General features: G+C 41.8%; 3 protein-coding genes across 3 annotated transcripts; all 3 read left to right on the top strand.

The window, feature by feature from the left end:
- Positions 1-10190: 10190 nt before the first annotated feature.
- On the top strand, positions 10191-17367 carry LOC115390006 (carbohydrate sulfotransferase 12-like). Its single transcript, XM_030093659.1, has 5 exons — positions 10191-10682; positions 10867-11009; positions 11958-12086; positions 12181-12364; positions 17095-17367. Exons 1-5 carry the CDS (start codon positions 10191-10193, stop codon positions 17365-17367), a joined length of 1221 nt encoding a protein of 406 aa, XP_029949519.1.
- A 2870-nt stretch (positions 17368-20237) lies between these two features.
- LOC115389999 (carbohydrate sulfotransferase 12-like) lies at positions 20238-27081 on the top strand. The gene is made up of 5 exons (XM_030093649.1): positions 20238-20513; positions 20698-20840; positions 21790-21918; positions 22013-22196; positions 26809-27081. Exons 1-5 carry the CDS (start codon positions 20238-20240, stop codon positions 27079-27081), a joined length of 1005 nt encoding a protein of 334 aa, XP_029949509.1.
- A 9760-nt stretch (positions 27082-36841) lies between these two features.
- On the top strand, positions 36842-44548 carry LOC115389986 (carbohydrate sulfotransferase 12-like). Its single transcript, XM_030093622.1, has 5 exons — positions 36842-37117; positions 37298-37440; positions 38885-39013; positions 39108-39291; positions 44276-44548. The coding sequence occupies exons 1-5, from the start codon at positions 36842-36844 to the stop codon at positions 44546-44548; spliced, it is 1005 nt and encodes a 334-aa protein (XP_029949482.1).
- The last annotated feature ends 15157 nt before the right edge of the window (positions 44549-59705 follow it).

The raw sequence follows: 59705 nt of genomic DNA, 5'->3' as shown, positions 1-59705 counted from the left end.
TAGTGTTGGACTTTCCCCATTAGGGGGCATAGTTCTACCAAAGGCTGGTCACCAGCTTAGTTTACATTGGCAATTGAGAACTTATGGTTGTATATTTATTTTAAATATAAATGTAAGAGCCTAGCTTGCACTCACGATGCGACGACGTCTTGCTAATATAGCAAGAGCAGCACGTCGCAGCCTTCTCTGCCGTTCCAAGCGTTTCCTTCTCAGAACCAATATTTGGATGAAGATGAAGAAAAACAAAGCTAGGTTGGCATTAGCTGGCATTGTGGTGGTCCAATGTATGCCGAAGAAAAAAGAACATGAAGAACAGACGGGTGGGCAACCGATGTTTTTCTTTGTGAGACTGTCTCGTGACAAATTTTATTATAGATTTAATTATTTTTAATTCTTTGGCGAAAAATTAATGTACTATGATGGTATGTTTCCTGAGAAAGGCACATTACAAAGACAAGTAAGAGAATAGAAAACCAAAAAGACATGATTAGATTGGTATATATTTATTTATTTAAAACTCTGTTATAATATGTACGCAACAAAGCCCGCCAAACTGCATCTATGACACGTTAGAATCATGCGACAATAATGACGTAATTAACTGTGCGGCGAGGTAGTGTCCGAAACCGTTCACTATGTAGTGCACTATGTAGTCCACTACATAGTATTCCCTATGTAGTGAGTAGGGAATAGGGAATAGGGAGTGATTTCGGACACGGCCAGAGACATTTCAGCTAGCTAAGTAGCAGCTAAAAAAACACGCTGCTATTGAGCTAATTTGTTAGTCTTTTATGCAGTGGATAATAATAATAATAATAATAATAATAATAATAATACCACAACCTCCTTGATTCAGACATGTTTCCCTCTCTGAAGGCAACCATCCAAGTTGCCCTGACAGTGCCTGTAAGCAGCTGTGAAAGGTCCTTCAGTGCACTGCGTCGTCTGCACTCCTGGCTGCGTCAAACAATGGGTCAGAAAATACTTCACAGTTTTGCAGTCATGTCAATTGAGAAAGATGTGCTTCAGCATCTCAGTCACAACAGAGTGATCGACAGATTTGCGAAACAGACGCCATTCTTTGATCCTTCCACCCACCAAGTAACTGCCAATAGTGGCCATGTTATTTAAAACTGGTGTAACTTGTGACACCACAGTGCTCTTTGTATATAGTTTTGAATAATAGACTGGGCTGGGCTCTTAATGAATAAGACGTATTTGTAAAATATGGCACTGTAACTATATGTGTGTTTTTTTCTTTGTTGTTAATGCTGTAAACATTCTGCCTGTGTTTGTTATTGTAATGTATGAAAAATCTAAAGGTTGCTTAAAACTTTTACATGCTAATGTATCTCTGTTAAATCTGTCCAAAAAAGTGGAAAAGCAACTTCTCAGTTTTTGTTTGCTGTTTGTGAGCGTTTATGCTCGCCCACTACATTCGCTCACATCCTGTGTATCTCCTGGGGGCTAAGCCCCCCTTGTACTTAAAACCTAGTGACGCCTCTGGTTGCACATCATAATTTTGAGACTGTTAACACTCTGACAGCCCATGAAGAAACTGTGAAGGGTACAAAATACAAAAAGAACATGCTCATTGTGATCGAAGATGATGGTGAGGGGCTTGTAATGGGAAAAATCAAAGTGGTTCTCATTCATAAAGAATCAGCAGTATATTTTATTGCTGAAAAATATCATGCCATGCGTCTTCCTGACATGGGTGTCTATAGCCTTACACTGACGCAGAGAAGCTACTGTTGTGTTAATCAGGAGAACCTCTTATATTACTATCCCTTGCCTGAGTACACTATCCCTGGCATACCACTGATAATTCTTCACCATTCTGTCCTTTTATACCAGAATAATGGCTAACTTGAGTGAAGAAATCAAGGAGATCATCGGCAAGACTTTGCCAAATCTCCCCGAAGAGAATCAGTGGCTAATAATTTCTAAACTGCAGAGCTCTGGCTTGGAGTCAAAAAAAGATTTAAGATATGTACAGCAGGAAGACATTGCTGACCTGTTACCTGTCACTCAGCGCCGAAAACTCCTGGATGCATTCAAATTGGGTAATGTATAGTTAATTTAGTTTCACATTTAAAGGTGCATTAAGGAGTTTGCACGTTTTATGCGAAACAGCGCCCCCTGCAGGCCTTGGCGTAATGCAGCTTCATGAAAAACTCATGCCTGTGGCTTGCGTGCACGGAAGAGGGGAATTCCTTCCTCGCTCGTTTAGTAGCACTCAAGTAAAATTTCAGTTTCTTTTACCTGGTGGAGTCTGTGCTGGAGCTGTGGCAGTGCTAGAAGCCAGTCTTTTCTTACTTTCTGGAAGATCCTGCTCAGTTGTTGCTCACTAAGCATCTGGCGGAGTAATGGCGGACAAAATGAAACTTAAGGAAATCAAGTCAGTGGGAACTCGCATTACATCACATCATCTCAAACAACCAACAATAAGAACACCATATATAACAGGATGCACACTATATTATGACTCGTTTTTCTCATTTGTGTTTGTTTATTCAACCAAAATGAACACAGGTCATAAACCTGAAATACAATTAAAAAAAAAGTACACCATCACAATACAATTACTTGAATGTAATCATTATTCAAGCAAAGAAAGCTTGCAACATCTATCTAAATAGCAAAGACGGCTGAAATCAATAACAAACTACATTTCCCAGAATGCCTTGCGCCTAATGGGCATGCGTAGTTTGAGCCCTGTATCCGTGACTCTTCTCAAACGTAAAGAAAGTCTGAGGTGCTCATAAAGTGAATATGAACTCTCATCTTTGAAGCGCAACACTTGAAAATAGATCGACACTATGCACCACGCCGCTGCCAATGTTGTAAATCACCGAGCAATAGCAACAAACAGGTTCGGGCCACCATTAACACCGCTAGCCAAATGCTAACGCCGCTAGCCGAATGCTAACATCGCTAGCCGAATGCTAACACCGCTAGCCGAATGCTAACAGCGTTGAACGCCTACAACTCCCAGGTTTCCTACCCCACTACGCGCTGCAACGCTCAAGCAACAATGAACACTGGCCCGGCGAGGCGCACATCGAAGCACATAAATAACATTATGCCTGCGGCGCAGTGCGCGCATGCCGCACAGGCCCCCTGTCATCGGGCCTGGCCAACTATGTGAAAGACTGCCCTATCGCTCAATGATAAAGAATCTTTTAAAAAAATCCCTGGATCCAGACAGTGATCCGGAGCATCACCAAAATTTAATGGATTCTAAGTTAGCCCAAGACCCACATTTCCACAAAGTTTCATTGCAATCCGTCCATAACTTTTTCCGGAATCTTGCTAACAAACCAACCAACCAACAAACCAACCAACAAACCAACCAACCAACCAACAAACCGACGTGATTCCATAACCTCCTGGCGGAGGTAATAAATCTTTTCCTGTTTTGCAGGTGAGCTGGGTCTTAAACTTTATACAAATGATACAAAGCAGTCGGGGGTGATCTTGGGTGCCCTGGAATGTTGTAAATGTTGAGTTTAGAAGCTGGATTTAACACATTTTCGTTGGCAAAGGCAACTCACCACATTTTTTCACAAAGATGGCGGATATGTAGTCCTTGCAAAGTGTGATATTGAGCCATAGAACTAGTCCAAAAAGGTTCATTGGTCTTCCAAATTATAATCCAAAACAAAGGTTCTTTTCCAAAGACCAGGGAGGTATTTTGTTATTTACCTGACGGTTTCGGCAGCTGTCAGCTGTCTTCTTCAGAGAGTCACGTGATGTTGTTGTGACGTATCTTGTCAGCTGATTTATACAGGTTTTGGTGCTATTCTCCCACTAGTGGAAGCGGGAGAACAGCGCCATCTGTAGTCCGACTTCTTGAGTACAGCATCCCAGGTGTGTGAAAGCAAAAAGGCCCCCTCATCCCGGTTCACTGTCTCGGGGGCACGTTTCCGAATTTCAATAGCCTCTTTTATCCAGTGTAGGTGTTTGTTCTCTTCTGTTCCGATGACTCTCGCTGGATAAGAGATATTGATCGGTGTGCGTTGGTTTCCTGTAAATGTTTATTTTAATGCTGCCGTCCTCTTTGTGGGAAATGTTGATATCCAGAAAATTTATTGCATGGTTCTCTTCTTATAATAATGCATTGTTTTTTTATATAGCGCTTTTCAGGACACTCAAAGACGCTTTACATTGCATTATTCATTCACGCCATACTAGGTGGTGGTAAGCTACTGCTGTAGCCACAGCTGCCCTGGGACAGACTGACGGAAGCGAGGCTGCCAATCTGCGCCATCGGCCCCTCTGACCACCACCAACCATTCACTCTCACAACTTTCATACTAGGCAACGTGGGTGAAGTGTCTTGCCCAAGGACACAACGACAGTTTTACGCCTGCAGGAGCGGGGATCGAACCGCCAACCTTCCGGTTATAAGACGACCTGCTCTACCAACTGAGCTACTGTAGCCCCTGTCCACTGTCTTCATGTGTGAACTGTATTTTTCCGGTGGTGTCGATTGTGTTGAGATGTTTTGTTAATTCTTGTGTGTCTCCTTTTTTTATTTTCTCCAAGATGTCATCCACATACCTCTTCCACTAGTGGGAGAATAGCGCCAAAGCCTGTATAAATCAGCTGACAAGATACGTCACAACAACATCACGTGACACTCTGAAGAAGACAGCTGACAGCTGCCGAAACCGTCAGGTAAATAACAAAATACTAGGGGTGTGCCATCTAAGGCACCTCACGATTCGATTCGATTATGATTCAGGGTGCTACGATTCGATTATTCAACGATTATCACGATATTAATGATAAAAACGATTATCATGATTTTTTGTGCATTTTTTTCCCCCTCACTTAGTGCCCACTTCATACTTTGAAACAATGTACAGCTGTTTCTCGGTATACATAAATCTTTTTTTTTTTTTTTTTCCCCTTGTCCTGTTCGGCAGCTGGGGCGGCAATATTGTATGATTGTAGCCTTTTACTATCCGAACAGATTTTAATGTTAGCTGTACATTGTATCTCGGTATACATAAATCAAAGTAATCAAACAAATTCAAATCCAAAAAAAGTATTTTTTAATTGATGTCAAGTGGTCCATCAGCAACCATGGCATAAACTTTGTGCCTGTAGCTGTGGCCTAAAGAGCCAATACAACAAAAGGCTGCCCCTGTTGACAAAAGATCAACAGTTACCTCCCTTAAGTGCAAACAATAGCAGATATGTCATATATGCAGATATATGTTCAATTTGGATTTACTACTTGGCGTGCAGCATATCTAGACACCTACATCTAGATATCTATGTCTATATGTCTAGGCGGTGGTGGGACGTCAGCGGGAGCTACGGGAGCTGCAGTGTTGTTGTGTGCGTGTTTTTTCGACTGCCGATGCTAACGCATGTTTCTGATCCCTGCTCTTGGAATAAACATCGTCATGCTGCCAAACGCCTCTGGACTTCTTTCAGGCATATTACAGAGATAAATGTTTTGGTTGTTTTGTTTACCTCTGAACTGAAAGCTTTGTTTACGGCGCCGCGCCATGCGCAGTACGGCTCATTGTTTCCGGGGCTACATGAGGCTACACGGTGCTTTTTGTTCCAGTGTAGCGTAAAATGGACGAATATCTATTGGATGAAGATGTTGTGGACGAGAACTTTGAATGATTTTCTCTTTAGCAAAAGCAGCGTTGGCATTTAGCACTAGCTTTTAATCCAGAAGAATGAATCTCACACTCTGTTACTGTAGCTAAAGAGCTAGCTGTCGCCATATTAACCGGTCCGTCACTACAGATGTCCGGGTGGTGCGCAGGAACAATACTTTGGTTCCACAAGTGACGTCCGTGCTCCTGGCGTCTAGTTATTATGAAAAATAATCGATTTTAAATATTTATGAATCGTAATCGAATCATTATGTGTCGCATCACGATTAATCTAATAATCGATGTATCAGCACACCTCTACAAAATACCTCCCTGGTCTTTGGAAAAGAACCTTTGTTTTGGAGCCATAGAACTGTTTAATGTGTGTTGTAAGTTTGTGTGATGAAGATTAGTTTATGAAAGATGCACATAACTGTGGTTTGGGCATGATTTTATGATCAGAACTAGTGTAGAGTGCAATAAGTGTGTCATTTCATGTGAAGTTTATGTAGAATGAGTTTTTGCAGTGGGAAAACTGTTGAAAGTGATTCAATACTGATGCTGATTCAATGGTTAAATTGTCATGAAAGCTCTTAATTCTCATATATATGTGAACTGAAGAAGTACTTGCAGTGGCGGACCGTGCATTTGACACTAAGGCCTTCAGAACAGATCCGCCTGAACTAATCCACCTCTCAATAACTATTTTGTCTATAAAAAAAATCTTATTATGCAGATATGCATATAAAGAGTTGTTGCACAGCAGATAGATACTTGTGCAGCCAGAATAAATGCCTTTGCTGAAGTGCACAATTCTCCTACTACATCTGTGCACATACAATAAGCATCGACAACTTAATAAAACAGCAATATTATTTAGGAAAAGAGGAACATTTTACTCACCAAAATCCCGATTATTTGAAAAACAAAATACATCCTCCTTTCCTTCCTTAAAAAAAGTTCAACTGCTCTGTCATACAGATTATCCGTGTGTTTCAGTTCCATAAAGCCAGGACTGAAAGTCCAGCTTGCCCTGTGGTATTTCTGGCGTAAGTTTTATTTCTCTTCAGGTCTTCTTCTTCTTTTTTGGAATAATTGCGGTAGGCGACCTACAACTTAGGTGCATACCGCCCCCTACTGTATCTCTTGGTGAATGTAAATCAGAAGGCCTGGATCTGCTGTTGTTAGTGTAGCTAGCTAGAAGGAGCTGAGTTGCCAACTCGAAATCTGATTGGCTGAAGCAACTGTCTGTTTGACGCTTCACTTTACTTTACTGCGCCATCAGGAACAGACAGCGAAGGCCTCAGGCAGATTTCTTTGACCCTAGCAACAGATGATGCCTGAAATCTGATTGGTTAAATGATTTAATATGAAAAAAACATGTCTGGAAGCAGCGCAACCACGGGAAAACTATGAAAGGAACCAGAACATACCGTTTGGAATCATTTATTAATTATTTATGGACAAAATATAATTTACATCAGTCTGTAATTCAGATACTTTTTAGGCCAGCAGAGAAGGCCTTGCAGGCCCTGACGGCCCACCACTGAGTACTTGTATTTCATGAGTGTTAGCATGATCTGTGTTTATTTCATCTACAGTAAAAACAGGGTTAGGAGCATTGATTTGAAGTAGATGTAGTATAGAAATAGAGTTCATAGGAATGATAGAGGTAAGAGAATAAAATGCTAAATAGGAATAAAGGTTAAAAGCACTGTAAAACTAATTTCAGTTGAGTAAGAGTTCTTGTTATTGATAAAAGGGGTATGTGATTTTGATAGTTCAGGACTGTAATATATGTGATCAGATGTGACTCGAATGTCATTGGTTAGAAGAAGAGTGTCATGATTGCTGTTGTTTTTGTTTTATAGTATTAAGTACATTGCATTCTGATTTTTCTGTAACTGACATAGAAGAAGTCAGTCTGATGCTGCAGTCCATGAGATCAAGAACCGAGTGCACTCCTGATAAACCTTTTCCTGTTTTGCAGCCTGTTTGCAAAATAAATATGTTTCACGGAGGATAAGTTGGCCCCTTATTTCCAATTGTGTAACACATGCAAAAAAGTTCACGTCGCTTCAACACCTGGGATTCTCACAATCAACGCAGGGTTTGCTTGATACCTCACATGAAAATGTTTGCACTGCAAGAGGAAACCCACACACACACACACACACACACACAGGGAGAACAGGCAAACTCCAGAACATCCATCCATCCATCCATTCATTTTTAACCACTTATCGAGGAGCGGGTCTAAGTCGGGATGACCAGACTTCCCTGCCCACAAACGATTCCTCCTCTTCAGGGAGGATCCTGAGGCGGTTTGTGGTTTCATGGCCTACAGTTGGAGGAGGCATGTGCGCAGTTGGACAATGAGAATGCAGTGTGGCGGGTGTGGTAACGAGCATTAATTTTGTGGTATTTGGGTGTGGTGTGTAGGAAAAAGGAGTAGATCAGGTGGCTTCACGTCAACTGGCAGACAAACCTGGAGGAGACAGCGGCACAGCTGAGCAGGACGTCCGCTCCTCTGTGGGGTAAGGAAACAGATTTCATTAGGCCGAGGGTGGCGTTTCTCCTCAGATGGGGTTCTGTGGCCTCGGTGTTGAGTCTGGTGTGACGGGACCAAGCCGGGCGACGGTACGTCTCCGGGAAGAGGAGGGAGGCGCAGGGGAAATGTTCTGTAAAGATGCTCTTTGTGTCCACTGTGGAGGGTGAATGCTCAAAGTGCACATTCGAGGCCTGTTGGCTGGAGAAATTCAGGTTTTTTGGTTTTTCCTCAGGTATTTTTTTTTTTAAGAATTTAAACAATGGGAAGAGCTAGTGTGACGTCAAGTCACTTCGGGGTCCAGCACTCAATGTAAACACAATGGCTGTTGCCAAAGAACTGGTCACTTTTTTCACGGTAACAGTGTATTTTGCTGACTTTCCAAAGTGAGTGAAGAGGGGTCTAAACGCTTACAACTCAAACCGAGTTGTAAATGTTTCTGTGGTGACAGGTGGAAATCTGAAAGGGAAAGTACAGGCTTTAATGAAAAACAAAATTTACGAGGTTGAGGTGAGTGAGTAAGTGGCTAGCTGGCATTAACCCTAGGATGTCAGTTGTTGCATCAAGCTGTGTAACTGAACTACTAATTAATTAGCTATGGTACGATTGGGTACTGTCTGTAGTTTGTGGACAACTTACAGTTTATTCTAGAAGTGTCATCCAGGGAAATAATGATAAACCAAACCTCAAACACACCATAAAACAGAAGGAGCACATATTCAGTACAGGTTAAAAAGTAAAATAATAATAATAATAAAAAAAAAGAATGCCCTTACAGAATATCTAATAATATTCCCCCTTGTGGGATTAATAAAGGATTATTAACTTTCAATAACTCGCTGGTCCATCCTGCCACGGAGAGGAGACTGTTTTAATGGTGCACAAAGATGCACACGCTGCAGAGCAGACCCAGCGGGGAAACGCTGCTGTTCAGCCCCGAAAAGATACGACTTCATTTTGTCCTGTGCAGTTTTACACAATATTGTACTGACTGATAGAGTTACTTCTGATGTGCCACCGCCACGAGAGGAGCTGATGTGGAAACCAGCATGGACCTGAAGAACCGCTACTGACATGTAAATAAACTCTAACATTTAGCAAATGATTTATTTAATCAATGATGTGATGCCAGCAGCCTAGAAAATAATATCAGCTAACGGGAGATTAAATACAGAGGACGTTTAGTCAAAGATTTTATTAAGACTTCTATAAATTGTCTTTAATTTAGGCAGCACCGGCAGGGGGTGGCACGCGCCGCCCTCGGTGGCCTGAGTCCCGGGTCCTGTTCGATCCTGTGTCCTGCTGAGGACCAGGTCCGGTGCTGGGTGTGTGTGTCTCGGTGGGACCGTCACCGATGTGAGGAGGAGACCGGGCTGCGGTGCCGCTGCTGTCTGACTCTGAGACATAATTAAATGAAACAATGAAAATCTGAGCTGTATAACGTGAGTCAGCCTCATTATTTGTAATATCAGGAAAAATAATATAATGATGTAATATCAGAGGAAAGCGGTAGTATATGGTTTTTTGACAACCTTTCTGTTGTTACAACACGAGACACAGCACTGCACCATCGTACGCTTTGGACACGGAATCGACGTATTCAGCTTCGATGACGTAGCTATTAGCCATTCCCGTATTGTCACTAATGATGAGGTACCAGGGAAAATCTGAAATCATCAGAAATTCAGTCATCGGTCCCCACCCACTCTCAAAAATGGGGTTTTATTTTTAATCATATTTGCTCATAAGGCGTAAATCAAGATAAGAACAAATGATCCGAATAGATGAAAGGTTTTTACTTTTTTAAACATTTCTTTCAAATACTTTCCTCCATACCAAACTTTCTTTTGTGTGTTCAAGTATTTAATGAGTACAGAGGTTTTAGTGCTGTTTTCCGTTTCTTTCAGTTGCCTTTCTCAAGCAGGAGGGATCTTCTGCAGTCGGAGGCCACCATCAAGCTTGAGAGAACCCCTTCATCTTTTTTTTTCGACAATCGCAGACCTCGATGTGATCCAGCCATGGGAAAACGACCCACTGTGAAGCTGGCTTTCCTACTGGCATCTCTGTCAGTGGGCCTGCTCATCTTTGTATACTGGGAAAATATAATCTGGTTTGGTGCAGAGTCGACGCCTACTCCTAATAGACCACTTACAGTTGGTGGGATTAACAGGACCAACAAAGACCCTTCACAGGCTGTTGGCACTGTCAGATCTGAGAACATCGTCCCCGCCACCATGTCGAATAGGCGCATCCCTGTTCAGCAGCATGAAGAGGTGGAGCAGAGGGAGGAGGAGGAACTGCAGGAAGATGAGAAAGAGAGTGGTGGTGTCTCTGCTGAAGATATGGAACAAAGAGCTAGGAAGCAGAGGATCGAGGACGTGTGCTCAGAAATGCGCTCCACTCACAAATTTCCATCAATGACACGCAGTTTTAATCAGATCCCAAACAACGAGCTGGGTCACTTCATAGTAGATGATAAACACCAAATTATCTACTGCTATGTTCCCAAGGTACGTCCACAGTGTGGTGTTTGTCTGTGTGGGAGAGAAATGCGTAAGAGACAAACAGCTTGAAAGAAAAGTGCCTTATTGGCTTTAGTTTTTTTATCGGCCATTCGTGATGTTTATACACACATTATGAATACTCTCTTTCCTGTGTCCGCCCCCCTGTCTCCAATGACTTCTCTCTGTTTAGGTGGCATGCACCAGGTGGAAGAGTGTGATGATCATCCTCAGTCAGTCTCAGATCTCACCCTTGACAGGAAAGCCTTACACTGATCCCAAGGAAATACCTCGAGACGTCGTACACAACAGGATTAGCCACCTCACTTTTGACAAGTAAGACGTCATACAGTCCATACCCACAGCACAAACATAGATTTTAAACGTAGATTTCATGTACTTATTTTATGTCAGTAGCTCTATAAAGTCCAGTTTCATCTCAGTTGTGCTTGAGTGTTATAAAGATAGTCTAATGGCCAATAAAATGTTTATTTTTAGCAAGTAAGTGTTAGAACACTCTAAAAATATACTCTTTACTAAACATTAAGCACTGAAGAATAATGACCGATGTCCATTGCAATACTGGCAACTGAAGGTTAATTTGATTGAGATATCAATGGCATGAGCGCTCCCTCATCACAGCGAGAAGGTCGTGAGTTCAAGTACTGGTGGGGCCTTTTCTGTGTGGAATTTGCACGCTCTCCCCGTGTATGCCTGGGTTTCCTCTGGGTACTCTGGTTTCCTTACACAGTCCAAAAACGTGCACGTGAGGTGAACTGGTGACTCTTAATTGTCCCTGGGTGTGAACATGAGAGGGTGTGGTTGTTCGTCTGTGTTTGCACTGTGATGAACTGGAGACCTGTCCAGGGTGTTCCCATCGTTAGCCAGGACTGGCCGCAGTGCCTCCGCAACTCTGAACGGGATGAAGCTGGACAGACGACAGACAGATATCAGCTGACTGTTGACCATTACGTGTCGATTCGTAAGCCAGCTGGCTACGTCACAACTGGGTGTGCCACTCGCTGCCTTGCTCTCTGTCTGCGGCCCGGCTGTGTCGTTGCACCTCCATACACTACTGGTCCTAATTACCACATCTCATTAGTGTGACTTCCCTTAATAAATAATCTTGGGCGTTTCCTCCTTTGTTGCGGCCTGAAGACCTGGTCGTAACATAGTGGCAGTAAAGCAGACACTCCTTTATTTACCGAAAAACAGAACTTCAGTTTTCAACTGGATTCATGATGCAGGGGAGCTTTAACCGTGTGTTCTTGTTCTTCTGACCAGGTTTATACACATTTATGGTTCTCAGTCCCGCAGCCAGATGAAAACCAAGCTCCAGACGTACACCAAATTTCTGTTTGTACGAGACCCCTTTGTTCGACTCATCTCTGCCTTCAGGGACAAGTTGGGAAAGTGTGTATCTGACAGCGCATGTACACATTCACACCTGCTTCTCTTTTGATCCAACAGCATAAAGTGTATGTGTGTGATGTGCTTGTGTTGCCAGGCCCGACCAGTACTTCTACATGCGTTTTGGCTCAAAGATCCTGCGTCATTATGGTCACGTGTCTTCTTTGCCAAACATAGCCGAGGAGGCTTTTGCTGCAGGGTTCAAACCCACGTTTCAACAGTTCATCACCTACCTGCTGGATCCCAAGAGAAAAGAGGTCCTCAATGAACACTGGCTGCAGGTATTTGTCTCACTCACACTGTTCGTGTCAATTGGGTTTGGAAATATTGGTAATTTGATTTTAATGACATTCATTAGCCATCAAAAGCATTGAAGCAAAGCGGTTTCCCCGTCAGATCCTTGAGTTCAGGCTTTCTGAATAAGCTTTTGGGGGTTTTCTTTTATATTGATCAGACATAGTTCAATTCAATTTCTTTTTTCAAATGATTTATAGCTTTTCCGTTTCGGTTCACTCCATGATGACATAAATGACATACATCCTGAATCGATAGAAAGAACGTGAAGCTGAGATGGGATTCAGAGAGTTAAAGCTTGATGTGGCCTTTCCACTCTCACCCTGCACCTTTTTTGTTTCACATCAAGTTCATATTGTAATGCTGGACTTGGTGTTTGCCATAATAGGCAAAATGATCTTGTCGTTGGCTGCTGTTGCGATCCAAATAATTATAAGATTCCCCCCCTCCGTTTATTGCGATTTCTTTTAAAAATGAAATGGGAAATTAAAATGCACCTGTTGACGGTTCAGATTGTTTTCTGCTGCTGCTGTCGACCCCACCTGAAGCTCTCTGGTGCCCCTCAAAACTCTGAAAGCCACTTCTGCAGCTAATTATTTCCTTCTTTTTTGTATAGCATTCATGCTGTAAAAACTGTATAGAATTTATATTTCTTGAAATGTAGTGAAACATATTTTTGGTTTTGTTTTGTGTTCTGCTTCGTAACAGATTCAAGTGGACTCATTGTTTCTAATAACGACAGCAGAACACACAAATCCTAACCTTCATTGACATTTCGCTTTTTAATGTTTCACCATCTGCTGCCATTTCGTTTTACTTATCTTGTTTTTTTTTTTTTTTGATCAAGGTCTATTTATTCAACAGTTTTTGAAAACAATATTACAGATATTCAGTCAAAGTTGTTGTTTTTTCTCCTCAAATCACATAATCCCACCCTCAACCATACCCAGCCAGACTGTGGAAAGTAAAAAGAAAGAAAAAAAATATAAATACATATATATATATATATATATATATATATATATATATATATATATATATATATATATATATATATATATATATACACACACACACACATATATATATATATATATATATATATATATATATATATACACACACACACACACACATATATATATATATATATGTATATGTATATGTATATATATATATCAAGCATTGTGTTTGTAATGAACAATAATAACACAAAGAAAATACCAAAATTATGGCGCAGAAATAAGACATAAATTCACATCATTATTCAGCAAAATCTTTTACATTGATGTTTTTAAAGTGAGTAAGAAAAGGTTTCCAAATGTCATAGAATGTTTGGACAGAGCTCCTAACTGTATATCTGATCTTCTCTAGTTGAATGCAATGCATAGTATCCTTCACCCAGTGCCCACATTTAGGTGGATGAGGATCTTTCCAATTCAATAAGATTGTTCTTGAAGCCAATAATGCACAAAAAGCGATCAATTTGACTTGCATTTTGGTTAGTCTTACATCAAGGGTAACTCCAAATATAGCAATAAATGGGCAGGGGATCAGATCAATACCACATGTTCTGGACAAAGTATCAAAAACATATTTCCAAAAATTATGTAATTTTGAGCAAGTCCAAAACATATGCAGTAAGGAGGCTGGCTCTTGCTTACAGCAATCACACGTAGGATCTAAATCAAACCTAATCTTACTCAACCTAGTTTTTGACCAATGGAGACGATGTACCACTTTAAATTGTACAACCATATGTCTGAGACAGATAGATGAAGAAAAAATTCGATCGATAATATTTTTCCACGTCTCATCTGAGATCCATGTGTTTAAGTCCTCTCCAACTTACATTTAAGTGTCTGTAAAGTACCCATCTTATACTTATTAAACAACCCATAGATGGTACTTATGAGACGCTTGGTATCTGGTTTGAGTTTAAGAATATCGTCCAGAAGACTTGAAGGTGGAGAAGAAGGGAAAGAATCCATGTTACAGGTGATGAAGTCTCTAATTTGTAGATATCTGAAGAAGTGAGAACCAGGGATACAATATTCAGTCTTCAGTTGTTCGAAAGAGATGAAAACATTGTCTTTGAAAAGTTTATGCAGTGATGTTATTCCAAGGTCTGTCCAGATGCTGAAGGCCTCATCAATTAAAGCTTGTGTCCGTTCGTTTCCGTTCGTTTCCAACGTATGTATCATTTTTCAACAGAGCTTAAATGTGTCAGTCTGGTTCGATACTACAATATAATAAAGCATAAAGCAATATAAAAATGTATTTATGAGCCCCGCCTTCGTCTCATAGACCCCCATGTTATCCGAAAAAATGCCAGTCAGCTTCAGCCAATAGATTTCGAGCTTCCGCATTCTTGTGTTGTCAATCAAAGTGTGGAGCAGCCAGAGAGCACGGCCGCTCGCCCAGGAAGAGGTGAGTTAGCTACGCAGCAGCCGGACCACTTACCTCGGATATATCCACTGTCTGCTGAACATCCACCGTAAACAGCTAAACATGTCGGATGCTGTAGGACTCGGAGGCTCTCATTTTCACTCGACAGATAATGCACAATTAAAGGGGTGTGGTTTGGTCGCTCATGAAAGCAGAGGGAGGGCGGAACCTCGAGACTTGGATTAAAAAAAAAACCTCTCTCTTTCAAAACTCCGGAAAACGAGCTTTAATGATGGGGGAAACATACAGTTTCTTCGTGGTGATGCAAAAAGGGATAAATTGACAAGTTTAAAATGCCTCCTGAACTGGTTCCATATCTTAATTGAATGAATAACAAGTGGGTTAGAAGTAAAATTTGAAATAGTTTTTGGCATAGGCAGCCTGGTACACAGCAAAGATACAGGTTCAACGTGTTCTACTACTGATAACTTCTCTAGGGCTGCCCATGATGGTAAATTAGCAGTTTCTGTCCAGTACAACATTGCTTTCACATTGGATGCCCAATAATAAATAAAAAGTTTGGGAGTGCCAAGCCTCCTGCACTCCGGGGCCTCTGTAATGTACTTTGTTTTAATCTAGGTGGTTTTTTATTCCAAATGAAAGAGGAAATTTGACTGTTTAAATTTTTAAAGAAAGATTTGGTCAAGAAGACTGGGAGACATTGGAACAAATACAGAAATTTGGTACTTATCTTGTTTATATTGCAACTTTTTGTGTTCTTCCTCTGTTGCACTTAAATGACAGCTATAGTTTTAGATAATCAGAATGACTGTGGTAGCAGGCTATAAACTAGTGCAGTACACAGAACGTAAATCTTTATGGACAATGTTATTGATTCACAACACACACACACACACACACACACACACACACACACACATGCAAACAGTACACACAGTGAATTTGTGAACATCTGATCAGTGCACCACTGGGAAGGGAAGTGGAACCAAAAGCCTTTTAGGGAAATACTCAAGCCACTTGGCATGGTTTTCCATGTCCAGTATGTATGAACACTAGGGGTGTCCTCAGATATTCGACGATTCAATGATTCGTTGGAGGGGCCTGGTTTGAATGCCAATCATATAGTTGAAGCATCGCAAAATGTGGTTATTAAACGAGGACCATTCCATTCCAGCTGTATGGGGGTGCTGAATGACTGATTTTACATAGAATTGCTTGTTTTTTTCCAAATAAACATGATATAAAGCCTATTTGATATACATGTTAGTCTATGAAATATACTGTGGAAAAATTTACTTAACTTGTACTTTTATTCAATATTCTATCTATTTAGTGTTTGTGAAAGAACCACCACGGTGAGTGGCACAATCCGATTTTGTGCAGAGCTCCATCACAGAGCAGCATCTCGATGGTGATTTGGCTGAACTTTAAAAAGCTCACAATGTCGGGAAAAAACTTCAGAACAAGTCAAAGACGATCCAAAAAAAGTCAAATGCAAGTTGTGTCAGCAGCTCCTTTCTTATCATTCCACAACAACTAACATGGCTTTCCACCTGAAACGGGTCAGTAGCCAGATAATTGGGTGTATGAAAGATGTTTGTCACTCACTTCTCAATTTTAATGCTTACTTTTATTGCATTTAATTGTAATATTTTAGGTTATTATATATATATATATATATATATATATATATATATATATATATATATATATATATATATATATATATATATATATATATATATTTATCTGAAAGGCTTATTCTATTTAATTTAGTGTTTGTTTTTGCATGGATGCTGCGCTGCGAAATGGACCCAACACAGTGCAATTAAGCCTATTTCATTTAATTTGAGCAGATAATGTGAGAAATTGTTTAGCCAAAAAATGTGAGCTTATCTGCAGAGATTATAGATATAAATAAATTACATGCTTTAGCCCGTTTGTTAGAAGCAGGTTTGGTTATGGCCATTTGAACTACTTCATTTGTTTGATGTTTAGTTACCGACACTTTGTTCAAGTCTGTGTTTCAGTTGTGTGTAGGAAAAAAATCAAAGTGCTATTTTACCTGCCTGCGCTGTTTCGTTTTTTTTTTATTACTGCTACATTCTGCTGTAGCCTATATTCAAATGATTCTTAAAAAAAAAAAAAAAAAGATGATAGATTCGACTGTCAGTCGACGATCAGCGGGATTGGACGAATCAGATTCGACTATGGAAATTCTTAGTCCGGGACACCTCTAATGGACATGATTCAAAATTTGAATGAAATCCAGTGTCAAGAGAGTCACCCTGTCTGTTTTGTGTTTCAGGCATACAGATTGTGCCATCCTTGTCAGGTCAAGTACGACTTCATTGGGCAGCACGAGACCTTCAACACAGACGCAAAGCAACTTCTGAAACTTCTGAAAGTGGATAAATGGTTGCATCTCCCTTCAGCATACCCAAACCTGACTGAAACCAGCTGGGTGAGAGACTGGTTTAATCAGATTCCCATTGAGGCACAGAGGAAACTATACAAGATGTATGAACTGGACTTCAAACTGTTCGGCTACCCCAAACCTGACGGCATTGCAGACGAATAGACGGCTCCCGGCAAGATAGTGTACACACAGCCGTGCAGCACAAGTTCCTGAAGACCTTCCAACGGTGCTGATCTTACCTCTATTTAGTGCAAACCTCAAACAGCCTGTCAGTGTAATTCTAATTAACAGTGCTGTTTTCTGTTTTCTACTTACAAAACGAATTATAATGGCAGGTGTCATATTTTTGTTTCTTTGAGGTAGAGGGTGACAAGCTTCAATATTTTGACTGTCCACTTCTATTCCTTTAGTGTTAAAAAAGTTGATCACCTGCTGTTCAATGGACTCCAGGTCTGGCCCTGTGGGTTCTCCATCAGCTTGAACTGCCCGAGCATATGATCGGGGCTTACTGACATAGAAGAAGTCAGTCTGATGCTGCAGTCCATGAGATCAAGAACCGAGTGCACTCCTGATAAACCTTTTCCTGTTTTGCAGCCTGTTTGCAAAATAAATATGTTTCACGGAGGATAAGTTGGCCCCTTATTTCCAATTGTGTAACACATGCAAAAAAGTTCACGTCGCTTCAACACCTGGGATTCTCACAATCAACGCAGGGTTTGCTTGATACCTCACATGAAAATGTTTGCACTGCGAGAGGAAACCCACACACACACACACACACACACACACACACACACACACACAGGGAGAACAGGCAAACTCCAGAACATCCATCCATCCATCCATTCATTTTTGACCACTTATCGAGGACCGGGTCTAAGTCGGGATGACCAGACTTCCCTGCCCACAAACGATTCCTCCTCTTCAGGAAGGATCCTGAGGCGGTTTGTGGTTTCATGGCCTACAGTTGGAGGAGGCATGTGCGCAGTTGAAAAAAAAAAGAATGCCCTTACAAAATATCTAATAATATTCCCCCTTGTGGGATTAATAAAGGATTATTATCTTTCAATAACTCGCTGGTCCATCCTGCCATGGAGAGGAGGCTGTTGTAATGGTGCACAAAGATGCACACGCTGCAGAGCAGACCCAGCGGGGAAACGCTGCTGTTCAGCCCCGAAAAGATACGACTTTATTTTGTCCTGTGCAGTTTTACACAATATTGTACTGACTGATAGAGTTACTTCTGATGTGCCACCGCCACGAGAGGAGCTGATGTGGAAACCAGCATGGACCTGAAGAACCGCTACTGACATGTAAATAAACTCTAACATTTAGCAAATGATTTATTTAATCAATGATGTGATGCCAGCAGCCTAGAAAATAATATCAGCTAAAGGGAGATTAAATACAGAGGACGTTTAGTCAAAGATTTTATTAAGACTTCTATAAATTGTCTTTAATTTAGGCAGCACCGGCAGGGGGTGGCACGCGCCGCCCTCGGTGGCCTGAGTCCCGGGTCCTGTTCGATCCTGTGTCCTGCTGAGGACCAGGTCCGGTGCTGGGTGTGTGTGTCTCGGTGGGACCGTCACCGATGTGAGGAGGAGACCGGGCTGCGGTGCCGCTGCTGTCTGACTCTGAGACATAATTAAATGAAACAATGAAAATCTGAGCTGTATAACGTGAGTCAGCCTCATTATTTGTAATATCAGGAAAAATAATATAATGATGTAATATCAGAGGAAAGCGGTAGTAGGATATGGTTTTGTTGACATCGTTGCTGTTGTTACAACACGAGACACAGCACTGCACCATCGTACGCTTTGGACACGGAATCGACGTATTCAGCTTCAATTACATAGCTGTTAGCCATTCCCGTAGTGTCACTAATGATGAGGTACCAGGGAAAATCTGATGAGACTGGGTGTGCTCTGGTCTAACAGGTTCTCACGTTAGTTGTCAAACAGGCTCCTTAACTCTCCACCGGCTCAGTAAGACCCGATGAAACCCTCCAGCTGGCTGTCCCACCCCCACAGGATGGTTTGTTCCTGACCGCTGGGTGTCCTGGTGGGGGTAGGGGCTCCCACCACCCCTGGGCTGGTTTATTATGCAAAGATAATAGTAAATAGTGATTTGAGGGTGAGAACAATGCTGCTCAACAAGCTTCATTGTTGTTTTAGATGACAGCATGTATCAAATATTTGAGGAGAATCTGATCAAACCACTCCCTCATTCAAAATCTTTCAGGTAAGCTCAGCCATTGTTTTTTCTTTTCATGTTTTTCCAGGTTGTGTTGCCAGTGAAGAAGGAGAGGATGGTTTTGTTTTGTTTTTTTTTTTAACTTTATTGCCATATGAAGAGGGCAAAACATGACAAAACAATAACACTGTCCTGAGACTGGGCATCATTACAAATACAAAATCAGGAACAAAAGAAACAAAAAAAAGAAAAAAAAAACAGGCAAAAGGTAATCCTATTTCAGAAATTCAATCATCGGTCCCCACCCACTCTCAAAAATGGGGTTTTATTTTTAATCATATTTGCTCATAAGGCGTAAATCAAGATAAGAACAAATGATCCGAATAGATGAAAGGTTTTTACTTTTTTAAACATTTCTTTCAAATACTTTCCTCCATACCAAACTTTCTTTTGTGTGTTCAAGTATTTAATGAGTACAGAGGTTTTAGTGCTGTTTTCCGTTTCTTTCAGTTGCCTTTCTCAAGCAGGAGGGATCTTCTGCAGTCGGAGGCCACCATAAAGCTTGAGAGAACCCCTTCATCTTTTTTTTCGACAATCGCAGACCTCGATGCGATCCAGCCATGGGAAAACGACCCACTGTGAAGCTGGCTTTCCTACTGGCATCTCTGTCAGTGGGCCTGCTCATCTTTGTATACTGGGAAAGTATAATCTGGTTTGGTGCAGAGTCGATGCCTACTCCTAATAGACCACTTACAGTTGGTGGGATTAACAGGACCAACAAAGACCCTTCACAGGCTGTTAGCACCGTCAGATCTGAGAACATCGTCCCCGCCACCATGTCGAATAGGCGCATCCCTGTTCAGCAGCATGAAGAGGTGGAGCAGAGGGAGGAGGAGGAACTGCAGGAAGATGAGAAAGAGAGTGGTGGTGTCTCTGCTGAAGATATGGAACAAAGAGCTAGGAAGCAGAGGATCGAGGACGTGTGCTCAGAAATGCGCTCCACTCACAAATTTCCATCAATGACACGCAGTTTTAATCAGATCCCAAACAACGAGCTGGGTCACTTCATAGTAGATGATAAACACCAAATTATCTACTGCTATGTTCCCAAGGTACGTCCACAGTGTGGTGTTTGTCTGTGTGGGAGAAAAATGCGTAAGAGACAAACAGCTTGAAAGAAAAGTGCCTTATTGGCTTTAGTTTTTTTATCGGCCATCCGTGATGTTTATACACACATTGATAGTTCTCTCTTTCCTGTGTCCGCCCCCCTGTCTCCAATGACTTCTCTCTGTTTAGGTGGCATGCACCAGGTGGAAGAGTGTGATGATCATCCTCAGTCAGTCTCAGATCTCACCCTTGACAGGAAAGCCTTACACTGCTCCCAAGGAAATACCTCGAGACATCATACACAACAGGATTAGCCACCTCACTTTTGACAAGTAAGACGTCATACAGTCCATACCCACAGCACAAACATAGATTTTAAACATAGATTTCATGTACTTATTTTATGTCAGTAGCTCTATAAAGTCCAGTTTCATCTCAGTTGTGCTTGAGTGTTATAAAGATAGTCTAATGGCCAATAAAATGTTTATTTTTAGCAAGTAAGTGTTAGAACACTCTAAAAATATACTCTTTACTAAACATTAAGCACTGAAGAATAATGACCGATGTCCATTGCAATACTGGCAACTGAAGGTTAATTTAATTGAGATATCAATGGCATGAGCGCTCCCTCATCACAGCGAGAAGGTCGTGAGTTCAAGTACTGGTGGGGCCTTTTCTGTGTGGAATTTGCACGCTCTCCCCGTGTATGCCTGGGTTTCCTCTGGGTACTCTGGTTTCCTTACACAGTCCAAAAAACGTGCACGTGAGGTGAACTGGTGACTCTTAATTGTCCCTGGGTGTGAACATGAGACTGTGTGGTTGTTCGTCTGTGTTTGCACTGTGATGAACTGGAGACCTGTCCAGGGTGTTCCCATCGTTAGCCAGGACTGGCCGCAGTGCCTCCGCAACTCTGAACGGGATGAAGCTGGACAGACGACAGACAGATATCAGCTGACTGTTGACCATTACGTGTCGATTCGTAAGCCAGCTGGCTACGTCACAACTGGCTGTGCCACTCGCTGCCTTGCTCTCTGTCTGCGGCCCGGCTGTGTCGTTGCACCTCCATACACTACTGGTCCTAATTACCACATCTCATTAGTGTGACTTCCCTTAATAAATAATCTTGGGCGTTTCCTCCTTTGTTGTGGCCTGAAGACCTGGTCGTAACATAGTGGCAGTAAAGCAGACACTCCTTTATTTACCGAAAAACAGAACTTCAGTTTTCAACTGGATTCATGATGCAGGGGAGCTTTAACCGTGTGTTCTTGTTCTTCTGACCAGGTTTATGCACATTTATGGTTCTCAGTCCCGCAGCCAGATGAAAACCAAGCTCCAGACGTACACCAAATTTCTGTTTGTACGAGACCCCTTTGTTCGACTCATCTCTGCCTTCAGGGACAAGTTGGGAAAGTGTGTATCTGACAGCGCATGTACACATTCACACCTGCTTCTCTTTTGACCCAACAGCATAAAGTGTATGTGTGTGATGTGCTTGTGTTGCCAGGCCCGACCAGTACTTCTACATGCGTTTTGGCTCAAAGATCCTGCGTCATTATGGTCACGTGTCTTCTTTGCCAAACATAGCCGAGGAGGCTTTTGCTGCAGGGTTCAAACCCACGTTTCAGCAGTTCATCACCTACCTGCTGGATCCCAAGAGAAAAGAGGTCCTAACTGAACACTGGCTGCAGGTATTTGTCTCACTCACACTGTTCGTGTCAATTGGGTTTGGAAATATTGGTAATTTGATTTTAATGACATTCATTAGCCATCAAGAGCATTGAAGCAAAGCGGTTTCCCCGTCAGATCCTTGAGTTCAGACTTTCTGAATAAGCTTTTGGGGGTTTTCTTTTATATTTATCAGACATAGTTCAATTCAATTTCTTTTTTCAAATGATTTATAGCTTTTCCGTTTCGGTTCACTCCATGATGACATAAATGACACATCCTGAATCGATAGAAAGAACGTGAAGCTGAGATGGGATTCAGAGAGTTAAAGCTTGATGTGGGCCTTCCACTCTCACCCTGCACCTTTTTTGTTTCACATCAAGTTCATATTGTAATGCTGGACTTGGTGTTTGCCATAATAGGCAAAATGATCTTGTCGTTGGCTGCTGTTGCGATCCAAATAATTATAAGATTCCCCCCCTCCGTTTATTGCGATTTCTTTGAAAAAATGAAATGGGAAATTAAAATGCACCTGTTGACGGTTCAGATTGTTTTCTGCTGCTGCTGTCGACCCCACCTGAAGCTCTCTGGTGCCCCTCAACACTCTGAAAGCCACTTCTGCAGCTAATTATTTCCTTCTTTTTTGTATAGCATTCATGCTGTAAAAACTGTATGGAATTTATATTTCTTGAAATGTAGTGAAACATATTTTTGGTTTTGTTTTGTGTTCTGCTTCGTAACAGATTCAAGTGGACTCATTGTTTCTAATAACGACAGCAGAACACACAAATCCAAACCTTCATTGACATTTCGCTTTTTAATGTTTCACCATCTGCTGCCATTTCTTTTTACTTATCTTGTTTATTTTTTTGATCAAGGTCTATTTATTCAACAGTTTTTGAAAACAATATTACAGATATTCAGTCAAAGTTGTTGTTTTTTCTCCTCAAAACACATAATCCCACCCTCAACCATACCCAGCCAGACTGTAGAAAGTAAAAAGAAAGAAAAAAATATACATACATACATACATATATATATATATATATATATATATATATATATATATATATATATATATATATATATATATATATATATGTATATGTATATGTATAAAACAAGCATTGTGTTTGTAATGAACAATAATAACACAAAGAAAATAGAAAATACAGAAATTATGGCGCAGAAAGAAGATATAAATTCACATCATTATTCAGCAAAATCTTTTACATTGATGTTTTTAAAGTGAGTAAGAAAAGGTTTCCAAATGTCATAGAATGTTTGGACAGAGCTCCTAACTGTATATCTGATCTTCTCTAGTTGAATGCAATGCATAGTATCCTTCACCCATTGCCCACATTTAGGTGGATGAGGATCTTTCCAATTCAATAAGATTGTTCTTGAAGCCAATAATGCACAAAAAGCGATCAATTTGACTTGCATTTTGGTTAGTCTTACATCAAGGGTAACTCCAAATATAGCAATAAATGGGCAGGGGATCAGATCAATACCACATGTTCTGGACAAAGTATCAAAAACATATTTCCAAAAATTATGTAATTTTGAGCAAGTCCAAAACATATGCAGTAAGGAGGCTGGCTCTTGCTTACAGCAATCACACGTAGGATCTAAATCAAACCTAATCTTACTCAACCTAGTTTTTGACCAATGGAGACGATGTACCACTTTAAATTGTACAACCATATGTCTGAGACAGATAGATGAAGAAAAAATTCGATCGATAATATTTTTCCACGTCTCATCTGAGATCCATGTGTTTAAGTCCTCTCCAACTTACATTTAAGTGTCTGTAAAGTACCCATCTTATACTTATTAAACAACCCATAGATGGTACTTATGAGACGCTTGGTATCTGGTTTGAGTTTAAGAATATCGTCCAGAAGACTTGAAGGTGGAGAAGAAGGGAAAGAATCCATGTTACAGGTGATGAAGTCTCTAATTTGTAGATATCTGAAGAAGTGAGAACCAGGGATACAATATTCAGTCTTCAGTTGTTCGAAAGAGATGAAAACATTGTCTTTGAAAAGTTTATGCAGTGATGTTATTCCAAGGTCTGTCCAGATGCTGAAGGCCTCATCAATTAAAGCTTGTGTCCGTTCGTTTCCGTTCGTTTCCAACGTATGTATCATTTTTCAACAGAGCTTAAATGTGTCAGTCTGGTTCGATACTACAATATAATAAAGCATAAAGCAATATAAAAATGTATTTATGAGCCCCGCCTTCGTCTCATAGACCCCCATGTTATCCGAAAAAACGCCAGTCAGCTTCAGCCAATAGATTTCGAGCTTCCGCATTCTCGTGTTGTCAATCAAAGTGTGGAGCAGCCAGAGAGCACGGCCGCTCGCCCAGGAAGAGGTGAGTTAGCCACGCAGCAGCCGGACCACTTACCTCGGATATATCCACTGTCTGCTGAACATCCACCGTAAACAGCTAAACATGTCGGATGCTGTAGGACTCGGAGGCTCTCATTTTCACCCGACAGATAATGCACAATTAAAGGGGTGTGGCTTGGTCGCTCATGAAAGCAGAGGGAGGGCGGAACCTCGAGACTTGGATTAAAAAAAAAACCTCTCTCTTTCAAAACTCCGGACATGAGCTTTAATGATGGGGGAAACATACAGTTTCTTCGTGGTGATGCAAAAAGGGATAAATTGACAAGTTTAAAATGCCTCCTGAACTGGTTCCATATCTTAATTGAATGAATAACAAGCGGGTTAGAAGTAAAATTTGAAATAGGTTTTGGCATAGGTAGCCTGGTACACAGCAAAGATACAGGTTCAACGTGTTCTACTACTGATAACTTCTCTAGGGCTGCCCATGATGGTAAATTAGCAGTTTCTGTCCAGTACAACATTGCTTTCACATTGGATGCCCAATAATAAAATAAAAAGTTTGGGAGTGCCAAGCCTCCTGCACTCCGGGGCCGCTGTAATGTACTTTGTTTTAATCTCGGTGGTTTTTTATTCCAAATGAAAGAGGAAATTTGACTGTTTAAATTTTTAAAGAAAGATTTGGTCAAGAAGACTGGGAGACATTGGAACAAATACAAAAATTTGGTACTTATCTTGTTTATATTGCAACTTTTTGTGTTCTTCCTCTGTTGCACTTAAATGACAGCTATAGTTTTAGATAATCAGAATGACTGTGGTAGCAGGCTATAAACTAGTGCAGTACACAGAACGTAAATCTTTATGGACAATGTTATTGATTCACAACACACACACACACACACACACACACACACACACACACACACACACACACACACACACACACACACACACACACACACATGCAAACAGTACACACAGTGAATTTGTGAACATCTGATCAGTGCACCACTGGGAAGGGAAGTGGAACCAAAAGCCTTTTAGGGAAATACTCAAGCCACTTGGCATGGTTTTCCATGTCCAGTATGTATGAACACTAGGGGTGTCCTCAGATATTCGACGATTCGTTGGAGGGGCCTGATTTGACTGCCAATCATATAGTTGAAGCATTGCAAAATGTGGTTATTAAACGAGGACCAGTCCATTCCAGCTGTATGGGGGTGCTGAATGACTGATTTTACATAGAATTGCTTGTTTTTTTCCAAATAAACATGATATAAAGCCTATTTGATATACATGTTAGTCTATCAAATATACTGTGGAAAAATTTACTTAACTTGTACTTTTATTCAATATTCTATCTATTTAGTGTTTGTGAAAGAACCACCACAGTGAGTGGCACAATCCGATTTTGTGCAGAGCTCCATCACAGAGCAGCATCTCGATGGTGATTTGGCTGAACTTTAAAAAGCTCACAATGTCGGGAAAAAACTTCAGAACAAGTCAAAGACGATCCAAAAAAAGTCAAATGCAAGTTGTGTCAGCAGCTCCTTTCTTATCATTCCACAACAACTAACATGGCTTTCCACCTTAAACGGGTCAGTAGCCAGATAATTGGGTGTATGAAAGATGTTTCTGTCACTCACTTCTCAATTTTAATGCTGACTTTTATTTCATTTAATTGTAATATTTTAGGTTATTATATATATTTTTTATTTATCTGAAAGGCTTATTCTATTTAATTTAGTGTTTGTTTTTGCATGGATGCTGCGCTGCGAAATGGACCGACACAGTGCAATTAAGCCTATTTCATTTAATTTGAGCAGATAATGTGAGAAATTGTTTAGCCAAAAAATGTGAGCTTATCTGCAGAGATTATAGATATAAATAAATTACATGCTTTAGCCCGTTTGTTAGAAGCAGGTTTGGTTATGGCCATTTGAACTACTTCATTTGTTTGATGTTTAGTTACCGACACTTTGTTCAAGTCTGTGTTTCAGTTGTGTGTAGGAAAAAAATCAAAGTGCTATTTTACCTGCCTGCGCTGTTTTGTTTTTTTTTTTATTACTGCAACATTCTGCTGTAGCCTATATTCAAATGATTCTTAAAAAAAAAAAAAAAAAAAGATGATAGATTCGACTGTCAGTCGACGATCAGCAGGATTGGACGAATCAGATTCGACTATGGAAATTCTTAGTCCGAGACACCTCTAATGGACATGATTCAAAATTTGAATGAAATCCAGTGTCAAGAGAGTCACCCTGTCTGTTTTGTGTTTCAGGCATACAGATTGTGCCATCCTTGTCAGGTCAAGTACGACTTCATTGGGCAGCACGAGACCTTCAACACAGACGCAAAGCAACTTCTGAAACTTCTGAAAGTGGTTAAATGGTTGCATCTCCCTTCAGCATACCCAAACCTGACTGAAACCAGCTGGGTGAGAGACTGGTTTAATCAGATTCCCATTGAGGCACAGAGGAAACTATACAAGATGTATGAACTGGACTTCAAACTGTTCGGCTACCCCAAACCTGACGGCATTGCAGACGAATAGACGGCTCCCGGCAAGATAGTGTACACACAGCCGTGCAGCACAAGTTCCTGAAGACCTTCCAACGGTGCTGATCTTACCTCTATTTAGTGCAAACCTCAAACAGCCTGTCAGTGTAATTCTAATTAACAGTGCTGTTTTCTGTTTTCTACTTACAAAACGAATTATAATGGCAGGTGTCATATTTTTGTTTCTTTGAGGTAGAGGGTGACAAGCTTCAATATTTTGACTGTCCACTTCTATTCCTTTAGTGTTAAAAAAGTTGATCACCTGCTGTTCAATGGACTCCAGGTCTGGCCCTGTGGGTTCTCCATCAGCTTGAACTGCCCGAGCATATGATCGGGGCTTACTGACATAGAAGAAGTCAGTCTGATGCTGCAGTCCATGAGATCAAGAACCGAGTGCACTCCTGATAAACCTTTTCCTGTTTTGCAGCCTGTTTGCAAAATAAATATGTTTCACGGAGGATAAGTTGGCCCCTTATTTCCAATTGTGTAACACAATCAAAAAAGTTCACGTCGCTTCAACACCTGGGATTCTCACAATCAACGCAGGGTTTGCTTGATACCTCACATGAAAATGTTTGCACTGCGAGAGGAAACCCACACACACACACACACACACAGACACAAGGAGAACAGGCAAACTCCAGAACATCCATCCATCCATCCATTCATTTTTAACCACTTATCGAGGACCGGGTCTAAGTCGGGATGACCAGACTTCCCTGCCCACAAACGATTCCTGCTCTTCAGGGAGGATCCTGAGGCGGTTTGTGGTTCCATGGCCTACAGTTGGAGGAGGCATGTGTGCAGTTGGACAATGAGAATGCAGTGTGGCGGGTGTGGTAACGAGCATTAATTTTGTGGTATTTGGGTGTGGTGTGTAGGAAGAGGGAGTACCTCAGGTGGCTTCACGTCAACTGGCAGACAAACCTGGAATCAGACAGCGGCACAGCTGAGCAGGACGTCCGCTCCTCTGTGGGGTAAGGAAACAGATTTCATTAGGCCGAGGGTGGCGTTTCTCCTCAGATGGGGTTCTGTGGCCTCGGTGTTGAGTCTGGTGTGACGGGACCAAGCCGGGCGGCGGTACGTCTCCGGGAAGAGGAGGGAGACGCAGGGGAAATGTTCTGTAAAGATGCTCTTTGTGTCCACTGTGGAGGGTGAATGCTCAAAGTGCACATTCGAGGCCTGTTGGCTGGAGAAATTCAGGTTTTTTGGTTTTTCCTCAGGCATTTTTTTTTTTAAAGAATTTAAACAATGGGAAGAGCTAGTGTCAAGTCACTTCGGGGTCCAGCACTCAATGTAAACACAATGGCTGTTGCCAAAGAACTGGTCACTTTTTTCATGGTAACAGTGTATTTTGCTGACTTTCCAAAGTGAGTGAAGAGGGGTCTAAACTCTTACAACTCAAACCGAGTTGTAAATGTTTCTGTGGTGACAGGTGGAAATCTGAAAGGGAAAGTACAGGCTTTAATGAAAAACAAAATTTACGAGGTTGAAGTGAGTGAGTAAGTGGCTAGCTGGCATTAACCCTAGGATGTCAGTTGTTGCATCAAGCTGTGTAACTGAACTACTAATTAATTAGCTATGGTACGATTGGGTACTGTCTGTAGTTTGTGGACAACTTACAGTTTATTCTAGAAGTGTCATCCAGGGAAATAATGATAAACCAAACCTCAAACACACCATAAAACAGAAGGAGCACATATTCAGTACAGGTTAAAAAGTAAAATAATAATAATAATAAAAAAAAGAATGCCCTTACAGAATATCTAATAATATTCCCCCTTGTGGGATTAATAAAGGATTATTAACTTTCAATAACACCGCTGGTCCATCCTGCCACGGAGAGGAGGCTGCTTTAACGGTGCACAAAGATGCACACGCTGCAGAGCAGACCCAGCGGGGGAAACGCTGCTGTTCAGCCCCGAAAAGATATGACTTTATTTTGTCCTGTGCAGTTTTACACAATATTGTACTGACTGATAGAGTTACTTCTGATGCGCCAGCGCCACGAGAGGAGCTGATGTGGAAACCAGCATGGACCTGAAGAACCGCTACTGACATGTAAATAAACTCTAAAATTTAGCAAATGATTTATTTAATCAATGATGTGATGCCAGCAGCCTAGAAAATAATATCAGCTAACGGGAGATTAAATACAGAGGACGTTTAGTCAAAGATTTTATTAAGATTTCTATAAATTGTCTTTAATTTAGGCAGCACCGGCAGGGGGTGGCACGCGCCGCCCTCGGTGGCCTGAGTCCCGGGTCCTGTTCGATCCTGTGTCCTGCTGAGGACCAGGTCCGGTGCTGGGTGTGTGTGTCTCGGTGGGACCGTCACCGATGTGAGGAGGAGACCGGGCTGCGGTGCCGCTGCTGTCTGACTCTGAGACATAATTAAATGAAACAATGAAAATCTGAGCTGTATAACGTGAGTCAGCCTCATTATTTGTAATATCAGGAAAAATAATATAATGATGTAATATCAGAGGAAAGCGGTAGTAGGATATGGTTTTGTTGACATCGTTGCTGTTGTTACAACACGGGACACAGCACTGCACCAACGTACGCTTTGGACACGGAATCGACGTATTCAGCTTCAATGACGTAGCTGTGAGCCATTCCCGTAGTGTCACTAATGATGAGGTACCAGGGAAAATCTGATGAGACTGGGTGTGCTCTGGTCTAACAGGTTCTCACGTCAGTTGTCAAACAGGCTCCTTAACTCTCCACCGGCTCAGTAAGACCCGATGAAACCCTCCAGCTGGCTGTCCCACCCCCACAGGATGGTTTGTTCCTGACCGCTGGGTGTCCTGGTGGGGGTAGGGGCTCCCACCACCCCTGGGCTGGTATATTATCCAAAGATAATAGTAAATAGTTATGGGAGGGTGAGAACAATGCTGCTCAACAAGCTTCATTGTTGTTTTAGATGACAGCATGTATCAAATATTTGAGGAGAATCTGATCAAACCACTCCCTCATTCAAAATCTTTCAGGTAAGCTCAGCCATTGTTTTTTCTTTTCATGTTTTTCCAGGTTGTGTTGCCAGTGAAGAAGGAGAGGATGGTTTTGTTTTGTTTTTTTTAACTTTATTGCCATATGAAGAGGGCAAAACATAACAAAACAATAACACTGTCCTGAGACTGGGCATCATTACAAATACAAAATCAGGAACAAAAGAAACAAAAAAAAACCCCAAAAAAAACCAGGCAAAAGGTAATCCTATTTCAGAAATTCAATCATCGGTCCCCACCCACTCTCAAAAATGGGGTTTTATTTTTAATCATATTTGCTCATAAGGCGTAAATCAAGATAAGAACAAATGATCCGAATAGATCAAAGGTTTTTACTTTTTTAAACATTTCTTTTTTTTTTTTTTTTTTATGTTTTTTTTATTGAGTTTTGCAGGGAAATACAATTTTACATGAACATTAGCAAAAAGGTTTACATGTGCAAAATCCTTAACAATAGAAAGGAGAGAAAAAAAATATAAATAAATAAAAAAAAAAGATAAAAGCAGTGATAAACAACATATTGAACTAATACACATTTATTGAAAATAAAATTAAATTAAATTAAAAAAAAAAAAAAAAAAGGAAAAGAAAGAAATGAATGACAAAAAACACACATCAGTCTGTTAAAAGTTAATTGTCATAAATGTAGCGACAGACATCCCAAATGAAAATAGCAATATATGACCTCATCACACAAATAGCGCATCTGCCTCTCTAAGCTGTTTGAGTCATATCAATCAGGGGTGAGTGGAAGATCCTTCTTTACAAATTTAAAAAAAGGGCCCCATAATTTCCCAAATTTACTGGGGCAGCCAGCTAAATAAAGTCTGATTTTCTCCAGTTTAAGAAAATATAGAGTATCCCTAATCCAGTGGGTGTAGGAGGGTGGTGCAGTAGATTTCCAATTAATTACAATCAATCTTCTGGCTAGCAGAGTCGCAAAAGCAAGTACATCTCTCTTAGATCTGAGGAGGGAGGCAGAGGTGACCCCAAATAGAGCAGTCAAAGCATTTGGCTTTATACTTTCTCCAATCACCTCTGACAGGGTGTTAAAAATTTTAGTCCAATAATCATGAAGAGAAGGACAATCCCAGAACATGTGTATTAAATTTGCAGGCGACTGCTGACACCTATCACAATCCGGAGTGACACCATCATAAATCTTAGCTAGACGAGCTTTGGTATAGTAGGTACGGTGTATGACTTTACATTGAACTAGACAGTGTCTTGCACAGATAGAAGATTTGTGTACTCGATTCAGGATCTCTGCCCAAATCTCCTCAGACAACACCATCCCCAGGTCCTCCTCCCAAAGTGATTTTATCAAACCTAGGGGCTCTGGACGTAAAAGACTTATTTGATTATAGATACATGAAATAGAGCCTTTAATAGTAGAGATGGGTGTAAGAAAATTGTCCAAAGCTAAGTCAGGGGGTAAATTAGGAAAACAAGGAAATGTGTTATGAGCAAAGCTGCGGACTTGTAAGTATCTAAAAAAATGTTGATTTGGAAGTGAGAATTTATCTGAAAGTTGCTGAAAAGAGGCAAAAATATTGTTGATATATAGATCCTTAAAGCTGTGAATGCCAAAATTTGTCCACCTTAAAAAAACACTGTCTATGAGGGAGGGAGGAAAGGCATGATTAGCTGCTAGTGGTGCATAAATGGAAAGCGTCTGTAAACCAAAAAAGCGCCGAAATTGAACCCAGATCTTAAGTGTTGTCTTAACAATCACATTTTTGGTGTAAGGCAGAGTAGAGGAATTAATAGGAGAATGCACTAAGGCTTTTAGGGAGACTGGGTTTGCTGATCCTGCTTCCATGACTAGCCAGGTTGGGGGAGGATCAAAAGCCTCATATTGAAGCCAAAATTTCAGAATTCTAATGTTGGCGGCCCAGTAATAGAACTTAAAATTAGGCAGGGCCAGTCCTCCCAGCGACTTTGGTCTTTGCAAATATTGTCTGCGAAGCCTAGGAACTTTCTTGTTCCAGATGAATTCGGAAATCAGGCTATCGAGTTTACGGAAAAAAGACTGAGGGAGAAAGAGTGGTATGCACTGAAACAAGTATGAGAGTCTTGGAAGTGTATTCATTTTTACGGAGTTGACGCGAGCGATCAAAGATAGATTAAGGAGAGACCATCGTTCAAAATCTTTCTGGATTTGGGTCAAAAGAGGAGCAAAGTTAGCCTTATAGAGGTCTTCAAATTTGAGTGTAACATGGACACCAAGATAAACAAAACTATAGGAGGCAACTTTAAAGGGAAAATTTGTCAAGGGATACATCTGGGCAGCGGAATTAATGGGAAATAACTCACTCTTGTTTAGATTTAGTTTATATCCAGATATTTGACCAAATGAGTGAAGGGTGGCCAGAGCAGCAGGAACCGAAACAGGCAAATTAGAGACATATAAAAGAAGATCATCAGCATACAGAGAAATTTTGTTCTGAGAGCCATTTCTAAAAATACCTGTAATGAGGGGGTTAGAACGAAGGGCTATCGAGAGAGGTTCAATGGCAATAGCAAATAGTAAAGGGCTCAGAGGGCAACCCTGTCTAGTAGAGCGATATAGACGGAAATATTCAGATTGAATATTATTTGTCCTGACTGAGGCTTGTGGGGCTGAATAAAGCAACTTAATCCAAGAAATAAACTTATTCTTAAACCCAAATTTATCTAACGCATAGAAGAGGTAATCCCATTCAATTCTATCAAATGCCTTTTCGGCGTCTAAAGAGATTATAGCTTCATGGGTGTTGGAAGAGGATGTATTATAAAGTATATTAAACAAACGTCTAATATTAGAGAATGAGTGCCTATTCCGAATGAATCCTGTTTGGTCTGCAGAGATGATAGAGGGGAGATGAGATTCTAGGCGTAGTGCTAATAATTTCGATAGTAGTTTAAAATCAACATTCAATAGACTTATTGGGCGATAAGAGGTGCAGGCTAATGGGTCCTTGCCTTTTTTTAAAAGGAGGGAAATGGACGCTTGATTGAGAGTTTGAGGGAGGAGACCCAAATCAAGGGATTCATTGTACATTTCCAATAATAATGGGGCAAGCTTGTCCCAGAACTTTTTGAAAAATTCGGGAGGAAAGCCATCTGGCCCGGGACTTTTCCCATTTTGCAAAGATTTTACAGACCTATTAAGTTCAGCAATAGAGATTGGCCTCTCCAAATCTTCCATAGCAGATTGAGCGAGCAAAGGGATATCCAAATTTTTAAAGAAATTATCAAAATCAGGAGTGGTGTCTTGATCAGAGGAATAAAGAGACATGTAAAAGTCTTTAAACACATTATTGATTTCCCTGGGTTCAGTGGTATTGTGGGTGTTCGTATGAATTTGTGGGATAAGGTGAGATGTTGATGCCTGACGTAATTTATGTGCCAATAATTTGCTGGCTTTATCTCCATGTTCATAGAACTGAGACCTTGTTTGTAGAAGGAGTTCAGTAGTACGTTGTGTCATCAAAGCATCAAATTCAGCCTGTAAACAGAGGCGCTCTTTATAGAATTCGGGGATTTTGTACGTAGCATACAACCTGTCGAGTTCAGATATACGTTGTGTCAGTTTAGTTAATTTTTCTTTTCTAAGTCTCTTCTCATAACAAGTGTATGAGATTATCTCCCCTCTGATGTAGGCCTTCAGGGCCTCCCATAATACTGAGGCAGACACATCCGGTGTTTTATTAAGGCTCACAAAAAAATCAATTTGTTGTGAAATAAAGCTAACAAAATCATCATTTAAAAGTAAGCATGTATTAAGACGCCATAGTGGTAGTGCAGGATTAACGTTCTTGAAGCATATATTCATAGAGGTAGGGGCGTGGTCAGAAATAACAATAGCATCATAATTACAAAAAGACACTGATGGGAGCAGTCTGTTATCAACTAAAAAATAGTCAATACGGGTGAAGGTGTGATGAACATGGGAGAAAAATGAATACACTTTCATAGACGGATTAAAAAAGCGCCAAACATCAATGAGGGCAAGTTCCTCCATGAAAGACTGTATTACCTTAGCTGACTTAGATGGTGCACAAGGTCTTGGGGAGGAACGGTCCAATTGCGGGTCTAGCCAGCAATTAAAATCTCCACCTAATATTAAATGATGTGATGAAAAACCAGAGAGAGTTAGAAAAAGGCGTTTAAAGAAAGCATCATCATCATAATTGGGGGCATAAATATTAGCCAAGACTACCTGAGTGTTATTAATCTGACCCGCAACTATAACAAATCTGCCATTGGGGTCAGAAATAGTACTTGAATGCAGAAATGTAACCGATTTATGGATCAAAATGGCTGCACCCCGAGATTTGCCTTGAAATGAAGAATGATAAATCTGACTGATCCATCCCCTCTTCAATTTAGAGTGGTCCGAAACCTTAAGGTGGGTTTCTTGCAAAAAAATGACATGGGCACTAAGGTGATGTAAGTGGTGCATTATTTTACTTCGTTTTATAGGGTTATTTAGGCCTTTACAGTTAAAACTGGTGAATCTGATGGCACACCCACTGGATGATGTCACACTGGACGAGGTCATAGTTAGGCAACAAGAGGGTTATATAAAAGTGATGACCTGATGCAAAATTGAAAATAGAAGGTTGACTGATGTGAACAAAACAAGGCAAAAAGGAAAAGAAACAATAACAGAAGTATGAACACACATGCCCACATTTCCCCACCCACCCTACCCTCCACCAAATAAACATAAGCCGAAGCATCCCCCCCAAACGGGATGCGCGCAAAATACCCCCTTGATGAACCAACAATCACACCTTCTAATGCTCAGAAGAGAGCTTATACTAAACAACTAAAAAACTACAACTACCTAGGTGTTGGAATTGTGACTAACCATTGAAAATCTATGGGATTACACATTAACAAATGTATATAAAGCTAAACCAGATAGAAGCCAACTAATAAAACAGTAACTTGTACAGTATTATTGAACCTTAAAGAAAAAAGGAAAAGAGAGGAGAGGAAGAAAAAGAAACATTGTAGCATTTCACAGTCATTAGTGCCATATTAGGGAGACCCAGAGGCTACAATTATGCCTGAGAGAATCTTGCAGTCATATATTCACCTTGACCCGTCAAGAGTGACAAGTGCAGGCTGGAAAGCACAGCCACAGTCATAACAGAACTGTGGAGCTGATTGCATTAAAAAACAAACAAAACAGGGCAACCAGCAGGATTAAAGGCAAATGGTGTCCTCAAGGTTGGTAACCATAGTGGCTAAATGACAGGTAGGCAGATCTTCTAAGTGAGATCAGGGGAAACGCCCTTTTTAATGTTCTTCTCAATGAAATTCAAAGCCAGTGTTGGATCTTCAAACTTGTGCGTCTGCCCGCTGGGCAGAGTGATGCGTAAAGTTGCCCTTTAAAGAAGCCCAAACTTGACATTGGGACAAGCATGGAGCTCCTTCTTTACTGTGGCAAAGGCAGCCCGCTTCTTAGCAACCGCCGGAGTGAAATCAGGATAAATTGAGATCCTCTTGCCCATGTAGGACAGCGGAGATGCTTCACCAGCTCGACGTAGGATTTGGTTCCGGACTTGAAACAGATTCACCCGAACAATGAGAGGACGAGGGTGCTCACCATCCTTGGGCTTGGGACGTAACGTGCGGTGAGCTCGATCCAGCACAGGCTTGTTGTCTAGTCCGAGCATGTCTTGTAGGAGCTGGGCCGTGAATTCGGTGGGACGAGGACCCTCTGTTCCCTCAGGCAGGCCCACTAGGCGAACATTATTCCAACGTGAACGACCTTCCAGGTCCTCGCATTTCTTTTCCAAAGAGTCCACAGTGGCGGATAACTTACTAACATCAGCACGGAGCTGGGTTAGCTCCGTGCTGTGAGCATTAGCCGAGCGCTCGAGGTCCGCGATGGATTCACCATATGAGGAAAGTCTGTTCTCAAAAGGCTCCAGAGCGGCCACGATCTCCCTTTTAACTGCAACTGAGATGGTGGATTCAAACTTACTGAGCATATCCGTGCGCAGTTCATCCATCATCTCCTTCATATTGCGCAACAGAGTGGCGTTGGAATCGGCGTCGGCGTCCGGCTGTTTAGGGGATTGCGGCTCAGGTGACAGCCGAGGCTTGCTGCGGCCTGCTTTAGTAGTTTCACTTTTACCTCGGTTTGCCATCATCGACCGAAAAAAAAAGTTGAAAAGTAAAGGTTGCAACGTTGGGGCTTCACACCGGCAAAAAGGTACAAAAGTGTAATAAAAAAAGTGTTAAAAAAGCCACATTCCAGCGGAGCTCGTGCGAAACGCACCTTACATCCTCCTCGTTCCGCCCCGCCCCCCTTTTTTAAACATTTCTTTCAAATACTTTCCTCCATACCAAACTTTCTTTTGTGTGTTCAAGTATTTAATGAGTACAGAGGTTTTAGTGCTGTTTTCCGTTTCTTTCAGTTGCCTTTCTCAAGCAGGAGGGATCTTCTGCAGTCGGAGGCCACCATAAAGCTTGAGAGAACCCCTTCATCTTTTTTTTCGACAATCGCAGACCCCGATGCGATCCAGCCATGGGAAAACGACCCACTGTGAAGCTGGCTTTCCTACTGGCATCTCTGTCAGTGGGCCTGCTCATCTTTGTATACTGGGAAAATATAATCTGGTTTGGTGCAGAGTCGACGCCTACTCCTAATAGACCACTTACAGTTGGTGGGATTAACAGGACCAACAAAGACCCTTCACAGGCTGTTAGCACCGTCAGATCTGAGAACATCGTCCCCGCCACCATGTCGAATAGGCGCATCCCTGTTCAGCAGCAAGAAGAGGTGGAGCAGAGGGAGGAGGAGGAACTGCAGGAAGATGAGAAAGAGAGCGGTGGTGTCTCTGCTGAAGATATGGAACAAAGAGCTAGGAAGCAGACGATCGAGGACATGTGCTCAGAAATGCGCTCCACTCACAATTTTCCATCAATGACACGCAGTTTTGATCAGATCCCAAACAACGAGCTGGATCACTTCATAGTAGATGATAAACACCAAATTATCTACTGCTATGTTCCCAAGGTACGTCCACAGTGTGGTGTTTGTCTGTGTGGGAGAGAAATGCATAAGAGACAGCTTGAAAGAAAAGTGCCTTATTGGCTTTAGTTTTTTTATCGGCCATTCATAATGTTTATACACACATTGATAGTTCTCTCTTTCCTGTGTCCGCCCCCCTGTCTCCAATGACTTCTCTCTGTTTAGGTGGCATGCACCAGGTGGAAGAGTGTGATGATCATCCTCAGTCAGTCTCAGATCTCACCCTTGACAGGAAAGCCTTACACTGCTCCCAAGGAAATACCTCGAGACATCATACACAACAGGATTAGCCACCTCACTTTTGACAAGTAAGACGTCATACAGTCCATACCCACAGCACAAACATAGATTTTAAATGTAGATTTCATGTACTTATTTTATGTCAGTAGCTCTATAAAGTCCAGTTTCATCTCAGTTGTGCTTGAGTGTTATAAAGATAGTCTAATGGCCAATAAAATGTTTATTTTTAGCAAGTAAGTGTTAGAACACTCTAAAAATATACTCTTTACTAAACATTAAGCACTGAAGAATAATGACCGATGTCCATTGCAATACTGGCAACTGAAGGTTAATTTGATTGAGATATCAATGGCATGAGCGCTCCCTCATCACAGCGAGAAGGTCGTGAGTTCAAGTACTGGTGGGGCCTTTTCTGTGTGGAATTTGCATGCTCTCCCCGTGTATGCCTGGGTTTCCTCTGGGTACTCTGGTTTCCTTACACAGTCCAAAAACGTGCACGTGAGGTGAACTGGTGACTCTTAATTGTCCCTGGGTGTGAACATGAGACTGTGTGGTTGTTCGTCTGTGTTTGCACTGTGATGAACTGGAGACCTGTCCAGGGTGTTCCCATCGTTAGCCAGGACTGGCCGCAGTGCCTCCGCAACTCTGAACGGGATGAAGCTGGACAGACAGATATCAGCTGACTGTTGACCATTATGTGTCGATTCGTAAGCCAGCTGGCTGCGTCACAACTGGCTGTGCCACTCGCTGCCTTGCTGTCTGTCTGCGGCCCGGCTGTGTCGTTGCACCTACATACACTACTGGTCCTAATTACCACATCTCATTAGTGTGACTTCCTTTAAAGCTCGTGTCCGGAGTTTCCGTTCGTTTCCAACATATGCATCATTTTTCAACAGAGCTTAAATGTGTTAGTCTGGTTCAATACTGCAATCTAATATTAGCATAAAGCAATATAAAAATGTATTTATGAGCCCCGCCTTCGTCTCATAGACCCCCATGTTATCCGAAAAAGCGCCGGTCAGCGTCAGCCAATAGAATGCGAGCTTCCGCATTCTCGTGCTGTCAGTCAACATGTGCGCGCAGCCAGAGAGCACGGCCACTCGCCCAGGCAGAGGAGAGTTAGCTCTGCAGCAGCCGCCGCGCTTATCTCGGATATATCCACTGTCTGCTGAACATCCACCGTAAACAGCTAAACATGGAGGATGCTGTAGGACTCGGAGGCTCTCATTTTCACCCGACAGATAATTCGCGTGCATGATTAAAGGGGCGTGGCTTGGTCGCTCATGAAAGCAGAGGGAGGGCAGAAAAAACCTCTCTCTTTCAAAACTCCGGACACGAGCTTTAATAAATAATCTTGGGCGTTTCCTCCTTTGTTGTGGCCTGAAGACCTGGTCGTAACATAGTGGCAGTAAAGCAGACACTCCTTTATTTACTGAAAAACAGAACGTCAGTTTTCAACTGGATTCATGATGCAGGGGAGCTTTAACTGTGTGTTCTTGTTCTTCTGACCAGGTTTATACACATTTATGGTTCTCAGTCCCGCAGCCAGATGAAAACCAAGCTCCAGACGTACACCAAATTTCTGTTTGTACGAGACCCCTTTGTTCGACTCATCTCTGCCTTCAGGGACAAGTTGGGAAAGTGTGTATCTGACAGCGCATGTACACATTCACACCTGCTTCTCTTTTGATCCAACAGCATAAAGTGTATGTGTGTGATGTGCTTGTGTTGCCAGGCCCGACCAGTACTTCTACGAGAATGTTGGCTCAAAGATCCTGCGTCATTATGGTCACATGTCTTCTTTGCCAAACATAGCCGAGGAGGCTTTTGCTGCAGGGTTCAAACCCACGTTTCAACAGTTCATCACCTACCTGCTGGATCCCAAGAGAACAGAGGTCCTCAATGAACACTGGCTGCAGGTATTTGTCTCACTCACACTGTTCGTGTCAATTGGGTTTGGAAATATTGGTAATTTGATTTTAATGACTTTCATTAGCCATCAAGAGCATTGAAGCAAAGCGGTTTCCCCGTCAGATCCTTGAGTTCAGGCTTTCTGAATAAGCTTTTTGGGGTTTTCTTTTATATTTATCAGACATAGTTCAATTCAATTTCTTTTTTCAAATGATTTATAGCTTTTCCGTTTCGGTTCACTCCATGATGACATAAATGACATGCATCCTGAATCAATAGAAAGAACGTGAAGCTGAGATGTGATTCAGAGAGTTAAAGCTTGATGTGGGCCTTCCACTCTCACCCTGCACCTTTTTTGTTTCACATCAAGTTCATATTGTAACGCTGGACTTGGTGTTTGCCATAATAGGCAAAATGATCTTGTTGTTGGCTGCTGTTGCGATCCAAATAATTATAAGATTCCCCCCCTCCTTTTATTGCGATTTCTTTTAAAAAATGAAATGGGAAATTAAAATGCACCTGTTGACGGTTCAGATTGTTTTCTGCTGCTGCTGTCGACCCCACCTGAAGCTCTCTGGTGCCCCTCAACACTCTGAAAGCCACTTCTGCAGCTAATTATTTCCTTCTTTTTTGTATAGCATTCATGCTGTAAAAACTGTATAGAATTTAGATTTCTTAAAATGTAGTGAAACATATTTTTGGTTTTGTTTTGTGTTCTGCTTCGTAACAGATTCAAGTGGACTCATTAGGCACGTTTACACGGACCACGTATAAGCGGATTGTACGTGGAGCGCATTGTAAAATGTGTCATGTAAACGACCGAGTGGATCCGCTTCACTCGGAGCGGATTGTAATTTGGAGCTGATTGTATGAGGTGGTCTACGCCGATCGACAATCCGCTCCGTGTCCCTTATAAACGAGTCTGACAGCAGAGCGGATTGTACTGGGGGAGTGTTTGTTCTGTGCATGCATGTAGTGACTTGTGATGTGCCAGTAAACGGGAAGCAGCACAGTCAAAAAACCAGCAGAGAACGCCACGGTGGTTGAAAAACACTTTTTTAGTAAAAAACCCCGACAGAAAAAACATTGGAGAGGCGAGATGGAACCAAATCGCGCAATAGCGAGTTGTATAAAGAGCTCTATAGCAGAATACAAGCGATCGCCGGCTGGTGTTATGGATTAACTGGTTCCCGTGTTAACGAATGACGGCGGAGGTCTGTGTAAACACATTTTGATTACAGCAGTTGTTAAAGTAAGACTCACAAATGACTTTAAAAGTATACACTCACTGTAACTGTCGATAACCGACGTTCGCAAGAACGACTACATTTTTCAATCATGTATTGGTCACAAGTTAACACGGGCACCAGTTAATTCGAAACATCGACACGCGGAGCAGAGGCAGAGCTCACAACGAGACGTGCCGCTCGGTGCAGCGGTGCAGCAGCCAGGGGAGCAGCCGCTCCTTCAACAGCGTATCATGGACTTTTGGGACATTATTTGAGCAGATATCAGCAGATAAAAACTCTCTGCTCGGCGCTGAGGACTGCTGCTGCGGAGCTAAAGACCTGCAAGTTCCTCGTGAGACTTTGTGCGCATGTCACAGGACGCTGTATAATCCGCTTCACCAAGGGTCCTTGTAAACGAGGATTCATCGTGGATCACTTCATGAATACACTCCGTTTAATACGATTGTTTACAATCCGATTGAAAAAAACACTCATGTAAACTGGGCCATTGTTTCTAATAATGACAGCAGAACACACAAATCCAAACCTTCATTGACATTTCGCTTTTTAATGTTTCACCATCTGCTGCCATTTCTTTTCACTTATCTTGTTTTTTTTTTGGATCAAGGTCTATTTATTGAACAGTTTTTGAAAACAATATTACAGATATTCAGTCAAAACTGGGTTTTTTTCTCCTCAAAACACATAATCCCACCCTCAGCCATACCCAGCCAGACTGTAGAAAGTAAAAAGAAAGAAAGAAAAAAAAAAATATATATATATATATATAACAAGCATTGTGTTTGTAATGAACAATAATAACACAAAGAAAATACCGAAATTATGGAGCAGAAATAAGACATAAATTCACATAATTATTCAGCAAAATCTTTTACATTGATGTTTTTAAAGTGAGTAAGAAAAGGTTTCCAAATGTCATATAATGTTTGGACAGAGCTCCTTACTGTATATCTGATCTTCTCTAGTTGAATGTAATGCATAGTATCCTTCACCCAGTGCCCACATTTAGGTGGATGAGGATCTTTCCAATTCAATAAGATTGTTCTTCGAGCCAATAATGCACAAAAAGCGATCAATTTGACTTGTATTTTGGTTAGTCTTACATCAAGGGTAACTCCAAATATAGCAATAAATGGGCAGGGGATCAGATCAATACCACATGTTCTGGACAAAGTATCAAAAACATATTTCCAAAAATTATGTAATTTTGAGCAAGTCCAAAACATATGCAGTAAGGAGGCTGGCTCTTGCTTATAGCGATCACACGTAGGATCTAAATCAAACCTCTTACTCAACCTAGTTTTTGACCAATGGAGACGATGTACCACTTTAAATTGTACAACCATATGTCTGAGACAGATAATGAAGAAAAAATTCGATCGATAATATTTTTCCACGTCTCATCTGAGATCCGTGTGTTTAAATCCTCTCCCACTTACATTTAAGTGTCTGTAAAGTACCCATCTTATACTTATTAAACAACCCATAGATGGTACTTATGAGACGCTTGGTATCTGGTTTGAGTTTAAGAATATCGTCCAGAAGACTTGAAGGTGGAGAAGAAGGGAAAGAGTCCATGTTACAGGTGATGAAGTCTCTAATTTGTAGATATCTGAAGAAGTGAGAACCAGGGATACAATATTCAGTCTTCAGTTGTTCGAAAGAGATGAAAACATTGTCTTTGAAAAGTATATGCAGTGATGTTATTCCAAGGTCCGTCCAGATGCTGAAGGCCTCATCAATTAATGATGGGGGAAACATACAGTTTCTTTGTGGTGATGCAAAAAGGGATAAATTGACAAGTTTAAAATGCCTCCTGAACTGGTTCCATATCTTAATTGAATGAATAACAAGTGGGTTAGAAGTAAAATTTGAAATAGGTTTTGGCATAGGTAGCCTGGCACACAGCAAAGATACAGGTTCAACGTGTTCTACTACTGATAACTTCTCTAGGGCTACCCATGATGGTAAATTAGCAGTTTCTGTCCAGTACAATATTGCTTTCACATTGGATGCCCAATAATAAAATAAAAAGTTTGGGAGTGCCCAGCCTCCTGCACTCCGGGGCCGCTGTAATGTACTTTGTTTTAATCTCGGTGTTTTTTTATTCCAAATGAAAGAGGAAATTTGACTGTTTAAATTTTTAAAGAAAGATTTGGTCAAGAAGACTGGGAGACATTGGAACAAATACAAAAATTTGGTACTTATCTTGTTTATATTGCAACTTTTTGTGTTCTTCCTCTGTTGCACTTAAATGACAGCTATAGTTTTAGATAATCAGAATGACTGTGGTAGCAGGCTATAAACTAGTGCAGTACACAGAACGTAAATCTTTATGGACAATGTTATTGATTCACAACACACACACACACACACACACACACACACACACACACACACACACACACACACACACACACATGCAAACAGTACACACAGTGAATTTGTGAACATCTGATCAGTGCACCACTGGGAAGGGAAGTGGAACCAAAAGCCTTTTAGGGAAATACTCAAGCCACTTGGCATGGTTTTCCATGTCCAGTATGTATGAACACTAGGGGTGTCCTCAGATATTCGACGATTCGTTGGAGGGGCCTGATTTGACTGCCAATCATATAGTTGAAGCATTGCAAAATGTGGTTATTAAACGAGGACCAGTCCATTCCAGCTGTATGGGGGTGCTGAATGACTGATTTTACATAGAATTGCTTGTTTTTTTCCAAATAAACATGATATAAAGCCTATTTGATATACATGTTAGTCTATCAAATATACTGTGGAAAAATTTACTTAACTTGTACTTTTATTCAATATTCTATCTATTTAGTGTTTGTGAAAGAACCACCACGGTGAGTGGCACAATCCGATTTTGTGCAGAGCTCCATCACAGAGCAGCATCTCGATGGTGATTTGGCTGAACTTTAAAAAGCTCACAATGTCGGGAAAAAACTTCAGAACAAGTCAAAGACGATCCAAAAAAAGTCAAATGCAATTTGTGTCAGCAGCTCCTTTCTTATCATTCCACAACAACTAACATGGCTTTCCACCTTAAACGGGTCAGTAGCCAGATAATTGGGTGTATGAAAGATGTTTCTGTCACTCACTTCTCAATTTTAATGCTGACTTTTATTTCATTTAATTGTAATATTTTAGGTCATTATATATATTTTTTATTTATCTGAAAGGCTTATTCTATTTAATTTAGTGTTTTTTTTGCATGGATGCTGCGCTGCGAAATGGACCCAACACAGTGCAATTAAGCCTATTTCATTTAATTTGAGCAGATAATGTGAGAAATTGTTGAGCCAAAAAATGTGAACTTATCTGCAGAGATTATAGATATAAATAAATTACATGCTTTAGCCCGTTTGTTAGAAGCAGGTTTGGTTATGGCCATTTGAACTACTTCATTTGTTTGATGTTTAGTTACCGACACTTTGTTCAAGTCTGTGTTTCAGTTGTGTGTAGGAAAAAAATCAAAGTGTTATTTTACCTGCCTGCGCTGTTTTTTTTTTTTAATTTTTTACTGCAACATTCTGCTGTAGCCTATATTCAAATGATTCTTAAAAAAAAAAAAAAAAGAAAAGATGATAGATTCGACTATCAGTCGACGATCAGTGGGATTGGACGAATCAGATTCGACTATGGAAATTCTTAGTCCGAGACACCTCTAATGGACATGATTCAAAATTTGAATGAAATCCAGTGTCAAGAGAGTCACCCTGTCTGTTTTGTGTTTCAGGCATACAGATTGTGCCATCCTTGTCAGGTCAAGTACGACTTCATTGGGCAGCACGAGACCTTCAACACAGACGCAAAGCAACTTCTGAAACTTCTGAAAGTGGATAAATGGTTGCATCTCCCTTCAGCATACCCAAACCTGACTGAAATCAGCTGGGTGAAAGACTGGTTTAATCAGATTCCCATTGAGGCACAGAGGAAACTATACAAGATGTATGAACTGGACTTCAAACTGTTCGGCTACCCCAAACCTGATGGCATTGCAGACGAATAGACGGCTCCCGGCAAGATAGTGTACACACAGCCGTGCAGCACAAGTTCCTGAAGACCTTCCAACGGTGCTGATCTTACCTCTATTTAGTGCAAACCTCAAACAGCCTGTCAGTGTAATTCTGTCATCATTTTATACATATCAAGCAAACCTGTTTGCCATTTACTTGTTTTTGGTCTGTTTTCATCATGCAAATGCACTTTGGATAATATTCTGTAAAAACTTTGTTACTAAAAAAGGCTATTTCATTGTGTTGAAATGGAGGCAGAGTGCCTTCATTTCTGTAATGAATTCTTTATGTTGGGTGGTTGGAAAACACAAAGGAGAAGGTTCATTCAACAGATAAATGTATCCACATGCATGGCTTCCTTTTGTTTTGAAAAGTGGGAGGATTGTGACGATAATTGATTTTACTTTTGGTATGTCTACTATAAAATGCATAGACTTATTTAATGTTTTAAGTGATTGCCGTGTTTTGAACAAAAACCTCTAGAGAGCTGGGTCAACACATTTATATGAAATACGAACACCCAGCAATGTAGAACCTCATGTAGAAATCAGCATGTCAACGATATCAGCTACATCTCAGACTGATGACTTTTCACTCTTGGCGTGATTCCCTCCCTTGTGGGGTTCCACAGGGTTCTGTCCTCGACCCGGTTCTGTTCTCATTATATATGCCCTCTCCCTGGGGTCAGCTGTATAAAAGAGCAATCTGTCTTTTCACTTTTACACTGACGGTTTGCAGATATATTTGCCCATGAGGTCAAATTAAAGCACTGTTGGACTATATTAATGAAGTAAAGCAGTGGCTGGCTCAGAACTAGGGCTGGGCGATAGAGCCAAAAAATTAAATCTGTTTTTTTTTTTTTTTTTTGTGCTTGAAATCCGATTAATGATTTTAATCAATTTTTTCTGTGTAAAGAAACACAATTACACATTTTAAAAAAAAAATAGGATATTTTATTGAATGCCAAAACGCCAGCATTTAACTATGTAGGCAATATAGTTATTACTGAGGTAATTTTAACAAGAACGCTTGCATGGGCACTGAATTGAAAGAAATAAAAGCTAAACTGGAGGAAATAAAGCAATTTATTAAAAAAAAATCCCACATAGATCAAATTTAAATGGGTTGAAATCCTACACAGATCAAAGTTAAGCGTCGAAAAAACACACGATTTAAGTTTCATTTTCATTTTTATCATATTTGCGCTCTTTATTTCATTTTGTGCCTTATATCAGCCTTTTCCTGTTTATTTTTCTGATAATTCGGCCGAGTGCATCATGGCAGAAGATGAGGAACGGGCCGTGTTTCACCGTTAAAAGCGTCGCGGTGTGGGATTCTCATGGCGCCAGGAGAAATCTGATCGGCGGGGGAGAGCTCTGTCCCCGGCGGGGGACTCTTCTCTAACTCTTCTCATTTGTAAGGGAATGTTGACTGCAGTGTGTGCTACAGCGCCAGTCCTCCTGGTGTGGCGACTGTGTGTATTACACGCGTCCGGTAAAAATGCGGAGAGACAGAAAAAATTAAACTCGATGTTGCAATTTATTATTTTTCCCATCGATTGAAAATTTTAAATCGAATTAATAGAATTAATTCGATATATCGCCCAGCCCTACTCAGAACCTTTTGCACTTGAAACGACAGCAGAACAGAATGTATCCTCTTTGGCACGCCACCTATATGTTAAATGTTTTCACATCCAACTCTGATACTCTGGCCCCCTTTTTTAACCTGTGTTAAAAAACATTTTGAGTAATGTTCAACAATGGGCTTAAATTTGACAAATAGATTAGTTCTATTGTGAGAACAAGCGTTTTTTAGCTCCGCCTCCCGGCCAAAGTGAAGCCGTTTCTCAATTTGATTGACTGATTGATGAAGCCCTCTTGTCTCAGCTTTCTTGTTGGTAGGCTGGAAAGATTTATCATTATTTTTATGTAATTAATGGAGTAAAATTCTGCCATGGGTGGATAACCCGGACCTCTGGTGTTTCATGGAAGGGTTGGATTCTGCTACGTTGCGTTTACTGCCTCCTGTACGACCTGCATACAACCATTCATTGTTTCCTTCTTTCAATAATAAAGTCTGAGCAAATACTTAATCACAAATCAATGTTTCACAAAGAAAAGCAACTGACATCAGAGCTTTTTTCACAGTTACTACAGTTACTGTTGCTGTGCAATGAAAAAAGTACAATGTCTCAAAACCTATTATGACCTATTATGCTATTTTTTTCTGTTTATATCATGTGTTCGTGTGATATCGAGAGCACGACAGCCTCTCAGAGGAGCAGTCCTCCCCATCCGGACGGCGCTGCCGGTGTGCGTTGACTTTCGGAGCGCTGGCACTCCGCTGCGCCTGGCGTCCCGTGTGCAGTGCGCCTCCGCTGGGCACCGGAGCTTCGCAGCCTCCCGGCGAGGAGAGACATCCAGGTGCGGCCAAGCGGTCGCGCGCAAGCCGTGTGTCTCCGCCGGCTTTGGGACCTCCGTCGCTTCCAGCAGCTCCGGGCCGTTTACCCAATCGGCCCCAACTCGGCCCCTGGAAGTCAGGCACCCAGGCGCCGTGACAGTCGAGGCCGAGCCAAAGTGCCTCTCTGCTGGGGAGAGGAGCTCCGCAACGTTCCCATCCGAGCTAATTGTGGCTAAGTTAGCGAAAACGGTCAGCTCGTCAAATACAACGGAGATGTGAGCAGACGGCAGGAGTTTTGGAATCAGTATGCGACTGCTATTCATATGAATGATGCACTATGCAAACGTGAGAAGTTCACTTACCTGAAGACGTATCTCACTGGGCCAGCTGTAAAGGCAGTAGCAGGACTGATGCTAATTACGACAGTACGATCTCTCTGCTGCAAAACAGATTTGGAATGAAAGATCTGGTGATCAGTGCTCACATGTCACGGCTGCTGAATCTAAATCCTGTCAAGAAGTCCTCCGATGTGCATGCATTAAGACAGCAAGATGATGAATGTGAAATTCAAGTAAGGAGCTTGGAGTCACTGGGTATAGTGTCAGACACCTACGGAAACCTGCTATGCCCAATTTTAATGAAGATGATGACAACGTCCTACACTCAGAAAGAACAGAAACCAGGAAGCAAGCCATGGAAGCAGTCTACATTGTCCAGTGGCACAAGATTGAACAGACCCAGCATGCAGTCTGCTGCTGCACTGCACACCGCCAGCCAGAAGATGCACAATTGTTTATTCTGTGACAGCATGGAGCACAAATCTGAAAATTTCCCAAATCACAGCATTCCTGAGCGTAAAGAGAAAATCAAGAAAATGGGAAGATGTTTTGTATGTCTGGGACAGAAACACATTGCAAAGACATGCAAGGTAAAGGATGTGTCATGTGAAAAATGTGGAAGGAGGCATCACATTGCTGTGTGCACCGGTGAGAAAAATGAGGTGCAGCCCCCCCCACTGTAACAGAAGATGCTGTTGTTTCCTCAGTCATTCCTCAGTCAGTTAAGATGAAACCAGATGGACAGAACACTGTACTACTGCAGACTGCCAAGGCATGGGTGGCTGGCCCATCAGGCAGAAAGATAGCTCGCTGCTTGCTTGATGGAGGGAGTCAGAAGTTTCATCCATGAAACCCTTGTGAAGAGCCTGAACTTGCCAATAATAAGACAAGAGACCCTCACTCTTCACACGTTTGGCTCCTCTGTCCCTACAGTGTCACGACGCAAGACAGTGAGAGTAATACTGGAGAATGTTTGGGACAGCCAGCAAAGAATTGAGATTGAGGCCATAGAAATGCCACAGGTGTGATGAAGATTCCTGGTGACCAGATTCAACATGAGTTCAAGACAAGAGGATTAAAACTAGCCGACTTCCCAGACAATGACAATGATCCCGAGCTCTCTGTCCTGATAGGAGCTGACTACTACTGGCAAACAGTCTCAGGAAGAGTGGAGAGACTCACAGAAACATTAGTTGCCTTGGAGAGCGACTGTGGATGGTCGGTGCAGGGACCAGTGTCCATGTCAAGCGTCGCTGAATCAACCTGCATGTTCATTTCACTCGAAGAGGAGACACTTGTCTCCAAACAACTACGTGCATTCTGGGAATTGAATCGCTGGGAATCAAAGGTGAGAAATAGGGTTGGGCGGTAATAAGGTAATAAGGTATACCAGCGGTGTCTTTCAAAAGCAACAGTATCAGTTTCAATACCGTCATTGAAAAAAATTGCAATGCACTTATATAGAAGATAAGGTTTAAATATAAAATATAATTTATTCAATGCCTAAAAATGATTCTTTGTCCAGCAGCACTTATATGTGGTTGAATTTTCAGTTTTACTTCCACAGTAGTTTACTTTTGGAGACTTTTGATTAAGTTTATGAACATGACGTCATCACGTGAGAGGGCGGGAGCGAGAGACAGAGAGAGAGAGAGCGGGAGAAAGATGGCAAGTCACGCACCGAGTGACCTGGTCCCAAAGAAGAACAGGACTGCAGCGGACTGGCAGTATTTCAGGTTCCTGAGCTAACGAGAAGAGAGAGCGGTATACTGGCGAGGCAATTTGTAAATTGTGCAATGCGAAGGTGATTGAATTTAACTGATGTGTGTGCGGTGCATTCTGCGCAAAAACTGTTCTGGATGGTCAGGTTAGTTTAATTGTTTGACTGTTGTATTTACACCTTTTTAAAAGCTGCTCTTTTTTGTTATTAAAAGTTGTTCAGGTTGTGATTTTCATTTAATTGATATGTACGGAGCGCATTCTGCGCAAAAACTGTTGTGGATGGTTATGTTAATTGTTTGTTGTATTTGCACTTTGCACTGGTCAGCACTTTTTTGCTGTTGCTAATAAGTTGTTAATATTTTGCACATTATGTTTTTATTGTTTCATTATTAGTGTTTGGTATTAGGCCTGTCACGATAGTCAATAAATCAATTAATCGCACGATAAAAAAATGAGGTCGGTAAGTTTGCCAGGCGCGATAAATTTACATTTTCCAAAGACACTAGAAACGTTTCATACTGACTCCTTTCAGCTCTGTAGCGTAATGAGGAGTGAACCCTCCTGTCTGTCACTCTGTCTCTGTGGGGGAGGAGGGGAACCTATGAGGAGTGACGCCTCCTGTCTGTCACTCTGTCTCTGTGCGGAGAGGAGGGGAACCTATGAGGAGTGAACCCTCCTGTCTGTCACTCTGTCTCTGTGCAGAGAGGAGCGGAACCCCACCTGGGCCTGGCGACGCCGTGCATCGACAGTCACAAGAGCAGCACATGAGGGCCGCAGCGTGTGAGAGCCACGAGAGGAGGCGAGGAATTGTTTGGAATATAACGCAATGGAATTGGTTTCGAAGCCGAATGCTACAGCAGATGTGTGGGAACACTTTGGATTCATACCAAATGACCGCGGCGAACCAAAGAACTTAAATGAGCCGGTATGTCGCATTTGCTCCAAAACAGTTTGTGTTAAATCTGGCAACACTTTGAACATGCAACTCCATCTTAAACACGACCACCCGTTGCAATTTGCCCAGCTAGGGAAAAAAACGTCTGCCAAAGAATCAGAGCGCCCGTCAACGTCTTCCCGACAGTCAACAATCACTGGTGCATTTATGAAACAAACAAAATATAAACGTGACAGCGCTAAATGGTGCGCTCTTACGGACAGCGTTGTTCGTTACATCGCAAAAGAGATGCAGCCATTTAACACGGTTGAAAAACCAACATTTTGACAAATGCTGCAAACTTTTGACAGGCAATACGAATTGCCTGGGAAAACTTGCGTGTCCCAAACGGCAATTCCACAGCTTTACAACAATGTAAAAGAAGACATAATAAAGGAGATCAAAAACATTCCATTCTACTCTGCCACTACCGACATGTGGTCAAGCTCAAAAATGACCCCTCCGCTTTAGCAGACTGGGGACTAGATTATCACAAACTCGTCTGCATAACTACAGACAATGGTGCTAACATTGTTGTTGCTGTACGAAACCTGGGCTGGCCATGGCTCAATTGCTTTGGCCACAACCTCCATCTTGCAGTGTCCCATGGGCTGGACAGCGAAAAAGATCGAACAGCACGTGCCATGGGACTCTGTAAAAGTTTGGTCAACACATTCAACCTGAGCTGGATTAAAAGGAGAGATCTCAGGAAGGCGCAGTGTGAGGCTAATCTTCCCCAACACAGTCTAATACTGGTGAGTAATTTGTGTTTAATTCATCATTGATATAATCATAATGTAATTGACACCGTAGTGACTTTGTATGTATATATATTTTGCTATATATATTTGTAAAATGCATAGCATAAAATAACATACAAATATATTCAAATGTATAGCGATGGTAAGTAATGGAAATGTAAAAAGCTGTATTTTAGAATGTCAATATAGATTAACTAACAAACCATATTATCTTTCCCACAGGATGTTGCCACACGATGGGGCACTAAGCAGAAGATGGTGGAGAGGGTGCTGGAGCAACTCCCAGCCATAAGACATGTCCTGATTCAAGACAGAAAACACAGCCACCTCAACCCCACCTGGAAGGATGTCTCTGTGTTGGAGTCCATCAACGCAGCAATGAAACCACTGTCTGACTTCACAGATGTGCTCTCGGGGGAAAAGTACGTCACAGTGTCCTCAGTTAAACCTGTGCTTGAACTGATTAAAGGTGACCTTCTCTCTCCTGGCCCTGATGACACTGCTCTGGCCACCAGTATTAAGCAAAACATCAGCAGGGTACTGACTAAAAAATACAGCTCACCTGCAATCCAAGACCTCCTGAGAAACGCTACAGTGTTGGATCCAAGGTATCGTGGCAGCATGGAGGAAGCAGATGCATTGGATGATGTCAAACATCAGCTTGTGCAGGAGCTACTGGACCTAAAAGAGCCAGAAGGAAGTGGAGAAGGTGCCAGTGGCGAGAGCTTCAGCAAAGCTGCTGAAGGAAATGAAGAACCTCCTGCTGCCGTGCCCACCAAGAAGAAGAGGCTGAGTGATCTTCTTCAAAACAGAAGAGCCAGGCTGCAGTTCCAAAAAGAGTGCAGGCTGATGCCGAATTGACCAAGTTCCTCCAAGAAGATGCACTTGATGCATCTTGTGATCCCTTGTTGTGGTGGCGTGACAATCAAAGACGATTTCCTTTGATGGCTAAGTTGGCCCAAAAATACATGTGCATTTGTGCAACAAGCACCAGCTAAGAAAGAATGTTCAGCACAGCTGGCAACGTTGCTACTCCGGAAAGATCCTGCCTTAAGCCACAGAAGGTCAACATACTGGTCTTTCTTGCGCGAAATCTCCCAAACTAAGTTAAACATTTGCATATTGCCTGTTTAGGCAGCTGCTTTGAATTTTTTGTAGTTTGTTTGCACTTTTTGTTTGAAAAGGTCCTAATTACATTTGAAGTTTTGCCTGTTAAATATTTTACTGTCTGAGGCTGAGCCTTATATATATTGAAGTACAATTTTGTTTACAGACAGGCAGCAACAGAGTCTCTTTTATATATTCCTTTTGGTTGCGTGTGTGATTTTTATTCAAGTGCATTTTTTGTTAACAAAGCAAGGTAGTAATTACATTTGAAGTTTTGCCTGTTAAATATTTTACTGTCTGAGCCTAATGTTTAATATACACAGAAGTAAATTTTGTTTACAGACACTTTATACTGTATTCATTGTTTCAGTTGTGTGTGATTTATATTCAGGTGAACTTACTGTTAACAGAGAGTGACAGTCCTTTTTATTTTCATTGTTTTGATTATCTATTTTGAATATTTACAAAGGCTTGTTTCATAATACAATTCCAGTTTTAAATGTTCTCAGGAAATAAAAGTTTGTATGTCTTTAAAAGGGTGTACTTGCATTATTTGACCATTATTGTTACTAGTAATGCACCGAAAATTCGGCCACCGAAATTTTTCGGCTGATAATGGTTCAAAGGTGTATTTTCGGCTTTTGGCCGAAAGAAAAAAAATCACCGAAACAACACGGCCGAAAATAATTGGTGATGACGTGGCGGTAATGCTAAAACAAACCTTTTAATGCCTCATGTCTGCTTTATTAATGCCTCAAATCAGGTTTTAAAATTTATTTAAAACTTTTTACAGTGCGCATTTGCGCAGCGAAACCTCTCACTCACACTCTGCGTACTCGTTTCCTAACCCTAACCCTATCCCTGATAAACACGCGCGCACACACACCAACACAAACAAAATAGTTGTATTATTATTTATTTAATTTATTAACCGTCAATAATAATCAACATATTGAAATGAGTAAAATAAGTCTCCCCGGCTGCGCACCAGGACGGACACCTTCCCACACGATCCGTCCTCACCCTGCTCATTTGATTCTGGGACTGCAGGCTTCACAGGACAAAGGTATTTATTTAGAAAATATGTTCGTTCTAAAATTAATTTTTGGAAACGAAAAATACATGGTTTGCCACTTTGCTGAAAGATATATACCATTTTTCCTGAATCTGTAATTGGCACCTCTGGAGACGCTGCAGTGCTCCTGCTGTGAACTACCATGTTCACTGTTGTGTTGAGATTTATTAAATTATTTATTTTTTACACCATTTGATGTTATTATTATTTAGTTGTAAACTGACAGTAGCCTACAGTAATTCTCTATACCTGGAGGTGACGCGTGAGCGCTTTCATGTGCCACTGCAGGTTCTGTGGGAGGTCGGTCAGGCATTTTTGGGGCAACAGGATTACATTGTTTTCGCTGTTTGGCCCGCGGCTGTTCTGACTCTGATTCAGAACTTTCCTCCTCTTCACTCCAGTCAAGATCGCTGATGTCCGACAGTCTCCGCCATCCGATTCCCCCTCACTGACCTCCTGTATCATTGCTAAAGCTTCTTCTACCTTATATCTCTTCATTATGCCTCTTTTTTATTGTCTTTATTTTGGGATCTGGTTGATATTTTTGGCCGTCTGTCTGATATGAACCAAAACAAATCAATCGCAGAAAAAAAGCCCAGCGAAGTGCGTCTTTTTTTGTTGGCCTTTAGAGGTGTAAATGCTTTGTAATATTATGTGTGTCATTGTTAGGACCTTATTTGTTTCAGAAAAACATACAAGACACATATTTAGGAAAAGTCAAAGAACTAGAGGACAGGGGAATTATTTTTAACAGATTTATTTGAATTATAAAAACCTAAACGGTCTGTCAGACCGTCTTGGCTGTTCTAGTGTTAATCACCGATGTCCAGCCAGCTAGTGAAGTCCCCCATCGCTCGCGGCATCCCGGCGGACGGGCTGTCAGCCAGCGGCTGGCTGCTCCCATCGTCCCGGCTGCCGGGACGCAGCCCGCTGTCCGCTCTCGGCGGCACAGCGTGCGGACTGCCAGCCGCGCGCCGTGCTCTCCGGTCGGGAGACTGGAGGACAAACTGTGATTATGGTGACTGACGGGTTAGAGGTGGATACCGTTGTGGTTTGCCGTTCTGATTGAACTGACTAGCTTAGCTACAAACAAGCAGAAGTTGTTTGCTCATGTGATAGAGGTGCAACAAATTATGGGAACCATAGTCAAGACAAGGACTGACAACCGGAGAAAAACTTTTCATTTCGGTGCATCCCTAATTGTTACATTAATTACAAAATTGCAAAAAAAAAAAAAAAAATAAAAAATGGCAATATTATCGTTTATCGCAATAAATTCTGGGACAATTAATCGTCCAGCAAAATTTGTTGTCGTGACAGGCCTATTTGGTATTCAGTTTCTGAACGGTGTAGGGATAAGCCAACAGTTTGGTGATGCTGTGTGAGCCTTGAGTTGTATTTTTTTAATTAGTCATGGTAATACCTTATACCGGGGTAAAATGTGGAGACAGTGTGACGGTATCAAAATTTGGATACCGCCCAACCCTAGTGAGAAAACACAGAACCCAGCTGGAGAAGAGGCTCTGCAGATGTTCGAGAGAACAAACACCTTAAAAGATGGACGATACCTTGTAGCGTTGCCCTGGAAACCAGAAAGAGCAGAGCTCCAAGGCAACTACAGGGTTGCTAAAAACAATTTGAAAATCTGAAGAAAAAACTAAAGAAAGATGTGACATTGTACAGCAGATACAGTGAAGTAGTGGAGGATTATTTACAGCAGAACATTGCAGAGGATGTTCCAAAGGACAACGCAAGTGCAGACGCTGTGAAATACTACTTACCTCACCACGCAGTGCTCAGAGAAGACAGAGTGACCACAAAACTGTGAGTAGTGTTTGATGCGTCATCCCACGAAGATGGATGCCCATCCCTCAATGACTGTCTGCTCACAGGACCAAACTTGAATCCTGATCTCCTCAGTGTCCTCGTCAGATTCGAGACACATGAAAAAGCCTTCATGGCCGACATAAAAAAGGCTTTCTTACAGATCTCCCTAATGGAGAAGGACAGAGATGCAGTGAGGTTCCTGTGGCTCATAGGCCCACCAAATGGAGAAGAGGACGGAGAGATGCTTGTGCTGAGGATGACCAGAGTCGTGTTCGAGCCTCCCCCAGCCCATTCCTTCTTGCAGCGACAATCAGAAGGCACCTGAGACAGCATGAAACAGAACAGCCACAGGTGGTACAGACACTAATGGAGTCACTGTACGTGGATGATTTCATTGCAAGTTCGCCAAGTGTTGAAGAAGCCTTCCATGTGACAAAAACCGCCAAACAAATACTGTCAGCTGCAGGCATGGATCTCTGCAAGTGGAAGACTAATTCACATGAGCTGGAGAAGAAATGGGAGGAGAGTGCAACAGACCACCAACCGGGGCCCGAGACACACAGAACAGTTCTAAAGGTGTTGGGCCTAGTGTGGCGTCCAGGAACTGATGACTTCACCTTTGACCTCAGACCGCTATTGAACATCCTAAAGGATGAGAAGAACACAAAGAGAAGCGTCCTGCAGTCAGTTGCATGCATCTATGACCCCTTCGGGTTCCTAACGCCTTTCATGATCAGAATTATGTGCATGTTTCAAGAAATGTGGGAGAGGGGACTCTCCTGGGATGAAGAGCTGCCACCTGATCTGACCCAAGAATGGCAACAGTGGTGTTCAGAACTACCGCAGCTGCACCACCTCACCATACCAAGATGGTACCGAGCAGCCATGCAGCCAGAATACAAACATGCTCTGATACTGCATGTGTTCTGTGACGCAAGTGAAAGAGCTTACAGTGCTGCAGCCTACCTGCAAGGTGAATAACCAGATGGAGAACCCAGTATGAGTCTCGTAGCATCGAAATCCAGGGTGAGCCCCCTCAAGAAAATGACACTGCCACGCCGGGAGCTCATGGGAGCGGTAATTGGAGCGAGACTTGCCAACAACTTGATGACAACTCTAAAACTGGAACCAAACCAGATAAGAATGTGGACAGTAGGGCTGAACAATATATCGTTATCATATCGATATCGCGATATAAACATTCAGGACATTAGTTTCTCAAAATCAACGATATCAAGATTTCCCTTGCTTGCCCTGCATGTAAGCTTGCCCATGCACAGGTAAGGCCAGCCAACCACAAACCTCGTTTACTGGTTGACAGCTGATGGCAGAGGGCGGTTGCAGAATCTGCACAAACGAGTTTGGTGTTAGTGGCAGTGAGTTCTCATAAATAAAACTGCATTTTTTTTACATCCTTTTGTATTATGTTTTTATTTTTCTGAAAAACGCTTAACTTTCACTGAATCCATTGTAATATATCGTATCAATATCGAGATATCTGGCATGGATATCGAGATATGAAATTTTGCCCATATCGTTCAGCCCCAGTGGACAGATTCAATGATTACGCTACATTGGATCTGCAGCTCAGCTCAGAAGTGGAAACAGTTTGTTTCAAACAGAGTGTCCGAGATCCAGTCCCTGACCAACCCTGAGACATGGTCACACATTGCAGGAAAGGTCAGTCCAGCTGATCTCCCGACAAGAGGACAAAGTATCGAAAACCTGATGCAGAACCAGCTGTGGTGAAACGGGCTCAGTGGTCTAACATCTCCCAATCAGTCAGAGGAGACTGAAAGTGACTATATCACAGACAAAGTGAACGCTGAACTCAAGTCCGACCAGCAGATTACTGTGCAGCTTGCTGCAAATGACACAGAACCCACCGAACCAGTATTAGACCTGGAACGATGCAGCAAGCTGAAGAGAGTCCTCTGAGTGACAGCCTGGATCAAAAGATTCATAGTCAATGCTCAAGCAAAAACAAAGACAAGAGGAGAGCTGGCAGCTGATGAGATCTTCCATGCAGAAAGATACTGGATCAAGACAACACAAACCCAGAGATTCAGCCAAGAAATAAAACAACTGAAGGCAGGAAAGAGCCTAACCACTGACTGCAAGCTCAAAGAACTCAGACCGTTCTTGGATGAGCACGAGCTGCTCAGTGTGGGAGGAAGCCTGCAGCAGTCCAACTTCACGTTTAGGGAGCAGCATCCATGGATTATGCCCAACAAACACAGATACTCAGAACTGCTGATCAAGAGCTGTCATGAAAAGGTGATGCACTCAGGAGTGCGAGACACTCTCGTGCAAGTGAGAGAGAGAGATATTGGATCGTACGTGCAAGGCAGCAAGTCAAGCACTGCTGTCTGCAGAAGATTCAAGGAAAAAGCCGGACAGCAAATCACCACGCCCTTGCCCAAAGACAGAATAACTGAATCCCCACCGTTTGAAGTCACAGGTGTTGATTTCGCTGGGCCAGTTTACGTGAAGGCAGATGATTCTGTGAATAAGTCCTACATAGCACTATTCACTTGTGCTGTGACCAGAGCAGTACACCTGGAACTGGTCTCAGATCAGTCAACAGAGTCATTCCTGTTAGCGTTGAAAAGATTTATATCCAGAAGAGGATTATGCAAGATCATCTACTCAGACAATGCAAAAACATTCAAGAGAGCTGATCAAGACCTCAAAGAGCTGTGGGAAGCTATCAAAGAACCCCAGCTGTTAGAGTTCTTCTCAGAGAGATGCATCACCTGGAAGTTCATCGCAGAGAGAGCAGCTTGGTGGGGCGGCTTCTGGGAAAGACTGTTGAATAATTTTATAATATTCTTTACATCATGCTTATTATATTATGTTATTTACTATTGTTCATGTAATGCATGTCTCTGTTAGTTATAGTATGCTAGTAGACACAGGCGTAGAAAAGACATGTATCCTTTTTCTGTTCGCCAGTCTGCCATGTTTCATTTTTACGGCAGCCTCTTGGCAGCTGGACAGTTTGTTTTTTCTAAAGTTAAGACTACAGGTCAATTGTCTCTCTGTCTCCCTCTGGTGTAAATGAGGCTCATTGGATAAAAAATGTGACACTATGATTTGTTGCACAACACCTGGCATTTGGAGACTTGGAGGCTAAGAGGGCCTCCCAAGGGGTCACGGAAATTGACCTTTGTAGGGAGGGAGGAGCAATTGTGTCTTGACGAAGACTCAACTAAGACTCAACGAATGGTTTTGAACAATTGTGTCTTGACGAAGAATCAATTGAGAAGCAACAAACTCCCAAGAAATAGTATAAATAGATGGAGCGGAGAGCGATCAGCGCGTCAGATCTTTGGTCGGCCTGGCTGCCAGGAGGGTTTTTTGGGAATAAAGTCCTCCTTTTGCATTCTGACTCTGACTCTGCCTGATTTTTCCGAGGAGAACTACGATTGAAGACTTCAAGAACCAAGTGGATATAATTGAGGATTTTACGTTTTTTTCTGGAATATATGTTTGTGGGGTTTTTTGCACCGTGACTGGCCTAGGATACTTTTTTAAATAAAATTCCACGACAAGACTCATCCGATCAGTGAAGACGTGCCTGAAAAAGGTACTTGGGAGAGCTTCACTCAGCTTCGAAGAGATGTGCACAATACTGACAGGAGTGGAAGCTATCATAAACTCAAGGCCTCTGACATTTGTACATAATGAAGTGGATGAACCACAGCCTCTGACTCCAGCCTACTTCTTGGTGGGAAAACGGCTGACCTCTCTGCCAGCAAAGCCCTCCCCTGCTGACAAGCAGCTCCCAACTGCCAACAACGAAGCGATCACTCGAAGATGGAAATACAGGCAGAGACTCTCAGCTAGCTTCTGGAATGCCTGGCGTAAGGATTACCTGATGGATTTGAAGTCAGCTCATCACTGTGCCACACCGACACCCACCTCACTAAAAGTGGGTGACGTCGTACTCATTGGAGAAGACAAGACCCCCAGACAGACCTGGAAACTTGGAATCATCACAGAACTGCTTAGGGGCCGGAATGGACTTGTGCGGTCGGGCATGGTTCGCACTCCTTCAGGGAGTTTGCTGAGAAGACCTATTCAGCTACTGTACTGTCTTGAGATTTAATGAACCATTTGTTCATTGGGGGGGAGGATGCTGTAACTTTGAGTCACATTAATTTAGTATTTGGTGAAGTAATTTAATTTATATGATTGATTCAAAGCTATATTAATTTCATGATTATTTACAGTTAAAAAACAGAGTTAAAAACAGTTGGAATGGAATTCATGATGCAGTTAATTGACGTTAATCCGTTTAGTTGAATTGAAATGTATTTTATCTTATGTTGCCTACAGCATGTCACTTCAAGTGAACTTCAAGTCCCATGAGGCTTTGCGTAAAAAACCCGGAAGTCAGTTCAGAGAAAATAGCGGGAGACTTTGTTGCTGTGATGCCGAGCTGTTATGAAGCGCTATGAAGAAGGATATTTCTGTAATTGTACCACCTCCATTTTTCTTATATAAATCCATATAAATCCATTTTATTTCCATATTCTGACGTCCCACGAGTCATTTTTGATCGTAGTTGAACTACACCGGGGGGAGTGGTGTTCCTCTTCCTGACGTCAGAAAGAGGAAGACTTCAGAACCGAGTGTTTGAGTGTATATTTCCTTAAAAGTGGAGTGCACAACTGAGGGAGGTGACTGAATTTTTCACTTCTGGGGGATTATACAGAGGCTCTGGGAGGCGATATGACGGTAAAGACACCTTTTTAAAGTGAATTTTGCATAATATGACTCCTTTAAACACCGACTATTTTTCAAAGAACTCATTCAGTTCTCCAATTCTGACAAACCCCCACAGCCAGTGGAACACCAGGCTGTAGCTGACAGTGTTGGAAAACAAGAAGAATGAACGAATGTACAGGTGAGAGGAACATTCCTCTTTGAAAACTTTAGCCACAAAACACAAACCATTAATTACAAACATGTAATTAC

Source organism: Salarias fasciatus, chromosome 1 (genome assembly GCF_902148845.1).
Source record: "Salarias fasciatus chromosome 1, fSalaFa1.1, whole genome shotgun sequence".
Lineage (NCBI taxonomy): Eukaryota > Metazoa > Chordata > Actinopteri > Blenniiformes > Blenniidae > Salarias > Salarias fasciatus.
The sequence above is the reverse complement of the archived record's forward strand: the minus strand, read 5'-3'. Positions and strand labels throughout refer to the sequence as shown.

Excerpts from the sequence above, each read along its gene's own strand:
- LOC115390006 (XM_030093659.1), top strand. The coding sequence starts at position 10,191 with ATGGGAAAACGACCCACTGTGAAGCTGGCTTTCCTACTGGCATCTCTG. Across the intron at positions 12,087-12,180 it reads TTCAGGGACAAGTTGGGAAA|GCCCGACCAGTACTTCTACA; the intron begins GTGTGTATCTGA and ends TTGTGTTGCCAG. Across the intron at positions 12,365-17,094 it reads TCAATGAACACTGGCTGCAG|GCATACAGATTGTGCCATCC; the intron begins GTATTTGTCTCA and ends TTTGTGTTTCAG.
- LOC115389999 (XM_030093649.1), top strand. The coding sequence starts at position 20,238 with ATGTCGAATAGGCGCATCCCTGTTCAGCAGCATGAAGAGGTGGAGCAG. Across the intron at positions 20,841-21,789 it reads AGCCACCTCACTTTTGACAA|GTTTATGCACATTTATGGTT; the intron begins GTAAGACGTCAT and ends TCTTCTGACCAG. Across the intron at positions 21,919-22,012 it reads TTCAGGGACAAGTTGGGAAA|GCCCGACCAGTACTTCTACA; the intron begins GTGTGTATCTGA and ends TTGTGTTGCCAG.
- LOC115389986 (XM_030093622.1), top strand. The coding sequence starts at position 36,842 with ATGTCGAATAGGCGCATCCCTGTTCAGCAGCAAGAAGAGGTGGAGCAG. Across the intron at positions 37,118-37,297 it reads TCTACTGCTATGTTCCCAAG|GTGGCATGCACCAGGTGGAA; the intron begins GTACGTCCACAG and ends CTCTCTGTTTAG. Across the intron at positions 39,292-44,275 it reads TCAATGAACACTGGCTGCAG|GCATACAGATTGTGCCATCC; the intron begins GTATTTGTCTCA and ends TTTGTGTTTCAG.